Source organism: Sminthopsis crassicaudata, chromosome 3 (genome assembly GCF_048593235.1).
Source record: "Sminthopsis crassicaudata isolate SCR6 chromosome 3, ASM4859323v1, whole genome shotgun sequence".
NCBI classification, from domain to species: Eukaryota; Metazoa; Chordata; class Mammalia; order Dasyuromorphia; family Dasyuridae; genus Sminthopsis; species Sminthopsis crassicaudata.
This window is the reverse complement of record NC_133619.1, coordinates 569,280,309-569,352,397: the sequence shown is the minus strand read 5'-3', so window position 1 is coordinate 569,352,397 and position 72,089 is coordinate 569,280,309. Positions and strand designations below refer to the sequence as shown.

Below are 72,089 nucleotides of genomic sequence, written 5' to 3'. Positions count from 1 at the left end.
ATGTGGAAAACTGGAACACATACATTGTTGGTGGAGTTGTGAACTGATTCACATTCTGAACTAATATTCTGGAGAACAATTTATACTCCAAATCCTACAAAACTTACATACACTTTGACCCAATAATACTACTACTAGGTCTAAATCCGAACAAGGTCAAAGAAAAGGAGAAAAGATCTATTTGTACCAAAAAAAAAATTTATAGCAGCTCTTTTCATGGTGGCAAAGAACTGAAAATTAACATGCATATCCTTTAACCTAACAATCTCAAAAGAGATTTTTTAAAAAGGAAAATGACAAAAAATATATATCAGCTCTCTTCTCAGGGCAAAAAATTATGACGGAATATTAAGGTTCTATAAGAAATGTTGAGCAGCATGATTTCAGAAAAACCTGGAAAGTCCTCCATGAACACAAGCAAAATGAAATGTGTACAAAGTAATAGCAATGTTATGGGATGATCAGCTGTGAATGACTTTGCTATTCTCAGTAGTACAATCATCCACAACTACTCTGAAGAATTTATGACAAAAAATGTTATCCATAACACAGAGAAATAATTGGTTGTGTTGGACTACAGATTGAAACATACACTCACTCTGTGTGTGTGTGTGTGTGTGTGTGTGTGTGTGTGTGTGTGTGTGTGTGTGTGTGTGTGTGTGTGTGTCTTTTTGCTGAGGTAATTGGGATTAAGTGACTTGCACAGTGTCACACAGCCAGGAGGTGTTAAGTGTCTGAGGCTTTGATTTGAACTCAGGTTCTCCTGACTTCAGGGCTGGTGCTCTATCTACTACACCAACTAGCTGCCTCCTCTCTCTTTTTTTAAACCTTATTTTACTTAAATGATTTTTTTTTAATTTTTAAAAGGGGAATTCCATGTTTTATTTCACAATATGACTTTTATGGAAATGTTTTGCATAACTTCACATGTGCTTTCTCAATGTGGGCTGGGAATGGGGATAAGGGAGAGAATCTAGAACTCAAAGTTTTTCAAACAAATGTAAAAAAATGCTTTAAATGTAACTGGAGAAAATAATTTTAAAAAAAAATTTGGAAGAGTTTATGACTAAATAAAAGAGAAGATTCCCCATCAACTGGGGAAATGACTGAATAATTTGTGATATATGATTGTGATGGAATACTATTGTGCTATAAGAAATGATGCTTTCAGGAAAACCTGGAAAGAGTTATGTGAACTGATGCAAAATGAAGTGAGCCAAACCAGGAGAATTTGTAAACTATAAAAACAATATTAAAGGGAACCAACTGTGAAAGACAGAGCTATTCTGATCAAGACAATGATTCAAGACAATTCCAAGGACTCATGATGAAAAATGTTATCCATCTTCAGAGAGAAAACTGATGAACTTTGAAGGCAGATTGAAGCATATTTTTAAGCTCTCTTAATTTTCATTGTTTTCTTTTGTTTGTGTTCTCTTTGCAACATGGCTAATGTAGAAATATGTTTTGTATGCCTTCTTCTGTATAACCTATATCAAATTGCTTTTCTCTTTAAGGAGTAAAGAAGGAAGAATTCTTTCTTTGAAAGACCATGGATCTCAAAATTTTAAATGATTGCTATAATTTTTTACCTGAAATTGAAAAAAATATTTAATAAGATAATTAAAAACTGTTAAAAGCTTATAAACTTCTTGAGAATAGACTGTTTTTGCCTTTCTTTTTGGCATCCCTTGCACCTAGCATAATGCTTCGCACATGGCAGTTGCTTTTAAATGTTTATTGACTACCTGATTGATTTCCTCTCGTTCAGAAAGTCAAGTTTATGTAGGGAATGACTTTTCAAAATGTGTCTCTATCCTGCCCCACCACTTCCCAACACAATGAGTGGTCCAGAATAGGCACTTAATATAGATCTGCTGAACTTAATTGAATTGAAGGAAGTGCCAAAAGTGGCTACCCATGACTTTTTTACTTAACAATGGAAAAAGAAAGGTTAATGGCAGAAACAACAGAAACAATTGCATTGAACTCTTGGGGATGCTCAAAAGTTTCTTGATTCTCAAAAGTGAAAAAGTCTAGGTATCAAGTACAGAATCTCTCTTAGCAGCCACCAGACTGGGTCCTTTAAGCTTGGAGAAGCTGTTCCCAGCTCCTCCAGTCCAATATTTATTAAATGCTTTCTATGTATCAAACTCTCTGGTAAGTGGTAGGGATACAAGACTAAAAACATGTTTTCCCCAAGGAACAAACATTTTTATGGGGGAGACAACATAAAAATAATTAAGTATATATAATATATATTCAGAAATCAAGGGAACCTCCACTACCACCACCAATTCTGAAAGAGGGAATAAGGATGTGTTAACCTTCCCTTCAGGTGTAGAATAGGCAGTGATTTTGGAAAAAGGTTTAACCTCTTTAGGACTATCAAATCTGTTGTTACCATTTAAGGGTCTTGTTCTCACTCCCTCTTTCCCAAATAAGGACACTAGTTTTAGAGGCTAGAACTTTTTTTTCTGTTCAACTTGTTTTCCGTTTCCTCAAATTATTTTGTAGAATATCGTGATGTTGAGAGTGGACACATTTTCATTTTAATTTGTTTTTTGATTCAAGTGGAAGTTTCCATGAGTGACCCTGTAGACTTTTTTCTAAATTAGGAAGAAATCATGAGGAGGTGGTGATTATAGCAAAGTGAGTCAAATAGAAGAATGACTTCATTAAGAAAGACTTTTGTGCTGGGGAAAGCATGAAAAAATTAGAGAACATTTATGCAGAAGCAATTTATTTTGACAGTGACTTTCCAAACACTCCCTGCTTTTTAGAAATAAAAAACCTATTTGTGTTTGAATAAGAACATTATTCATCTACACATGCATACAAGAAGTGTCTAGTTTGGTAGATGACACTATTAGATCATATTATTACTATGCATCCAAGTATAGATGCCAAAACCCACAAAAGGTCAGGGCCAGATTTTTCTGTGTATTCATTAGGTTGATGATTAGGAGCCTCTAATCTATTGGAAGCAAAAGAGTAACAGGGACAATTGGCTTTCTTGATGAAATTTCCCATTTATGGACCACAGGTCCCCAGATGAAAGAGCAAAACCCATGCTGGGTGCGTGGCAGAGAAAAAATGAAAAAAAAACTGACCACTGAGAGCCCATGGAACAATGTTGGGGGAAGAGGAATGCAGGTGGGACATAGATCTTCTAGAGAGATGACTCTTGGAAGAAAATGCCAGAAATGTGCCCTTTCTTTGTCCTACATGGCATATTGTTGATAATTCTCCAAATCAGGAGAAACTACTCATATTGCTTGTTCTATGGGCTAATGCAATCTAAGTGAGAAGGTGGCATATGAGTCCCACTAATTGAGGGATTGGTAAGAAGGATTGTATTGATCCAACACTAGAAAGAACAATGGTCTCTTTCACTTTGTGGACCTTTAAAGATATCTCTCATTCATTGAGGGTCTTTATTACCTCCTGTAATCTAGACAGCTTGAAACATTCTTAGAATGGGCAATGTAAAGGAATGGATGGCAAAGGACACTCAAGTGACTGGTGTACATAAGAGGTAAGATGGGGTCACTTGGGTGTTTTGCTGCCATCTTGTTCTTATACATGTCCAACCCAAATAACTAGAAAATATCTACCTGTATCTATTGTCTTCGATTCCTCCTATACAAATCACTTTTCAGTGTCCTGAAATCTGGCTTCCAATATTATTACTTATCTGAAACAACTCTCTCCAAGATTACCAAAGATCTCTTAATGTTTTCATCTCAGATTTGGTTTTTGTATTTTTTTTTCATATTTCTAAATTTCTCTGCAGTTTTTGACATTATTGTTTACCTGATAATCTCATGGTTCCTCTCTCTCTTTCTTTACATCTCTTGGTCTCCTCTTCTATACCATCATCCATGGCCTGTCTCCTATGTGTGACTGCAACCTGGGACTCTTGTCATCTTTCATCAATCTTATCTTATCTTATCATCTCCCATGATGCACTATGCAGATAACTCTAAAAATCTACAAATCCTGAGCTCCCATTCTCCACCATCAGCTTCCTGTTGAAAATCTCAAACTCAATACATCCACAACTGAACTCATAGAGCTCCCTGAACCAGTCCCAAATTCTCCATCTCTGTCAAGATACCACTGTCCTTTTCAGTCAGTTTCAAAAAAACAATCAATCAGCAAACATTGTGGATCAACTGGGAATACAAATATAATGAATGTAATAATACCTACTAAACAATGGAAGTTCCATTTGAATGGGGATGACAATGAACACACACACACAAGTATGTATATGTGTATGTTAAAACATGTATGCACATATTTACTGTGCTATACACATATATGTGTATTTATTTCCATATATATAATACACACCTATATAATATAAAAGTTTATACAAAGTAAATATAAGGAAAACTAGGATGGACTGCTATATAACTATCAGATGTTATTTCCAAAGTTAGTTCCTCAGGGAGATAGATACATGACCAAGTTTTTCTTTTTTTTTTTTTTATTAATTTTATAATTATAAAATTTTTTGACAGTATGTATGCATGAGCAATTTTTTTATAACATTATCCCTTGTATTCATTTTTCCGAATTATCCCCTCCCTCCCTCTACTCCCTCCCCTAGAAGACAGGCAATCCCATACATTTTGCATGTGTTACAGTATAACCTAGATACAACATATGTGTGTAAATCCAATTTTCTTGTTGCACGTTAAGTATTGGGTTCCAAAGGTGTAAGTAACCTGGGTAGATAGACAGTAGTGCTAACAATTTACATTCACTTCCCAGTGTTCCTTCTCTGGGTGTAGTTGTTTCTGTCCATCATTGATCAACTGGAAGTGAGTTTGATCTTCTTTATGTTGAAGATATCCACTTCCATCAGAATACATCTTCATACAACATTGAAGTGTACAGCGATCTTCTGGTTCTATTGATTTCACTCAGCATCAGTTCATGTAAGTCTCTCCAAAACTCTCTGTATTCCTCCTGCTGGTCATTTCTTACAGAGCAATAATATTCCATAACCTTCATATACCATAATTTACCCAACCATTCTCCAATTGATGGACATCCATTCATTTTCCAGTTTCTAGCCACTACGAAAAGGGCTGCCACAAACATTTTGGCACATACAGGTCCCTTTCCTCTCTTTAGTATTTCCTTGGGATATAAGCCCAGTAGTAGCACTGCTGGGTCAAAGGGTATGCACAGTTTGATAACTTTTTGAGCATAATTCCAGATTGTTCTCCAGAATGGTTGGATTCTTTCACAACTCCACCAACAATGTATCAGTGTCCCAGTTTTCCCACATCCCCTCCAACATTCATCGTTATTTGTTCCTGTCATCTTAGCCAATCTGACAGGTGTGTAGTGGTATCTCAGAGTTGTCTTAATTTGCATTTCTCTGATCAGTAGTGATTTGGAACACTCTTTCATATGAGTGGATATAGTTCCAATGTCATCATCTAAGAATTGTCTGTTCATATCCTTTGACCATTTATCAATTGAAGAATGGTTTGATTTCTTATAAATTAGAGTCAGTTCTCTATATATCTTGGAAATGAGACCTTTATCAGAACCTTTAACTTTAAAAATATTTTCCCAATTTGTTACTTCCCTTCTAATCTTGTTTGCATTAGTATTGTAGTAGTTCTCCTCTGGTCATAAATTCCTTCCTCCTCCACAGGTCTGAGAGGTAGACTATTCTCTGTTCCTCTAATCTATTTATTATCTCACTCTTTATGCCTAAACCATAGACCCATTTTGATCTTATCTTGGTATATGGTGTTAAGTGTGGATCCATATCTAATTTCTGCCATACTAATTTCCAGTTTTCCCAACAGTTTTTTTAAATAATGAATTTTTATCCCAAATGTTGATGACCAAGTTTTTCAAGTAACACACACAAAATTACCTGAGTTGTTACATTCTCTTTTCTGTTAGCAAGTTTCACTCTACAGTCTTCCAAACTTTTCACATTACTGTGCAAAATTCTTAAAATGTCTTTATCTTCATAATCTGGGTATATACCTAATAGCAAAAGACCTCAAGACCTTACGTGGGATAATACATTTGATCTCTTTAGCACTCATTTTTGTAAAGAACACATATCTGTGCTATAATATTACCAATACCCAAATATTAATTCTAGTCATAAAGTCGTGTACAAACAGCAAGCAAGCCTTTATGTGATTATTAAATAGCATAAAAACATGAAGTAATTAAACAAATAATATTAGTGTAATAGGCAAGAACTCAAAGTCATGAAAACCATATTAATAACTTTTTCATATACCAATATATGGCAAATAATTAGACAAACAATAAGTATTCAAAATTGCTTATAATCATATCAATAAAATTTGACCACATACATATTTCACAATATTATTTTCATATTAGTAGCAGTGGGACTATGGGAGATTAAGTCTGTCTGAAAAAGCTTATAGCCATATCTGTTAAATTTTTTTAAATGGAAAATAAAGCTTTCCTGGAATAATCATTGGAAAAACAATTCTACCTTATACCCAGAGAATGAAACAAAATTATCCATGTCTATAAAAAATGTGCTTACTATGGAAAAAGAAAAGTAAAATAAAATGTGAGCTTCAAAGAGAAGGTTGTGAGGCAAAATAAAAGCAGAAATAACAATTTTTTAAAATTAAGATCCCAATAGGTTATACAAACTCTTATTGAAATTTTTAAAAAATCATTGAAATAGTAACACTTTATAATCATCAAAACAATTCCAGATTCCTGAAAAGCAACAAAATAAAATTTAAAATTCCAACTAGTTTCATAAAAATAAAATCTGATGGAGTTAGCTCAAATTTAAAATCACCATCAACATTTCAAGTTAAAAATTCAAATCTCCAGGACCAGCTCCATCAAGCAACATATTTTAATCACACCTCTAAAGAGATGGGTAAAACTTCTACATGTATCTTTGCTTCTAGCAGTAGAAGTAGATAAATCCACAAAAGGCCCCAATGGCATAATCTCTCTCATCTTGTGGGGAAGGAAGACATTTCAGAAAGCATTTTCTACCTTTGTGAATCTGACTCAAATTTGTGCTCAGAATGGTCTAATGTTACTTTACTTACTATGCTATTTCATTCAATACTCTACTTTTAACTAATTGTATCCTCTGACTGTCTAAGAAAATTTACTATGTTGGGGTTTGTGAACTATTATTTAAGACCAACAAAGTAGTATTTTGGGGTTTTTTGGAGAGGAGCAGGCATGTGTAAGGAATGACTGTTAAAGATACAATAACATCAAATGCTTGTGGATAAATAAAGCAACTCCATTTTGTCTATAGTTCCTCTATCTTGCTCCTGAGCTTGTTTATATTGCAAACTAACTTCTTTTCATACCTCCTCATTCCCTTTTGTGACCTTCCTTACTTCTGAAACAGCAAGTACAGTCCTATTTGTTAGAATTCACCTAAAAAAGAGCCTTTTCGATTACTAGCTCCCAGGACCCAGTCTGTCTAATCTTGAGATATCCTATATCCACTTCATTTTCTGTCTAGCTGAAACTTATATAGACTTTGTCTTTTTGTTTCTTGGAGCAATCTTTGCCCTTGTGGATGGGGACTTCCTTGTTGGCAAATTCAATAAATCCTGGCATTTTTATGGTATTGAGTTTGAGTTATGGCTTTGGTTCTGGGTTTGTTTTGTTGTAACACTAATAATTTTACTCACATGCTTCTAGGTCACTGGCTTCCTTATTATTTGGCACTGACATGTGTTAATGTTTTCCATGCATGTTTAATTGCTGAAAAAAATTCATATAATAAATAAATCATATAATATTTTTCAAAGTCAAAGGAAATTAATTTTCTAATTCATTGCTAGCCTGCATCATCTAGACAATGGTAATATTATCATATGCCTCTTCTCATAATCACAGAATTTGATAGCTGTCAAGGACTTCAGAGACCAGCTAGACCAACCTTTATCTGAAAAAAAAAAAAAAAAAAAAAAAAAGAAAGATGATCTTCCTTTCCCTCTCTTGTGCAAAGAAATGGGAGGGACAGTTGGTTCAGGGACAATACCCTTCTAAGTACTGTTCTGGCTTTTGTAGCCCTTGCTATCAATGTTGACAAATGTTAACAAGGATAATGAGGAAGGCCTCTGTGACCATAGGAGTGCAAGTGCTTTCTATCAGAACCCCTTTCCTATTTTTCACGTTACCAGCACTACAGGGTTATACTAGCAGACCCAAAGACACAACATAGACTTACATAAAAATCCACTCCCAAAACCTGGTCCCTCTTTTTTTTTTCCTAGTGCCAAAGAGATCCTATTTGAGCAGGTCTCAATAACCAGTGTAGCCACAACAAATAAGAAGCAAAAGCCAGCTAAGGCATGCAACCTCATAACACTAGTGCTGTAGAGTTTTGATCTATTGGTGTTGGGAAGACAGATTTGAAACTTCCAGTGCTAGGACAGAGAACTAAGGAATAGAGAGTGAGACAGGTCATCATTACAGAACACTATTCATGTGGGGAGCTATAGAGCAATCCATCAAGCCTGAAAGAAAAAGTACAGAATTCATTTAAAGTCAAAACATCAGTTTTGAAGTCAAAATATCAGTTGGGACAAAGACTTGGACTGGGAGAAATACTAAGACACTTTGAGATCCATCCCCCAAAGAAACCACAATACATATATTCTATTGCACTTCTGAGTTTCTAAAATTTTTCTATGTTGTCTACTGGCCTTCATATATGGTCTGCACCTTCCACTAAACTCCCCCCAAATTCTAATTTAATTTCTTACCCTGACCTGTGATAAATCAAAGTTATGATGGGTATGGTTGTGATGTGGAAAATCATGATGTACAAGGGATTACTTTTCATTTTCCCAATGCTTAGCATAGTTTTTGGTTCATAATAAATGATTATTACATTGTTGTAGTCATTGAGATTTTTTAAATTTCCTGTTCATGGTAATAACATTTGAGACTTTTCTACACTTTTAATATTTTTCCCTTCATCCACAATAGCTTGAGAATTTATCTCTCAATGTCTTCCAAATTATGTCATCTTCAGCAGAATCTCCTGTGTGTATACTTGTTTTCAGCTGCCTGCTTCTCCCCACTTCATTTTCTTTAGTATTATTTCCATTTTCTCTAGCAATATATCCAGAGTCAAAATTGGACAACTCCATTATCCTTGATGGTAAAGAGAATTAGTTGTAACAATCTTTATAGTCTTTCCCATTTTTGTCTATTTTATCAGATTAAATAAGCTATCTATGAACAAACAGAACCTACTAACAAGGATATTATATATCTAAAAGAGAAGGAATATGAATACAAATTAGATAAAACCAAACTAAATCTCTTTTCTTTGGGTATAATTGAAAAGATTTACCACATACTCATAGAGTTGAAAGGAATCTCTAATCCAATAAATCAAAATGAATCAGTAGGATTCTTAGGTAACCCAACACATAATAACAATTGCTAATTGAATTAATTTCAATTTCATATACAACTCCTATTTTTAAATTCTTGCTATTCCAAGTTGCTTGCTATACACACATTTATTATGGGGACAAATTTGTTTCCATAGTATATTAAATAATGGTTGATATTCAGCCTGGTACCCTTTTGGGAAACTATTACAAATGAGTAAAGTGCTAGAAAATCTAGGAAAAAAAAAAAGAAAAAAGAAATATACCCTTTGTCAAACAAGTTGATCCATCTCTCAACATTGGGCATTTTGTCTTTCTGTCTCCTAAGCCTGAAGTGCTCTCCCTCTTCTGCTCTAAACACTGACTTTCTTGACTTCTTTAAAGATCCATTTTTGACAGGAAGCCTTCTCTCAGCCCTCTTAATTCCAGAGCTTTCCCCATTTTTAATCATTTCCTATTTATGCTATTTATAGCTTTGCTTTGCATACATTTGTTTGCATGATGCCTTCCCCCTTAGATTATAAATTCCTTGAGGGCAGGAACTGTCTTTTTCCTCTTTGTGTATCTTCAGTGCTTAGCACAGTGCCTGGTGCATAGCAGGCACTTAATACATTGATTGATTAATTGAGGGGTGCCCCTTTTAAATGTGGACAGTTTTACTAATAAAAAAGAGTAGAGGCAAGACAGTTGTGAGAAAAAGACTGAAAAGGTAAAATTATTAAGAGTATAAGTAACTCACCCTTTACTAATATGTAATTCACAGGGTCTTTGTGGAGAGACAGTACCTTTGGGATAAAAGCAGGTATGGGCTGCAGCCAGCTTTAACCAACTTGCAAGAACTGATTGTTAAATTTTCAGTATGAACATTTACATCTTGAAAATGCTACAAAGTAGGGCTTAAATATGTTGTTTTGTTGATTATCTAGACTAAAGCTTCTTAAACTGAGGTTTGCGATTTCATGTGGGATCTTATAAGTGATGTGGGGATCAGGAAATTATGATTTATTATCAGTAAATGTTTGATTTGTATACCTACTTTATATACCTATTTACCTGGATTCATGTAAAAATTTCTCTGGTGAAAAGGGATTGCAAGTGGAAAAAGTTTAAAAAGTCCTGGGGGAGCTTAAGAAAGTGATGGAGAAAATATTAATGATGCTGATAAACTTAAATGTGTGTTGTATACAATCCCTCCCAGTCAGTTGTTAAACATTTACCAGTATGTTGCTAGATAAAAATCATTGCACTCCCCAGGTTTCTAGCACAGTGATCATTTGTGATATATCATCAGAGGTTATACATGTGGCAAACGGTTCCACAATCTCACCCTTGAGTTCCTTCAGAACAACTGAGCAGATGCTGGTAACATATCTTACATCTAGTCTGACAATAAATTTAAGAACACAGTGTATGTTTCTGTTTGAGCTCATGCCTCCTACCCATTCATTCATTTCAAGGGAGTGAAAATGTTTCTAACTGGCAACCTTCCTTGGAAAAGACTAAGGCAAAGACCCCATTTCACCTGACTACAGTCTCCTTTGGAGATGGTTCTATTAACAGACTACCAGCTGGAGAACTCCCTATGATATAATTGAAGAGTTTCTGACTGGCTTTTGCAAGGACTCAATGCTTATGCTTTGGGCTTTTTCAAGTTCTAGTTTGTACCTGACACACTTTCTCTTCTTTCTTGTTCTGACAATTTTCCCATTAAAAACAAAACAAAAATAAGACCAATAAGCTTTTCCCGAGTTAACTTTCTTTGACTTCATCCATTAGTCAAAAACATGGAAAGGATTTTTCCCCAAACCCCCGATGCTATTGAAACATGGCACAGTTTTGCCCTGAGATCCCAATAGGAGAGAGATGTTTTAGTTCTACTGTCAATTATTTAACCTCTCTTTTTATCCTACCATTATAACTTTACCATGTATCAGAACACTTTGGTTTCCCATTCACTCTGAGATAAAAAATGCATTGTATATGATCATTGAGAGAGACATTGATACAGATGATATAGGTGCTTTGCTCACCTGGCTTTTCTGTCCTAGCATCACCAGTCAGTAACAAATCTAGTGAGTTTGCCATAATTGAGTGTTCTAGGACAGTGGTGTCTAATTCAAATAAAAACATAACCCTGCCCGTTATATTGGCTTAGAAAGCCACAAACTAATATCATCTGTATTGTATTATGGGGCAACTAGGTGGCACGCTGCTTGGAATGCTAGCCGTGTAGTCAAGAGAACCTACGTTCAAATCCAACCTTAGATATTTACTGGCTGTATGACCTTGGAGAAGTCACTTAATCCTGTTTGCCTCAGTTTTCTAATTTGTAAAATGAGTTGGAGAAGAAAATGGCAAACCACTCTGCTATTTTTGCTAAGAAAACCCCAAATGGGGTTACAAAGAATTGATCACAACTGAATAACAACAATGTTGTAGTGTGTCTTTATTTCATTAAACATTTCCCAATTACATTTTAATCTGTTTCCAGGGAAGAGGAGCAAGTTTTGACATCATTCTAAGATAGTAGGGGATTCTGGGAAGCCAAGACATAAGAAAGGACACTAGATAAAATAAGATGAGGTAGTTAGGTGACAAAGGGAATATAGCAATGGAACTAGAGTCAGGAAAACCTGAATTCAAATCCAGCCTCAGATACTTACCAGCTGTGTGATTTGGGGAACTCATTTAACTTATTTGTCTCAGCTTCCTGAGCTATAAAATAATGATAAAGTAGCACCTACCTCCCGGGATCCTTGTGAAGATAAAATGAAATAATATTTGTAAAATACTTTTCAACATCAAAGTGCTCTATAAATTGTCATTATTATCATCCTCATCATTGGTTACCTGGATCTGAGGAGGAAGGAAGGAAGATTAGAAAAAAGTTGACAATTGACTTCAATCATAGTTTTATTGAATGCAGGTTCTATTAAAAATAATTACAATGATAATAATAGTAACTAGCATTTATGTAACATATTAATTTTGCAAAGAACTCTACATATATTATTTCATTTAATTAATCATCCTATGAGATGGATACTATTGTTATCCCCATTTTACTGATGAGGAAACTGAGAATGACAGATGTTAAATGACTTGCCCAGGATCACAAAAGCTAGTAAGTGTACATCACTACATCAATACAGGGAAGAGTAGACTAGTCTACTGAAGGTTTTCCATGAGTACAGTGCTCTGTAGTCAGGGTGTGGAAAGAAAGCAGATAGATCACTGAAGATAATGAAAATAATTCAAGAGAATTTATCCAAAGTTTAATCTCCATGCTTTGCCCCTATAAAATATTCTGTCAATCTGTGTCTAGAATTTTTAAGCCTCATTATCTCTTGCTCAATTCATTTTTCAGCTTCCTCAGTCTCATTTAACATTTCTTAGCTTAGCCTCATTATCCTGAGCAGTCTACAGTATATCCTTATTATGACACATTCATTATATAAGCCAGAATTCCAACCAGGCATTCATACAACTAGCTCTTTGACAAGGTGCCAGAGGTCTATTAGAATACAAGAGCATTGGCTCCTAAATCTCAAGAAACCAGTTCCTTAGAGGTCATCTGGCTCAACCGCTCATATTTTACAACCTGGATCACTGAACAAACCAGAAGGTCTTCAAAAACACAAAAGTCACACTACTTTCTTTTCATAACCAATAGTTTCATTTTATTTTTTGTTAAAATGTTCCCAAACATATCCCATGTGTATTTATTTTGTCTCTCACATGCAAGGCTATGCTCTGCCTTGTTCTACCATTCTTCTCTGTTTCATGATTTCTATCTTTCTTGAGAATTAAAAGATTCATAATCATTAAAGTCCTTTCCAACTTTAGGAATCAGTAAGTCTACACATCTGTGAATGGGAAAGCCAAGTTTAACCATTTTGTATTTGATTGGTTGAGAAATGCTTTTAAATTTAATGTGTATAACTAATACTTCTTAAGTCTAGATGATCAGCAAAATGATAAATCAAGACTGCCTGATTTCTAAGATGTAAATGCTCAGAAAGAAATTTAACAATCAGCTCTCCCAAGCTGGTTAAAGCTGGCTCTACCCAAGTTATAAAAATAATTAGGCCATGATCATTTATTATCTATGCCACTTTGAGCAAATTTCTTAACCCTTGGAGCCTCGTTGAAGAAAATGACAGCTGGATAAGATAATCTATCTCTAAGGCCCCTTAATTGTGGTAGTCAATTTAAATGACTCTCAGGAATATAGACTGTCTCAGCCTGCATGGGATTAAACTTTAAGATTTCTTGAGATTTTGCAAATTAATTTGAGCCAACTGAGTCTTGCAAAAAGTATGTAAGATGTGTAGCTTCCCTGTTTTATCACCATCCCTGGGCCATCCCACCTTGGGCTATCCCAACTTGGGCTATCCCAATTCGGGCCAGCTTTGGCTAAATGAAACTTGCAGATGGCTATGCCCTTGGTGATCAACCCAGCCCAAGCAATTATCTGGTTATGGAAGGCCTAAAATGTCAGGGGGATATAAGATTTTATACTGAAGCAGACAAAGGAAACCAGAGCCTTTTAATAAATGAATGAATTGATCTCTGGGGTAAGCAAAAAGGGCAGAAGCACAGGGATTGGCAGAATTCCTCTGGAGTCAGAGGTTGTGCTCACAGATATGGAACTGTCATTCTACTAGTCTGTCTCCACGTTCTGCATCCTCCTTCCCCACCCCCATCTGGTCTAACTGGATGGCACTACCCTTCTAATTCACAATTTTATGATTCCTATTGATAAGGTCTAGATTTAGGGAACCAAAATGAGATTAGGGTTTCTGGTGGTCAGGGAGTTAAATGATAAGGGTTAGTGGCAGGTTCGGGGTTCAGGGAACCAAATGGAGAGGTTTGGCTCCCCTGTACCCCCTTGGGATTTGGCGCAAGGAGAGGGAGTTTTGGGGAACTCCCTTCTGGCAGCTCAGAGATTCTCTGTAAAAGAATTTACAGATCCAAAAACCTAGATTGATAAAAGAAGTTTAATTATAGGGAGTAAGGTTAGAAATCCTGTCAGAGAGGCATAAAGTCTGGTTAGGGAAATAAGTGAGGGCAAAGAGAGGGTGACACTGGAAAAGAATATTCCAGTGGACAGAGGCTCCTTGGCATGACATGGCATAGCATGGCATGTTTGGAACCTCTGCAAAGAGAGGATTTTAGATTGGCTCTTTTATAATAGGAGCTTTAGCTATAAGCTGAAGGGAACTCCTGGATGGAGTCCCAAATTGGTTCATCACTGGATTTCAGCTTGAGCTAGAATTCAGTGAGTTTCTTCAATTCTATAGGATTGGAATTTCTTTGCTAGATAACACGATGAAACTGTCTTGTTTGCTTTCCCTTGGGTGATGTCCCTCACTGGGGCAGAGTTAAAGAAAATTTTCTCCTTCAAGGATTTTTAGAGTTTTGGGGTCCCTTCTTCACTAACCTTACTGGTTTGTTTATTTTTAAATAATATTTCAAGGTGTTTTCAGTCCCCTCAAAGCGTGTTAAAAAATTCCCATAATAAAATTAGTTTAAATTCACTCAAATATTTTAAAGTATCTGTGCTTTTCAGAACTTCTTGAGATGTATTTATGTGTGGGACAATGAGATGGGCAAGAGTATCAAAAAATCATATAAGCAATGAATGTGAAGTATTTGGAATTATTCAATCAATTAATTAACCAATATTCACTGAGTTCCTACAATGCAGTCAGCATACTAGGTAAAAGATAAGGCTAATTTAGGAATCTATTCTAGAGTTCTTGATGTCTTTTGTGGAATTCATTCTCTCTTTTAGGATTATAGAAATTGAAAAAAAGAACCCATGAAGTTAACAAGCATTTATGAAGCACCTACTATGTACTAGCACTGTGCTAAGCAATGAGAATACAAAGAAAGGCAAAAGAATCTCCCCTCCTCCCAAGGAGCTGTACAGTCTAATAGAGTAAACAACATAGAACAATTATGTAGAAACAAGATAATCTCAGAAGGAAGACAATACAATTATCTTTTCCAATCCAATTCCTTCCAACTGCTAGCAGATGACATAGAAAAAGTTGAAATTCATAAATGCATGAAATATATGTATAATATTGTATAATATCAACATAATTTAAACTTTTTCTCTGGTACGAAGGGAGGGCCAAAAAAAAATTTATGAAGATTTTCCAGACAAAGGGGTGGGAGGCACTGCAGCCCTAATTCCCTTGATGTGGCAAGGATAACTATAGTATTAAGGTTATGGGTTAAGGTTTTTTGCAGAAGGTATAACTTTAGCAGAGTCTTGAAGGAAGTCAAGAAAGCCAGGAGGTAGAGATGAAGAGGGAGAAAGTTCCCAGCATGTGAGACAGCCAGTTAAAATGATGAGAACAGGGAGATGAATATCTTGTTCAAGGAACAGAAAGTGGGCCAAAGTCACTGTGACAGAGAATATGGATAGAGCACCAGCCCTGACGTCAGGAAGACCTGAGTTCAAATACAGCCTCAGACCTTAACACTTCCTAGCTGTGTGACCCTGGGCAAGTCACTTAACCCCAGTTGCCTCGGGAAAAAAAAATTAAAAACCAGAGAATATGAAAATGAGAGAGAGGTAAAAAGACAGGAAAGAGATGGGGGTAAGAAAGACTTTCCAAGCCAAATGAAGGACTTTATATTTGATCCTGGAAGCAAGAGAGACACTGGAGATAATTAAGTATGGCTCCAGCATACTTCTGCCCAAGTTATAATAGTAATTAGTACTTGACTATTTATTACCCATGTCACTCTGAGCAAGCTACTTAGCCTGTGGGGCCTCACTAAATACATTTCCCCCCCTAGACATGAAGATAGTGGATAGCAGACAGGATACATTAGTCACTGAATATTTACTATGTGGTGAAGTAAAAAAGGGTACCTGCCCTGGAGTTAGAAGGACCTGAGTTCAAATCTGGCTCCTGATACTAACTGGGTGAACCTGGGTAAGATTTAATCCTGTTTGTCTCAGTTTCCTCATCTGTAGAATGAGTAAATAAGCCTCCCTAAATAGGGTCCCATATTCTACAATGATCACTTTTCGCTACCAAAACTCCCACCTCCCCAGGACTCTTCTTTCACTGAGCTTTCCTAGAGGAAGGAGATCTAGTCTGCTACGTTATACTAATATGTGAATGACTCATATCAGTTTATCTAGAAAGACTTCCTTTAAAAAGGGGAGTCTAATTCTATAACTCAAATGAACTACTCTTTAGGGTGTTTGATTCTATGTAACAGACTGGTAGAAAAATGTCAGTGATTGGAGGATTTTCCTTGGATGCCTCAAATTATAACACTCTATTGTTATAGTAATATTCTTAGAAACATTATTCAATTAAAATCAAGAAGCATTTATTAAGTACTTAGTCACTTGGGATACAAGAACAAAAATTAAGCATCCCCTTGTCTTTATGTAAACCACAGAGATAGCAGCATGTTGTTATTTGTCCTTCCTTCTCAGAGAGGACCATGACATCAAGGAGGTTCCATGACATGCAAGTGAATAGGATTTAAGGGAGGGAGAGCTGACAAATCTGCCTCACTTTCCCCTCCAGAGCCATCTGGGTTCAGTGGCCAGATATAGATCAGGAAGACTGGAGGTGGCCCTGGATGCAGTGGGAGACCTTGGGCTTTTTAAGATCTTCAGTAGATCTCAGTTAAACTGGAGCTGCACCCATTCAGTCATTAAGGATAGGTAGCAACTGAGGCAAAGAATCTACTCTTTCACCTAGTCAGAAAAAAAAAAGAAATCTGAAAAAGAAAGAAAGAAATCTGGGAGAGGAAGACACCCAAGGTTTCTGGCCAAAGCAGAAATGATTGCTATTTACATTCAATTTGAATCAATCAGGACCCAAACTGTGACCAAATGGGGTGTGTTCTGGGACCTGTCGGTGGCTAATCAATGTGCTCCCTGTGCTGCATAGTGGTTTGGTTTAAGGCCTGGTCCTTAAGAAAGAAATCTAGCTGGTAAACCCAAGATATCTTGGGAGGGTTCAGCATGTATTTAGGATGGACCGGTATCAGGGAATGTTTTAGTGCTCATTTTACAGATGTGGAAACTGAGACTTAGAAAGAAGGGACTTGCTTCAGCATATGAGTGGAAAGTATCAGAATCTGGAGATGAAACCTGGTCCTTGGGCTCCAAAGGCATGGCCACCATGACTGAAGACAAGATGAAAGGATCTAACCAAAAACTTCTGTCTGTCCCATCTCTAAGATGTTAATTTTCTAGTACAATTCCCAGCCTCCTCTGCTGCCCCCTCCTGGCCCTGTGGATCACTGCTGGGGGTATTAAAGCTTGGCAGGGGGGAGGGAGGGTTGTACCTCCGCCTGAAAAGTGGGAGTGGGAAATGCAGATTATCAGCTCTCCTCGGGACTAGACGCAGCAGGCTTGCTGTCCGTCGGCAGAGAAGAGAACTGAGGAGCCGAACAGAGAGAGAAAGTGATCAGGAGAGGGAAGCTGAAGGAAAAGGAGCAGCAGCAGCAGGTAGAGCCCCTGGCTGCAGAGGCTTGCCAGGAACGCCTCAGAGAACCTGCCTCACTTGGGCCCCCTTCTCTGCTTGAAGGCAGCATTCTCCCAGCCCGCGTCTCTCCGTCTAACTCTTCCATTGGCTCCAAAGGTGAGTGAGGACGGGCTTTCACAGTTCCTCAGGTCAGAGCAAGTGCCTGGAAGATGATTTCTCAGAAACCTTTAGAGGGGGGATGACAATGTGCTGCTTTATTCTGTTCGAGGGGAGGAAACGACTGTATTGTCAAAGTGTTATTAAAGAGCGGGGAGAGAAAGGAAAATCTTAACCTCTATTCTCTCTGAGCAAAATAGTTTTCTTGCTGAGAAAATGCCATCAGCCCATAGACACAGTGAAGCGCAGGGTCAAAGGAGACCGTGTTGGGCTGTCAGAATCTGCTGATATCAAAGGTGGTGAATTGGAACTGGAAGAAATTATCCAAGCGTCTCCCTGTTGAAAAGCTGTACAGGCAGTTTGGACTTGGTAATTTAAAAAGTACCTGAGCCCGCACAGAGAAAGTATATTTGATAGAAATGAGACAATAGAGAGAGGATGAGGGGAAATGCGTCTTTAGGGATCTGGAGGCTAGGGATTAGAGAGGACAGAGAATGAAGAATAAATAAATCTAGAACTTCTGGGGACAGTTAGGGTGTATTTGGGTGAGTGGCGGGAGGCAAGAAGGACACGTGTATGACAGGTAATGTTCAAGGCTGTCTAATGTCCAACGCTGCTCTATGAGGTGGGTGAGACTGATCACCATAAATCCAAACACCGTCTCCTTTCTCTCCCCTTTCCACGTGAACTGTTTAATTTTCCAAGTCAATCATACATTATAAACCTGTGAAAGAAAAGGCATAATCAGGTGGGTGTTTGAAAGTATTCAGTTTACCTTGAATATTGAACCTGACTCAGGCTACTGCTAGCCATGAGCTTGTGGTCAAATGTTAGTGGTAAACTATACGACATTCAGATATAGTTAAGTAAAGATTTGTGACCCCCTCAATGGCCTTAGAGTATAGCAGATATCTTGCAAGATTAGTGAAACATTCAGGCCTGGGATATTATAGAAGCTTTGCATGAGATTCAAATAAAGTGTTTTGACAAACTTATTTACTTGTTTTCTATCATTTTACAGTTTATAGAATAAGTCCCTTCATGTAACCAAAGTTAGTCCCATATAGTTGGAAGGATTATCAGATCTATTCTTGCATCGCTTTTGAGAAGACATTAAATAGCATCAATCACAATAATAACTCCATGATCAGAGCTGTATTCACAAGTCCCTGAGCTATGGGGGAGACAGCAGCTCACACTGATAGGAGTGTGCTGGGATGTGGTAGCGGTGCTCCCTGTGCTGCTGCTGCTTCTCCATATTTCAGTGGTACAAAAGAAAGAAGATATGTCTTGCAATCAATCAACAGCTATTTATTAAGCTTCTACTGTATATCAGGCAAACTGCTCTAAGTGTTGGGGATACAAAGAGCAAAATTAAATAGTTCCTGACCTTAGGGTGAAAGATCAGGGTTTAAATCTTACCTTAGGCATAGCATACTATCTGTGTGACCTTGAATGTAAATCATTTAATATCTCAAAACTTTCAGGCAACTAAGAATATACATCACAGGTGAGTCACTGATCTGTATGGGGAGAGGGAGAGAGTTTACAAAGCAGGAGTTCTCTTATAATATCACTAGTCTGTTCCTGCCCCATCCTCACAAACTCACAGACCCTGATGGTTTCATTTTCTTGAAACTTCAAAAGGGAAGAAGTTAGTCCATAGTTTCTCAACCATCATCATGTTGCTGTTTAGTCATTTTTAGTTGTGTCCAACTTTTAATGACCCCATTTGGGGTTTTCTTGACAAAGATACTAGTTTGCCTTTTCCTCTTCAAGCTCATTTTACAGATGAGGAAACTAAGGCAAAGAGTGTAAAATGGCTTGGCAAAGGTCATACAACTAGCTCTTATATTACCATTCATTAAACACCATCAACATTTATTGCTATAGCTCTTGAATATTCCTAGTTATTTATACCACCCCCATTTAACTGTGACGTCCTTCTTAATCTCCCTAGCATTCAGCACAATTTCTATCACTTACTAAGACCCAATAAATGTGTGTTGTCTGAGTGACTATGCATAGAGTATCTATAATGAGTAAGGAGAATGGGAGTCACTTCCTGTCCCCTTAACATGAGTAAATGTTGAGTTAGGTGGGTTACCATTTCAAAAGTGCAACTGTTGTTAATATTAAGAAAGATGTTATTTGTTGTCTCTTTTTTACATTGCAGTTTTTAGCTAAGTGGCATTTAATGACTGTTTTGAGGATTTGGAATGAAGCTCATGAACTTCTCAGGAACTACTTCTGACCATTTCATGTCACCTCAGCCCTCCCTGGGCAGTACCATTGCTGAGGTGAAACCAGAAACCTCAGAGATTTTAATGGTGCACTCCTTGGGAGAGACATGAGTGACTACTTTTAAGAAATTTGGGAAAAGCAAAAAGAAAAATCAACAATCCTTTCTTAAGTATCTATTATGTGTCAGGTCCTAGGCTAGGTGAGGAAGGGGAGATATAAAGCAAGATAATTCCTGCCATCTAGGAGCATGATATGATGATAACTGATATGATACAACATATTCACCAATATGCAAATCAGAAATACATACAGAATAAATGCAAAATAATGGAGAGGGGCACTATTAACTGGAGAAATCAAGAAAAGGCCTCGTGTTGGTCAGGGTGACACATGAGGTGAATTTTGAAAGGAATTAGGGATTCTTAAAAGCAGAGGGGAAGGAGGGAACATTCCAGGCATGGAGGAAAGCCTGGGTAAAGGCCTTGATTGGGAATGTCAAGTAGGTATGTGGGGGGAATATTAAGAGGCCAGTTTGACTGAAACCTAAAGAGTTTGATAAGGAGAAATGTGTCATCAGACTATAAATATAGGCTATAGCAAGACCGAACTAAACCAAAAACACTTTTGCATAAAAATGAGACTTTCATGGTGAGTTCTGACAGTGCCCCACATCCCAGCTGTAATAGATCTTTAAGATAATAAATACTTCTACAAGAAGTAGTAATACTTCATGTAGTAGAACAGTCAGCAGCTCTGCTCGCATTTTAGTTCTTTTCAATTACCTTGGGTGTTAAAGAAAAATGAAGAGATTGAAAAATATAAATTGTTTCCTTTTAAAAATAGAAATAATGCTGTATCCTGGATTCATTCTTTTTTTTAATCAGTTGTTATCAGCTAGATTCATCATCTGCCATTTTACTTTGTATTGTTTTATAAAACATTTTCCTCCACTGAAACCCTCTTTTGAGACTTTCTCATGGCACAGAGATGGCATTAGCCTAAACCTGCAGGTTGGACCCACTTGGAAAGGCTTTGTGTGTACTCTTTTATGTCTGTTGCCCAAATATTAATCTGGCTAAATTGAATAGGCTCATCACCTGAAAGACTGGCCATCAGGTCATAGAATTCTACAACATGGTAATTTATGAAGATAGTCTCCTAAGGTGCTTTATTCTTTATCAGTAGGAGGGTTGCCATCACCAGTGAAGTCATGGCTCTCTGAGGTACTAAAATAAGCATAAAGCATTTGCTTGATTAACTCTGATAGTCTCAAAATCAACCTATAAAATGCAAAGTCGTCAAGAGCAGGAGCTATTTTCTTTTTATCTGAATATCCCAGCATCTAACGTGGTACCCGGCTGGCAATCAAGTGTTTGGTAAATTCTTGTCTATTGACTGAGTGAATATAATTTCACACTGAGGTTGGAGATGGAGGTGGAATGGGTGGAGGGATTTGGCAAAATAAAATGTAAAGCAGAGTTCTGTTCGGCATTCTTTTATGTAGGTGGCTGGGTGAAGAGTGCTCTGACTTGTGATAAATTAGGTTATAAGTCTTTGTTCTCTAGAGTTCCTTGTGTATGTGTGTGTGTGTATGTGTGTGTGTGTGTGTGTAGCCAAACACACAAACATTGAGGTACAAACTAATTGTACTGTTAAGTTGGACACACACCCAGTGCCATGAAGTCCTAGCACACCCTTTAATAACTTAGTTTAGTAGAAGTGTTAGAAACAATATGAAAACTGTGCTTAAAAGCAAATTTAATTAAAGTTTCAGTAACATAGTAGCATCTTGAGAACCCAGCAGCGTCCCTAGTACAAACTAAATGCTTAACAAATGGCTTTTCATTCTCTAGTGACCTTGAACAATTTGTACAATGCAATATTATCCCAGGGACAAACACAAAACAATTACCACAGAGAAAAGACCTAAATGTTGCAGAGGTGGCAGAATAACTTTGTATCTGCTGTGAAAAGAATATTCCATTTATCCTTTAAAATCTGACTTGGATTGTTTGCCTCAGTTTTCTCATCTGTAAAATGAGCTGGAGAAGGAAATGGCAAACCATTTTAGTATCTGCAAGAAAACCCCAATGGAGTCACAAAGACTAGGATGTGAGTGAAACTAATGAACAATAACTACAACCACCAAATGGATGCGATGAGCCCCGCATCAGGAATACCTGAGTTCAAATTCTTAGCTGTGTGACCTTGTGCAAGTCACTTAATCTGCCTTAAAATTTCCTAGCCCTTCCCTCCCAGGGTCAGTGAGAATCAAATGAAATGATGCTTGCAAAAGCACTGAGTACATATGGTGCCTGGCACATAGTGAGTGCCACAGAAATACTTATTCTCTTTCCTTTAATATTCTAGGTATATGATAAGTGCTTGTTGATTAATTAATCATTCATGCCTTTCTCATTAAGACATGAATTCAGTCCTTTTCAGTCATGTCCAATTCTTGGTTTTCTTGGCAAAGATACTGGAGAAGTTTGCCATTTCCTTCCCAGTACATTTTACAGATGAAGAAACTGAGGCAATAAGGTTAAATGATTTGTCCACACAGGGCACACAGTGAATGCATGTCTGAGGCTAGAACTGAAATCAGGTTTACCTGACTGCAAACCCAGAACCCTTCCTATTGTGCCATTTATTTGCCCCATTAAAACATAGGGTCCAGCTAAAAGCTAGGGATTCAGAGAAAGACAAAAGTCTAGCCCTTGCCCTCAAAGAACATGCATTCTAATTGGGGGAGACAGAAATATCATTGACCATAGCCACAGAAAAAGTTAAGAGAATTTCAAAGTTGAAAATTTTTGTAAGGACTTTATGAAGATTTCCTGTACATAGATCTATGAAAAAATGTTTTAGCTGGGGCTGTACTGCCTCCAGGTCCTAAACTGTTATGTTACATGTGTTATGGAAGATATATCTCTCCTCTGTGTTCACATAGCTTCCAAATGCGTTTTTATCACTTTGGTACAAACCTAGGTTTTATTATTGTGCTTTAAAAAATGGGTTTGGACCCCAGAGAAAACATGAACAATTATGAGTATTCTGATAAGGATCTCTATAGGCAAAATTATGTCCAAGTGACAGAGAAAGAATTTGCATATTATAATTTTGTTAGTTTCTTCTTAGGCCATAAAATTTAGAGAAGATAAATCCATAATCCCATATGTCTTTGAATATCATAAAGGTTGGCAGATATAGTTAAACAGAGTTATGATCTCATAATTCTCCTACGAAAACAAACTTCACCAATAGGTAAATTAAGTTATGGATTAAACTACATTTAGAGGATTCACAATAAGCTGATTGAGGAGGAGGAGGAGGATTTATATGTTTCTAGGGAGTCAGGAACAGTTGAGATTCTTCTTCTTGGCTTAATGTTTAAGACTCTTAAGAATCCCTTGGAACAAGTTTTGGTCAGGTGAGATGAGTGTTAACCAAAAGTCGAAAGAAGAATAAAGGGAAATTTTAAATTCCTATAATATATGGGACTTCCAAAATAGCAGAAAAACAAAAAAGTAGACCTCCAAGAAACTAGTCTTCTCTAGCCTATTGATATTGTATCTAAGAATTGCCACTGTCCAGCCAGGAAAAACCCCTGGGAACCTGAAACAATTCATTTTTTTTCTAAGTTAAAGACTTGTTCACAACAAAGAGAAAAAGTAATGTGTATCTTTATCACATATAAGTGCCTACTGTTGTATAGAGCATTATACTCGCTGCTGAAAGAGAAAAGGAGTTTTGATAAAACCTAGTCACTGCAGCCTCATGGAATTTAGTTCCAATACAGATAAAGATAATGCAAAATATTAAACAACCAATGAATTGGAGAGTTTAAAAGCAAAATATAATGGGGAATGGAAGCAGAAAGATAGATGGGAGAAATAATGAAGGGGAAGGACAAAGGAAAACTATTTAAACTAGATTGTATTTAAATTCGGGCTTTAAAGAATGAGCAGGAATAGGGCAAAGAATTGGAAATTGAGGGAATGCCTGTCATTTGGGGAATGGCTGAATAAATTGCGGTATGTGGTTATGATTGGAATATTACTGTTCTATAATAAATGTTGAGTAGAATGCTCTCAGAAAAACCTGGAAAGTCCTCTATGAACTCAAGCAAAGTGAAATGTACTATGTACAAAGCAATAGCAATGTTGTGGGATGATCAACTGTGAATGACTTTGCTATTCTCAGCAATACAGCAATACAATACAATTCTGAAGGACTTATATGATACAAAATGCTATCCATGCTCAGAGAAAGAATGATTGTATCTGAATACAGACTGAAGCATACTTTTTTCCTTGAGGGTTTTTTGAGGGGGGGAATTATGTGTTCTTTTGCAACATGACTTTTATGAAAATGTTTCCCATAACTTCACATGTGCTTTCTCAAGGGTGAGGTGGGAAGGAAGGGAGAGAATCAGGAACTCAAAGTTTTAAAAACTTATAAAATCATTTTCCGTGTAACTGGGGAAAATTAAAATATTAAAATATTTTTAAAAAGAAAAATCCTTCAAAAAAAAGAATAAGCAAGAAATTCATATCACATTAAGAGGGGAAAGGGGCACATTCTAGGTCAGGGGAACACCCCTAGCAAAGACAGAGATGCAAGAATGTATAGTGCTTGTCCAGGGACCCATTTTTTCCTACAATTAAAAGAATCATGAAGGAATAGCAGAAGTGAATCACTCTATACAGAAAGTTAAATAAAGTAATCTCCCACTGACCCAAAGCCCCAAGAAAGAGGACTACATTCTCCTTATTTTTTAGCCAAAGGTGATTTTCTGTGGGACTCCAGAGGTTTGTTCAGATAACCTTTCTGTTCTTAAAGGCTTTGCTTAGAAGACAGTCTCTGCAGTAATCCACCTCATTAAGTGTATATAAGAACAATCAAGTTCCCAGTCTTCACAATAGCCGCCTATGTCTCCTGACTGGCTTCTTTTCTTTTCAAACAAAGCACTGGCACCTGCTAACCTCATTACTGCACCCCAGAAGTCTGTCTCCTGTTATACTCTGACCAGTAGGAAACCAATGGATTGTTAAAGTTCAGTCATTCTTCAGTTATGTCTGACTCTTCATGACTCCTTTTGGAGTTTTCTTGGCAGAGATACTGAAGTGTTTTGCCATTTCCTTCTCCAGAACATTTTACAGATGAGGAAACCGAGACAAACAGAATTGACTTGACTAGTAAGTGTCTGGTGCCACATTTGAACTTAGGAAGATGAATCTTCCTGACTCCAAGGACCAGCACTCTACTACTGCCCCAACCAGCTGCCAAAGCACTTATTAAATACTTAATGTTCTCAAATGAGAATAATAGAGGAAATTTTCATCGATTCAGCATCATTGAGAAAAATGAATTTTTCTAGGTAAATTCAGTTGATCCCTTTAAGGATCCATACTTTTCTTATTTTAACTTTTTAGTATAGAAATCTTTAGGGACAGTTAGGTGATATAGTAGACAGAGTGTAACAATCTGAGTTCAAACCTCATCTGCAAAATGAACCAGAGTGAGACTTAAAAAACTTTTCAGTCTCCAGAGAAGATTTTTTCACTTTCTATTTGATCACTACTACATTGTGTTCTAATTGTCAAGATTTCCAAAAAAATGACCGGCCACCAAGCAAAGGCCTTACTTTAACAAAATAATGAGAACAATAATAATATCATATTAGTTGCATTAACACTCTTGTACATTTAAGTGTGCTTCCCTACTTTCAGTTTCTTCCCTCCCATCCTTCAAGGTATGACAAAAGTATCACCTCCTCCCTGAAGACTTCCTTGATCTCAACCAGCTCACCTTTCTCCCTCAACTTTCTCATACATAGCACCCATATTATTTTCATTGGTTCAATAGATATTTATATATACATCTTATCAATTGTTCCGTTGCTTGGTAATGAATGACTTTTTAATCTACCCTATTAGAATATAAACTCCTAATGCAAACAAGATTAGAAGAGAAGCAACAAATTGGGAAAATATTTTTACAGTTAAAGGTTCTGATAAAGGCCTCATATCCAAAATATACAGAGAATTGCCTCTAATTTATAAGAAATCAAGCCATTCTCCAATTGATAAATGGTCAAAGGATATGAACAGACAATTTTCAGATGATGAAATTGAAACTATTTTCACTCATATGAAAATGTTCCAAATCACTATTGTTCAGAGAAATGCAAATTAAAACAACTCTGAGATACCACTACACACCTGTTAGATTGGCTAAGATGACAGGAACAAATAATGATGAATGTTGGAGGGGATGTGGGAAAACTGGGACACTGATGCATTGTTGGTGAAGTTGTGAAAGAATCCAACTATTCTGGAGAGCAATTTGGAATTATGCCCCAAAAGTTATCAAAATGTGCATACCCTTTGATCCAGCCGTGCTACTACTGGGCTTATATCCCAAATACTAAAGGAAAGAAAGGGACCTGTATGTGCCAAAATGTTTGTGGCAGCTCTTTTTGTAATGGCCAGAAACTGGAAGTTGAATGGATGCCCATCAATTGGAGAATGGTTGGGTAAATTATGGTATATGAATATTATGGAATATCATTGCTCTGTAAGAAATGACCAGCAGGATGAATACAGAGAGGCTTGCATGGACTGATGCTGAATGAAATGAGCAGAACCAGGAGATCACTGTACACTTCAACAACAATACTGTATGAAGATATTTTCTGATGGAAGTGGATATCTTCAACATAGAGAAGAGCTAATCCAATTCCAATTGATCAGTGATGGACAGAAACAGCTACACCCAGAGAAGGAACACTGGGAATTGAGTGTAAACTGTTTGCCCTATTGTCTTTCTACCCAGGTTACTTTTACCTTCTGAATCCAATTCTTATCGTGCAACAAGAAATTCAGTTTTACACACATATATTGTATCTAGGATATACTGTGACACATTTAACATGTATGGGATTGCCTGTCATCTAGGGAGGAGGTAAAGGGAGGGAGGGGGAAAATTCGGAAAAGAAGTGAGTACAAGGGATAATGTTGTAAAAAAAATTACCCATGCATATGTACTGTCAAAAAATTATAATTATAAAATTAATAAAAAAAATAAATTTTTAAAAAAGAAAAATACCTATTGTATAAAATAACATTGAATATTTTGTTGAGCAAAGGAGAGAGAAAGATACATAAGAAAATACAAATGGATTATAAATAACTAAAGAAAGATGTTCCATTTGTACCAAAAGATTGCAGTCATAGATAGTGTGATACAGTGTTATGTGGAGTCAGAAGCTGTATGGATCCAGGCAAGACCTAAGGCACTTCAATTGTCTATCAGCCTCATTTTCCTTTTTTTATAAAATGAAGGATTGAGAAAGCCTAAGTAGTTTCTAGGAGTGGTGTAGTGGATGGAGTGCCAGATAGGAAGTCATGAAAATTCTTCTTTCTGGCCTCAGACACTCACTAGCTATATGGCCCTGGGCAAGTGATTTAATCCTGTTTGCCTCAATTTCCTCATCTGTAAAATTAGCTGGAGAAGGATATGGCAAACCATTCTAGTTTCTTTGCTAAGAAAATTCCAAATGGAATTACAAAGAGTTAGACATGACTGCAACAACTATAAATCATATAATAAGTGACTGGATTATAGACTCACCATTGGTCTACACTGCTGCTCTCAGATATGTGTTTGTGTATCTGTCACAAACACATATGCATATTTACCAGAGGTGGTTAATTAGTTCACATAAAATATCCTCCTTGTTATTTTAATGGACTTTTTTTTTTAATTCTTAGGTTTACTTTAGACACTTAACAATGCCTGGTGGTTTGGAGAAGGCCTGTCATCAGTGCATATCGATGATTGCAAGTAATGGTAAGTTGCTAATCTTGGTACTGTCTATTTTCCAGGAAAGAAGAATGGGTTTAGACTTGACATTGAGAGTCTGAATCCTAAATCAGAGTTGTTGTTTTTGTTTGTTTGTTTGTTTGTTTTTTAACCTTGTTTAGGAACAGATCCCTTTGGCAAATTTTTTCCCCAAAGATCAGATTTTTTTTTTTTATTGTCCCAAATTTTAATACCTGTCCATATGGTGTATCTAATATACTTATTTAAAAGGACCACTATATCACCCAGGGACACCAGTTTACATCAAGAGTAAATTCAATAATTCACTTAGCCATTCTGAACTTGAGTTTCCTTTTCTGTAAAATTATTAAGCTATACTAGAAAATCTCTAAGGTTTCTTCCATCTCTTATTAAAAGATGTATAAAAAGAGAGTTAACTTGAAAGTGGGCAATTTGACCTTAGTTTGCCTCAATTTCCTTATTTGTAAAATAAGGATGATAATAATAGTGTCTATCTTTCAAGGTTGTTGTGGAGATCAAGTGAGATAATTGTGAAGCATTTAGCATACTTCCTGGGGGAGAGAGACAGAGAGACAGAGACAGAGACAGGCAGACAGAGAGAGAGAAAGAGAAAGAGAGAAAGGGGGGGAAGGATCTGATTTAGGAAAATCTAATCTTTAGGAAAGTCACTTTAGAAAAATCCCATCAGCACACTGACATGGCAACTAAGTGAAAACTTGAATCAGGAAGATCACAAATAGGCTCTTGCACTAGTATAGGTGATAAGGGAATGCACAAGAGTGGCAAATCCCTCAATGGCCAGAAATATGCCCATGTGGCATTAGAATGTGCCATATTAACATTTGTGTAGAAATCAAAAGAACTGTCCATTAAATATAAATGGCTAAGAATATCAGAGCAAAGTTTGAGAAAGTTGAGAAATATACTCGAAGAAAATAGCCAATAACTGCAATGATTTCCATTGCTACATTCCAGTAATTAGTGAGGAATCTTGCCAGGCATAAATATGGGACTTCTTCCTTTATGTGTCAGTGGAAGGGGAAATGGTTCTATTCCCATATTAATGACCAATGATGGGCAATAATTGATATCAATCTAGTTTGCTTTTGGCATGTTACTCTCTTGCTCAAAACTTCACAATAATTATTAATTTGCTATGTAAATCAAAATAATATTGCCTAGCTATTCCTACTGAAGCTCTATTTTTACTCTCTTCAATGGAATTTATCCTCCCTCTTCTTTCATTCTTTGAACAGCCTTCATCTACCAGGTTATACTACCAGATTTGGGTACCAGCTCTGAGTAGTTTAAGCACATTTTTACAGTGCCCACACGATAGGCATTTGAAAGATGAGATGAGAGAGAGAATTATGGATAGTGTGTGTAGGTAGAGTTCTGGATCCTAATGTAATGATTTGGTTGTCTCCCATTCATCTACCTTCTTCTACTCCATCATCTTATTCTCATTCACAACTCTTGTTTTCCCATCTTTTTATACTCCATCCTCCTCCTCACTCACACTCAGTTCTCTTCTTCTGTCTCCTTGATCTAAAATAAACATTTCTCTTTTTTCTAGTAAATTTATTTATATTATTAATGCACATGACTTTATGAATCACATTGGGAGAGAAAAAATCAGAGCAAAAGGGAAAAATCATGGAAGACATAAAGAAAAAACAGAAAAAAAGAAGTGAATAATGCTAGCATGTGTTGATTTACATTCAGTCTCCTTAATTCTTTTTCTGAATGCAGATGATATTTTCTGTCCAAAGTCTATTGGGATTGCTTTGGATCACTGAACCACTGAGAAGAATCAACTCTTTTCTTTTTAAAAATTAAAGCTTTTTATTTTCCAATAGTTCCATACAGACAGATAGAGACAGACAGACAGGGAGATACAGAGAGGGAGGAGAGAGGGAGAGACAGAGAGAGAGAGAGAAAGAGAGACAGACAGAGTTCACTCCATATGGATGGATAATTTTTCAACATTGACCCTTGAAAAACCTTGTGTTCCAAATTTTCCCCTCCTTTCCCCTAACCCTTTCTCCAGATGGCAAGTAATCCAATATATGTTATATATGTTAAAATATATGTTAAATCCAAGATGTGTAAACATATTTATACAATTATCTTGCTGCACAAGAAAAATCAGATCAAAAAGGAAAGAAAATGAGTAAGAAAACAAAATGCAAGAGAACTACAACAAAAAGAATGAGAATGCTATGTTGTGGTCCACATTCAGTTCTTACAGTCCTCTTTTTGGATATAGATGGCTCTCTTCATCACAAGATCATTGGAACTAGCCTCCATCATTTCATTGTTAGAAATAGTCGTGTCCATCAGAATTGATTGTTGTATTATATTGTTGTTGCCATGTACAATGATCTCCTGCTTCTGCTCATTTCACTCAGCATCAATTCATGTAAGTCTCTCCAGGCCTCTCTAAAATCATCCTGCTGATCATTTCTTATAGAACAATAATATTCCATAGCATTCATATACTATAACTTATTCAGCCGTTCTCCATTTGGTGGGCATCCACTCAGTTTCTAGTTTCTAGTCACTACAAAGAGGACTGCCACAAATATTTTTGTACATGTGGGTCCCTTTCCCTCCTTTTAGATCTCTTTGGGATATAATCCCAGTAGAAAACATTGCTGGATCAAAGGGTATGCACAATTTGATATATATAGTTCCAAATTGCTCTCCAGAATGGTTGATTCTATTTACAACTCCACCAACAATGTATCAGTGTCCCAGTTTTTCCCACATTCCCTCTAACATTCATCCTTGTCATCTTAGCCAATTTGAGAGGTATGTAGTGGTATCTCAGTGTTGTCTTTATATATATATATATAGTTTTAGTTTTTATTTACCAGATATATGCATGGGTGACAATTGCTAAACCTTTTGTTCTAATTTTTCCCCTCCTTCCCCCCCCCCCAAATGGCAGGTTGACCAATACATTTTAAATATGTTAAAGTATAAATTAAATACAATATATGTATACATGTCCAAACAGTTGTTTTGCTGTACAAAAAGAATTGGACTTTGAAATAGTGTACAATTAGCCTGGGTTGAGAATTCTATTAGTGGTTCATAGTCATTTCCCTGAGTTCTTTCGCTGGGTGTAGCTGGTTCGGTTCATTACTGCTCTATCGGAACTAATTTGGTTCATCTCATTGTTGAAAATGGCCACATCCATCAGAATTGATCATCATATAGTATTGTTGTTGAAGCACACAACGATCTCCTGGTCCTGCTCATCTCATTCAGCATCATTTTATGTCAGTCTCTCCAGGCCTTTCTGAAATTATCCTGTTGGTCATTTCTTACAGAACAATATATTCCATAATATTCATATACCATAATTTACCCAACCATTCTCCAATTGATAGGCATCCACTTAGTTTACAGTTTCTGGCCACTACAAAGAGGGCTGCCACAAGCATTCCTGCACATACAGGTCCCTTTCCCTTCTTCAAGATCTCTTTGGGATATAAGCCCAGTAGTAACACTTCTGGGTCAAAGGGTATGCACAATTTGACAACTTTTTAAGCATAGTTCCAAATTTCTGTCCAGGATGGCTTGGATGTATTCACAGTTCCACCAACAATGTATTAGTGTCACAGTTTTCCCACATCCCCTCCAACATTGCGCATTATCTTTCCCTGTCATTCTAGCCAATCTGACAGGTGTGTAGTGGTATTTCAGAGTTGTCTTAATTTGCATTTCTCAGAGTTGTCTTAATTTGCATTTCTTTGATCAATAGTGATTTAGAATACCTTTTCATATGACTAGAAATGGTTTTAATTTCTTCATCTGAAAACTCTCTATTCCTAATCTTTGACCATTTATCAATTGGAGAATGGTTTGAATTCTTATAAATTTGAGTTAATTCTCTATATATGTTAGAAATGAGGCCTTTAACAGAACTCTTAAATATAAAGATGTTTTCCCAATTTAATGCTTCCCTTCTAATCTTGTCTGCATTAGCTTTGTTTGTACAATTTTTTTAACTTAATACAATCAAAATTATCTATTTGGTGTTCAATAATGAGTTCCAGTTCTTTGGTCACAAATTCCTTCCTTCTCCACAGATCTGAGAGGTAAACTATCCTGTGTTCTTCTAATTTGCTTATAATATCACTCTTTATGTCTAAATCGTGAACCTATTTTGACCTTATCTTGGTATGTGGTGTTAGGTGTGGGTCAATGCCTAGTTTTTGTCCCACTAGTTTCCAATTTTCCCATCAGTCTTTGTCAAATAGTGAGTTCTTATCCCAAAAGTTGGGGTCTTTAGGTTTGTCAAACACTAAATTGCTATAATTATTGAATATTTTGTCCTATGAACCTAACCTATTCCACTGATCAACTACTCTATTTCTTATAAAATGGTTTTGATGACTGCTGCTTTATAATATAGTTTTGTTTTAGATCTGGCACAGCTAGGCCACCTTCATTAGCATTTTTCTAATTAATTCCCTTGAAATTCTTGACCTTTTGTTCTTTTGGATGAACTTTGTTATTATTTTTATAGATATATAAAATAATTTCTTGGGAATTTTATATGGCACTAAATAAATAGATTAATTTAGGGAGTATTGTCATTTTATTATAATGACTCAACATCTATGAGCACTGGATATTTTTCCAACTTATTAGATCTGGCTTTATTTGTGTGGAAAGTGTTTTATAATTGTAGAACCAAGTTTTTTCATAATTGATCATTTCATATTCTTGCTGTTATTGTGTACAATGTATTCCTGGTTCTACTTGTTCACTTAGCATCAATTCATGTAAATCTTTCTAGACCTTTCTAAAATTAGCTTGTTCATCATTTTTTATAGAACAATAATATTCCATTACCTTCATATGCCACAATTTGTTCAGCCATTCCCCAATTGATGGGCATCTACTCATTTTCCAATTCTTTGCCACCACAAAAAAAAGAGCTGTTACAAATATTTTTGCACATGTGGGTCCTTTTCCTTCCTTTATGACGTCCTTGGGATACAGACTCAGTAATGGCACTGCTGGGTCCAAAAGGTATGCACAGTTTGATAGCCCTTTGGGCATAGTTCCAAATTGCTCTTCAGAATGATTGGATGAGTTCACAATTCCAGCAACAATGCATCAGTGTCCCAGTTTTCCCACATCCCCTCCAATATTTGTCATTATCTTTTCCTGTCATCTTAGTCAATCTGAGAGGTATGAGGTGGTACCTCAGAGTTGTTTTAATTTGCATTTCTCTAATCAATAGTAATTTAGAGCATTTTTTCATATGACTATAGATGGCTTTATTTTCATCATCTGAAAATTGTCTGTTCATATCCTTTGACCATTTATCAACTGGGGAATGACTTGTATTCTTATAAAGAAAATGAACATTTCTATTGATATCCCAAAAGTGTCAGGATCTCACAATCACTGAAGACATATGTAACTAGTTGTGATTCCTTAATTAGTTACTATTAGTATTAGGATCTATAAGGACCATATTTAGAATGTCTGCTTTTACATTTATTTGCAAATTCTAAATGGTTTGTGTGACCTTTTTTGCACTTTTTTTCCAATTACATGTAAATACAGTTTTCAACATTTGTTTTTGTAACATTTTGAGTTCCAAATTTTTCTCCCTCTTCCCTTACATTCTCTCCTCCCCAAGACATCAAGCAATCCATCACAGGCTATACTTGTACAATTTATGTTTCCATATTAGTTATTTGTGAAAAAAGAATGAGAACAAAAGAAAAAGCAAGAAAAAAAGTTTTAAAGGGAGAAAAGAAACCTTTGATCTGTATTCAGACTTCATAGTTCTTTCTCTGGATGTGGATGGCTTTTTCCACCACAAATCTTTTGGAATTATCTTGGATCATTGAGAAGAGCTGAGTCACTCATAACTGATCAATACATAATCTTGACTCAGCATTAGTAGTCCTGTCAGGTTTCTCTGAAATCCACCTGCTTATCATTTTTACAGCCCACTAGTACTGCTTTTCATTTATATACCATAACTTGTTTAGCCATTCCTCAATTGATTTGATCCCCTCAGTTTCCAATGCCTTGCCATCACCAAAAGAGTACCTATAAATATTTTTGTTGATGTAGGTTCTTTTCCATTTTCTATGATCTCTTTAGGGTATGGACCTAATTGGTTGGTTGTTGTCCTTCATTCTTGAAGAAGACCAAAATGACATCACAATGTTAGATTTGAGTTACAGTGTGTCCTACTATGGCTGATCAGACCAATATGAGCTTGGAGTGCTCTGCCACAGGTCAGACGCAAATAATTCACATGAACATTTGGGGTGGCTTCTCTAATTAATGGTATTGCTGGATCAAAAGTATTATAGCCCTTTTGGCATAGTTTCAAACTCTTCTTCAAAATGGAGATCAATTGACAACTCTACCAGTAGTACATTAGTTTTCCACTTTCTTCAACTCATTTTCTTTTTCTGTCATATTAGTCAATCTGATAGGGGTCAGGTGATACCTCAAAACTGTTTTAATTTGCATTTCTCTATTCACTAGTGATTTAGAGCATTTTATGTGATTATAGAGTGCTTTAATTTCTTCATCTGAAAACTGCCTGTTCATATTTTTTTGACCATTTATCATAGCAGGAATGACTTACATTTTTTTTTTAATGCAAGTACCATGTAGTGCTAAGAAATACATATAATTTTAAATGTTTTCATTCAGAAAGCATCCAAATATTTTACCTTAACTTTTCTAATGTTATTTTTAAATTTTTATTTTTATTTATCTTTCTGTTAAATTTTTCATATTCTAACAGTGGGACATTAAATTCTCCTACTACAGTGAAAAGTAGAGTACCTCAACCTCTGACAAAAATCAAGCGGGAGAATCAAGAAGAATTCATTGGATGTTGTTGGAAATTCAATTGATGCTGATTTCTTACATATTGTGGAATCTATGACAACAGCCTCAAATAATTTGCAACTTAGCTCATTGCATAAGAATTTATTTAGAGACAAACAATACTAGGTCGTTTAGTGGATAGAGTATAGGGCCTGAAATAAGGAAGTTTTCCCATCTTTTCAATTGTATCCAATTTTTCATAACCCTATTTGAGGTTTTCTTGGCAAACATTTCCTTTTCCAGCTCATTTTACAGATTTTACGATTGAAGCAAATAGGATTAAGTAAGGTCACACAGTTAGCAAGTTTTAAGGCTATATTTGAACTCAGGAAAATGAGTTTTTCTGACTTCAGGCCCCTGAACTCTATTCATTGTGCTCCCTAAGTGTCCAGGAGTCAAGAAGACCCAAGTTCAAACGTGGTTTCTGATATTTATTAGTTGTATGATCCTAGACAAGATAGCTTCTGTTTATCTCAGTTTCCTTATTTGTTAGTTGGGGGTAATAATACCTATCTCCCAGGGTTGTTATGAGGATTAAATGAGAAAATACTTATAAAGTTCTTAGCCTAGTTGCTGGTACATAGTAGGTGCTATATAAATAGTAGCTATTATTAAAAATATCACAAAATAGTTATACAGAAAATAAGTAGATTCCCTAAAATTACCACAAAAAGATTGCACCTGGTCCTTCTGCTCTTCCTCTTCCCAAAACATGGTTCAACCATCACAAAATTCTTAGGTAGCCTAATACCAACCCAGAAGGCCAGTTTTTCTGCTATCCAGTCAAAATCTCAGGTTTTTAATTGATTGTGGACCATTTTCACATTTTCTGTTGATGTTTGCTTGCATTTTGTTTTCTTTCTCAGGTTTTTTTTTCTTTCTAGATCTGACTTTTCTTGTGCAGCAAAATAACTGTGTGTACATACATATATATATACATATATATATATATGTTTTATCATATATTTTAACATATTTAACATGTTTTAGACTACCCATCATCTAGGGGAAGGGTCAGGGCTGAAGAAGGAAAAAATTTGGAACATAAAGTTTTGCAAGGATCAATGATGAAAAATTACATTATGCATATGTTTTGTAAATAAAAAGCTTTAATTTAAAAAGAAGAAGAAGAGGCTTGTAAAAAAGATGGCAGCCATTTATGGAGCTCAGCCACAGATCTAAAGTTAAGGACAGCTTGGTGCTCAGAATCCCTCTGTCAGTCCAGATTGAAACAGTGTTATGTTTCTTGCAATAATGGTTCTGAGCTGCCCCTCCCCCAGCCTTCCAGTTGTCCATCTCTCTCATTCTCCTCCTGCCAAGCATGAACAGCTGCATTCTATGTGCTTTGCAAACCCCTGAAGGAATCCCTTAATATCTGAAGCAACAAAACATTGATAAAGTCATCTGTATGATATGTGCTCCCTCCTTCAGTCTCTCGGGATGTCTCAATTAAATTTGATAAATGCACATGTTCAGGTAAGGGAAAGATGCATTTTAAAGTTGTCTGTGAGGTTCTGAGAAATCTTTTCTTAAGTCTGGATAGATGGGGAAGACTAGGTGACCCATGAATGATAAAGCACAGCAGAACCCACATTTCACCGGCAATTGTCCCATAGCATCCAACAGGAATTACAATAAATCTGTAAGGTAAGAGAATAAAGCACCTGACAAACCTGAGAGGCTAAAAAATTGATCAATTTTTTGATCAATTCTGATAGACATGTCTCTTGTCAACAATGAGATGATTCAGGCCAGTTCCAATGGCCTTGTAATGAAGAAAGCCATCTGCACCCATAGAGAGAGGACTGTGGGAACTGAATGTGCATCACAACATACCATTTTCACTCTTTTTGCTGTTATTTGCTTGCATTTTGTTTTCTTTCTCATTTTTTCCTTTTTGATTTTATTTTTCTTGTGCAGCATGATATTTATGGAAGTATATATAGAAGAATTACTCATGTTTAATATTTTTGTATCACTTGCCATCTAGGGGAGGGGATGGAAGGAAGACAGGAAAAAAATTAGAACACAAGGTTTTGTAAGAGTGAATGTTGAAAATTATCCATGTGTATATTTTGAAAATAAAAAGCTTTAATTAAAAAAAAAGAAAATTGTATCTTTGAATGGCCAAAAGAAGGGGTGAAAGAGATAGACAAGAAAATACCAAGGTCCCAGAATCTGTGAGTGTAATATGACTTCTTGACATCTCAAAAACTCAAAATGATCAGAATTAAACTCTTTTTAAGAAAGTTCCCCAGCTTCTCTGTTCACAAAAAATAATTTTTCCTCTTGGTTTCTCTATTTCTAATAATGTCAAAAGCTCCCAGTTACCCAGTTTTAAAATGACAGAGTAGCATTGGACAAATTACTAATCACTCTGGACTGTGTGTCCCTTATGTGGAAATAAATGATTTCCAGTGATCTTTCTATTTGATAACTCAAGTCATCAAAGACTGATAACCATTGGCTGAGAGAGGACCTCAAGGAATAGAAAATAATTGTGTTCTTCAGCACCTTCCTGTGCCCTAGCCTCCCATATCCAGTTGGTTCCTAAGTCTTGTCAGTGCTTCCTCTGAAGTGTCTGTTAAATCCATCCCCTTCTTTCTATTTCCTCTGCTACTTGCTTTTCATGTGGACTTTGGCAAGTAGCCTCCTAAGTCATCATTCCCAATCTTTCTCCCTTTGAATTCATCCTTTATGCTTCTACCAAAGTGCTTGTGTTTGAAGTCAAACCCTGCCACTTATAATTTATGAATCCCTAAGGACTTCACTTAATCTTGCTGGGTCCCACATACTTAATTTGTATGGCTTGTACTATATGTATAATACATTTGGCCTTTAGATTGCATAGTGACCAAAGTGCTGAAACTTAGAGTCAGGAAGACCAGAGTTCAAATCCAGCCTCAGACACTTACTAGCTATGTGACCCTGAACAAATCTATTTTGCTTCAGTTTCTGCAACTGTAAAATGGGGATAATAACAGCACTTTCTTCCTAAGGGTGTAGTGAGAATGAGCATTATCTCAAATAAGATAATAATTATAAAGTGCTTACTTAGTACAGTGCCTGGCACATTGTAAACACTATTTAAATGTTTTTGTTTTTATTCAGTCTTGTCTAATTTTTGTGACTCTATTTGGGGTTTTCTTGGCAGAGATACAGGAACAGGTTGCCATCTCCTTCTCTAGTTTATTTTACAAGTGAGGAAACTGAGGCAAATAAGGTTAAGTGAACTGCCCAGAATCATACAACTAATAAGTGTCTGAGGTCAGAGTTGAAGTCAGAAAGATGAGTCTTCCTGACTTCAGGTCTGGCACTGAGTCTATCATCATCATCTTTTCATCAGCATCATTATTATTCTCATTATTTTGGAATATTGTTGTTGTTTGGACAATGAAGATATTGAATTAGATAATTTCTAAGGGTCTTTCCAAAACTAAATCCTAAGTTCTTACAATCAGATGAATCTTCCTAAAATATAACTGTAATCATTTTATTCCCCCACTGTCAGAAATCTTCAAATGATCCCTATTATCTAACAAAGTCTAAACTTTTTAGCCTGGTATTGAGGGTGCTTTATATTTGAAGAATAGAATGATAAAATAGGAAAAAATGTTAGGTTTAGAGCCAGAGGAATTGGGTTCATATCTATAGGAAACCAACTAACCCTCACTGGGTCTTCCCCAAGAGCATCTGAGGCTCTTTCTAATTTTAATTCTATAATCATACTATAGTTTCATTTCTATCCTTGTTTCATACTGCTACCCTCTGCTCCAGCTAAATTAGAAGAGTCTCCCAGAATAAGATTTCTATTTCCCACTCCTGCACCTTTGCTTCTCAGGCATACTGCCTGGTATGCCCTTCCTTTCTCTCTTCACCACTTTCCAACACTGAATCTTTTTTTTATAGCTTTTTATTTTTCAAAATACATGCAAACATAGTTTTCAACACTCACTCTTGCAAAACCTTGTGTTCCAAATTCTTCCCCCTTCCTCCCCACTAACCCTTAGACATCTAGTAATCCAATATAAGCAAATGTGCAATTCTTCTAAACATATTTCCACCTTTATCGTGCCTATCAGTTGAATTTTGCATTTCTTCAAGGGCCAGTTCATAAACTGCCTCTTACATGAATCCTGCTCTGATCAGAACAGTCAGAAATGATTGTTGCCTCTTCTGAAATTTCATAACTCTTTAAAAACAATTATTGAATATAACAAATATCTTCCTGTAATTTTACTTGAGGGCATGTCTTATCTCCTCCACTAGAGAATAACCTCTCTGAAGGTATGCCATGAATTATTGATCTCATCACTTTGTATCTTTGAGGACAGGACATGGCTTTTTCTTTGTATCTCAGCCATTAGCACTCAGCCTAGCATGGGGTAAATGCTTGTTGACTGATAACTGACTTATTTCCAACTGGTATCTCAGAAATATTTGAACAATAGCATTTTGTACTTTTTCAACATGGCTAAAGAGCTTAGTCACATAGAAGCAAGCTAACTCAGCTGATTACAACAGAGCCTCCTTGTGGGTTATGCAACGGGTGCCCTGGACTTGCTCAGGATCATGCAGTTGTGGGAGGCAAGATTTAAAGTCAGATTTTCTTGACTTCAAGTAAGTCCAAAGCTTTGTCCCAGTGCCATCTAATTGTCATTATCATAAAGGGAAGTCAAATTTTATGTAATACATTGAATGATTAGCAATTTTAAACAGAATGGAGTGGCTCCACGACTAACTCCGTATAATATGTCATGCTTTCTCTTCCAACAGCCTGCTTCATATTTGCCCTTCTGGCTTTTCTGGCCCTGCCCTTGTCCATGGCTTTCACAGGTAAGCTTGCTCACTGAATTCCTGGGCCAACACCAGGAGGTAGGGTGTTTGTCTAGAAGCCTGAGGCAGCTTTCCATCCTCCACACTTTAAAAGGAACATGCTGAGGATAAAAAGAGTAAGAAAGAACCTCCAAAGTTTCTTTCCAAATCCTATGATTCCACGTGGAAATTTGATATGTATAGAGAAAAAGTTTGCTAATACTCCAAAATATTTTTGAATGAGTAGATAAGTTGATCAAAAAGTTATTTACTTAATAAACTCAATTTTCTAGAACAGGAGTTCCCAATCATATATCCTGGTAAATTTGAGAAGCTTATTAGGGAAATCAGGAAATATTTTTAAGAATAGAATTCCAAAAGAAAAAAAAAAAAAGAATAGATTGCCATATAAGACTTTGATTCCACTTATAATGTTTTCACTAATCTATTTTATTTATTTGCATGTTAAACTCTAGAATTTATTCCCTTTTGCATTGAATAGGGAAAACAGAAAGGCTTACAGAAAGAAAGGACTAGATAATTATCCAAGTCTATTAATGGCAGAAAAGGTGCTAATCTGAGTTGATTAAGAATTTCCTCATCCTAATGTTCCCTGCAGCTTTGGTGAAGCCATTGACAAAAAAAAAAATTAATATTAGCTATGTTTTATTGCATTCTTGTTTATTTTGTTAACTATTACTTAAAGAAAAACAAGGCATGTAGGGACTGAGAAATGTTAGGAATACCTAATTTAGAACATAGCAGAAATAAGACAGCAAAGATAAAAACAGTTGGATGTCATAGAAGCTTCTGCACTGAAACTTTGTCACAGAAAAAAACACTTAGGCTTTCTCTCAGAAGCTAATATTCTTAGCTTACGTTCAAGTTTAACAGAAAACTTGATCACTTCATTTTCTAGCCTTGAACAAATTAGAACAGATAAAATGATCTTGGGTCTCCCCTTATTCTTCTGCAGAGGTGGAGGGTAAATCTATGAACATTCCTTACAATGTCAGATATTTCTCAGTGATGGGCGATTGACTTCTTTGAATTTTTTCTCTTTCTCTTTTCTTTTCTTTTTAAAATCAAATTTTTATTAGGAGTGACTGTGAGGAGAGAGGTTGCAGGGAGAAACCTAGGCAACATAAAAACAAAAGATCAATAAACATCTATTTTAAAAGTGTATGTGAAGGAGAACTACTAGAGACAGGCATTCTGACAGACAAAAAGAGGGATAGATGATGAAAGATAGTGAGGAAAGAGAAGAAAATGAAGAAACAGACACTTAGAACAACACAGCCCCCCTTAAATCTGGGGCCATTTAGTTTTGGGGCTAATGTGCCTTGCCTCACCAACCCCTGAGATTGTTACTTCCTCACAACACAGCATGATAGTTGATGGTTCTAATCATGATGCTGCATCATCTTCATTAATCTTAATACTGAGTCATTAGGATGCTTGGTGACCAGAAATACATGATGCATTTTAGAAAGAATTTTATCCAAAATAAAATAATAACAACAATGACAGCAGTGATTATAATGTCAATGACATAATTTTGGCTTCTGAAAAAGGCAAATTCTCAGCTGTGCAAAAAAATTCAGCTACGTGAACAGTCATCACCCCTAATTTTGCCAGGTAAATGAGGCTCACGGACATGGACATTTATTAGGACCTTCTAACCTCTCCAGAACTGATCTGAATCTCCAGTGAACAGTAACTGTCTTTCTTCATTAGAAACGAACAGGGTTCAGAGACATCACTCAGTGCTATCAGACATAACTCACAGCTAGGTTCTGAGTTTGAAAAGTGTCAGTGACACAAACAACTGTTTAAATCAATTTCATGGACCTTTAAGGTACTTGAATTTAGCCTTTTGTTAAAAAAAATGTTATGCCCATATTTCAGCATTATTTTCTTTAATAACTTCTTACAGGGGAATCCGTTACAGATTTCCAGAAATTAAAACAATCAGGCATTTGAAGACTACATATGTTTGATTTCCCCTTGGGAATCTCTGCCTTTGGACTTGAATTATGAATCTTTGCACTCATCATACCTGGATATCTTTGTGAATGTCAGCAGAATACAGTGTTGTCACTGGATGGTGGTTTGCTGTGTCTCCTTAACCACCAAAGAATAAATGAGAAATGAAATGTCATCTCAGTGCAGGAACATTAGTTACCTAAGCTGGAGACTTCAGTAATTGTCCTTTCTGTGTCCTGCTGGCAGAGCCTCACAATCACTGGCCTTTATAAGTAGTATTATAGATAAAGTTCTGGGTGCAAGACCTGAGTCTGAAACTACCTGTCTGTGTCACCATGGATAACCGTCTAACTTGATAATTGTCCAAGACTATTAGTGACAGAAAAGATGCTAATCTGCATTGATTAAGAATTTCCTCTTCCTAATGTTCCCTATACCAGTGGTGGGGCCACTAAACTATGATCCTGGAGGATCACATTAACAAAAAATTAATATTAGCTATGTTTTATTGCATTTTAAGTTTAATTTGTTAACGATTATTCAATTACATTTTAATCTGGTTTGGAAGTATTGTGGCTCTCCTGTTTGACATCTCTGCCTTATACCAATAATATCAAAGATCTAGACCCCATCCCATTATGGAGCTGAACGAAATTTTAAAATAATGGTGAAGCAAGAAAAGTTATCCTAAGGAAAGGGGTAAAAGTCTTGGGTATACTTTGATTTGTGTCTAGAATGAATTAGAATCATGGGATAAGGGATCTAGAACTGGAAGAAAAGTAGAGGCCATTTATGGATGAGAAAAATGAACTGCAGAGATGAAGAATGATTAGCATCAGAGATATGATTTGAAGCTGGGTCCCCTAATTCTGGAGTCAGGGTGTGTTTTCATTGTAACATGGTTTTCATGCACCAGCTTTCACCAGTATTATAACCTGAGGGTCTCTTAGTGGCAGATGGTCATAGCTGAAATTCTGGCATCATTATCAATGCAAATGGCATGTTCTCAACTCAAAGGCACTGGCTGTTCATCATCCATAGTCCCTTTTATTCCCCTATTGGGGATGTGTCAAGAAGTAAAAATCAATCAATAATCATTTATAAAACCCTAAATACCAGGCACTGTCGTTGTGGTTAGCCCTGGCAACACAGCAGAAGCAAAAAGAATGAACCCCTGTCCTCAGGAACCTTACATGCTAATGATTTACTTTTCATAACCCAATGGTCATGATTTTACACTATGTATGGATTCTGAACAAATGGTATATAAGTCCATATTTTATCAATCAAGTCTCATTTTAGGGAAACTTTGTGAATACCTGAAGGATTCATGATTTTATCAACATTAGGAGTTCACAGGTATTAAATCTCCTTTACCCATGTAAGTTTAACCTTCCTACGACTGAGTAAATAAGTTCTAGGGAAGGATAGATGCCTTGGTAGAGTCACTTAAGCATCAAAAGTAGGATTTAAACTGAGTCTTCTTGACTTTCAGTGCATTATGACTATCCACTACTCCAGGTTACCTCTATCTTTTACTATCGTGGAAGTAAATAATAATGGTCGCTGTTTTGGCCAGAAACCCTGAGATCTTCCCCTCTTAGATCGATTCCTTTTGTTTTTTATTTTTTTGACTAGGGAAAAGAGGCCATCTCTGTCTCATTTCATTGACTGAATTTGGAATTCTTTGCTTCTTCAACTAGTTATTCTACAACAAGCCATGGGTGCCAAGTAAAGTACTATAGCCAGAATATAAACCTTCAAAAGGTTTATATCCTTTTATATCCCTTATTCATAAAGTTCACTTGGACAGAACAGTTTAATCAATCCTGCAGAGTGCTTTACCTGGCTGTTAGCTAGAAAGGCCACACTGGACCCAGATGGTTCCAGAGGGAAAAGTGAGGCAGGTGACCTCACTAACTCAAATATAATTCACTTGCATGTCATCCCTGCTCATCTTTGATATTGGTGGGCAAACAATAACATGTTAAAGGGAGCCAGACTTGTGATTTCATTGGTGTAGGCATTTTCTGGTAAAGAATTCCTTCTAGCATTACTGGTCTGACCCTTCTTTATGACTCTAAGCCTTAACAGAGTTGCCTGGAGCACTGAGAGGTAATTTGTAGGGGTCCCAAGGCAGTTCTGTCTCAGACATTGGACTTGAACCCAGAACTTCTAGTCTCAAGGTCAATTTTCACTTTATCATACTGTGCCACTTCCATATCTTTTGATTTTCTTGGGCTATTTAAAGAACTCCCATAGTGAATCCTTGTGTAAAGTATATAATTCCATCAATGATTTCCATATGTTGTATCTGCTATAAGTTCTTCATCCTTTCTAGCTAACAGCCAGGTAAAACACTCTGCAAATTGATTAAACTGTTCTGTCCAAGTGAACTTTCCCTTTTATCTGTGGAAAGTTCACACTCTGGCTGCAGCACTTTACTTGGCACCCTTGACTTGTTGTAGAATAACTAGTTGAAGAAACAAAGAATTCCAAATTGAATCAAGCAAGGAGCATTTCTTAAGTATCTACTATGTACTTTAAGTACCTACTATGAAGAATTTATTAAGCACTATGTATATTAGTCATTGTGTTAGATGCTAGATAGTCAAAGACAAAAATGAAACCGCCTGCCTTCAAGGAGCTATAGGAAGAGATATCATACACATCCACAAAAATATATCATGTATAAGCTATATAAGGCATTTTTGTGTGTGAGAGAGAGAGGTATTATCAGCAGCATCTTCCTCTTCCATTTACTTTATACATTCAAAGTATAGATTAGATGGTTTGTCAAGTGAGGAATGTGATTCCTGTCTGCCACCTGACTTGTATATACATCCCTAACTGATCTTCTATCTAGGCTTCCTGCTTTATGATGCTACTTTGAATTCTTGCACATTTTCTGTATCATTTCCCACATCTAGGAATGAAGTTTTTGGAGGACTGCCCCATCGAACCACTCATTCCCTTATACTTGCTAGTGGGCGGGATCATCGGCAGCCTGAAGGTAATGTATATATAATAACTTTAGCTTGAAAAAACCTAAGCTATGGCCCTGGGCAAGTCACTTAATCCCAATTGCCTCAGCAAAAAAAAAAAAAAAAGAAAGGAAGGAAGGAAGGAAGGAAGGAAGGAAGGAAGAAAGAAAGAAAGAAAGAAAGAAAGAAAGAAAGAAAGAAAGAAAGAAAGAAAGAAAGAAAGAAAGAAAGAAAGAAAGAAAGAAAGAAAGAAAGAAAGAAAGAAAGAAAGAAAGAAAGAAAGAAAGAAAGAAAGAAAGAGAAAGAAAGGAAAAAAGAAAGAAAGAAAGAAAGAAAGAAAGAAAGAAAGAAAGAAAGAAAGAAAGAAAGAAAGAAAGAAAGAAAGAAAGAAAGAAAGAAAGGAAAAAAGAAAGAAAGAAAGAAAGAAAGAAAGAAAGAAAGAAAGAAAGGAAAAAAGAAAGAAAGGAAGGAAGGAAGAACCTAAGCTGAGGAAACCCCTTCAAAACCTCTTTTAAGTGTTTTCTGCTCACAGAGGAGTGTGAAAAGCTTTTCAGTGGAAAGCCTTTGGTTAGCAGAAAAAAATGCTGTTAAAACAACAGTTACAATCATGAGATAATGAAATCTCCTCACTGTGGTTTGAATACCAGGATGGAGGGGAGATATTGATTTTCCAGTCAGGAGCTGAGAATCTGCTATCAGGGCTTGGTTAACCAATTCCCTGCTTACCCCTACCCCACACAGCAGATGCTGTCACCCGCTTGGTCTGATGGCTGCTGGAGACACTGAGAGCTGATTAGACCTTGAGAGGGAGGATGGATGGAAGCCAATAGCGGCACATATCATTCACACACATCTAGAGCTGCTCCTTTCCCCCCTCCTTTTCTTAAGGGAAAATAATCTTTACTTTTGTGGATGAGAGATTTTACAATTTGCTCTGGCTGGGTCTACTCTATCTCATGGACCAGCACAAATCTCTCAGGCTGTAGCTATCAGCTAAATCCTAAATTCTTCCTGACTGTTTATTTCATGCACTTGAGGAAACTAACAAAGTATTGGAGGATTCAGTCTTCAAGTGCCAAATGGCACTTCTCTTCCATGCCAGGGGTTGGCTCTTTGGTACCCCCTGCTGGTCATCTCTATTGCCACCCCTCTCAGCTTCCAGTTTTCCCTGCTTCTGAGCTTAATACTGAAATCTTCTGTTTTGGGTCTTTGTATGTTTTTAAAGGATGTTAATTATTACAGAGAAATAGTGAGAGTTTAAAATGCCAATGACAAAAACATAAAATTGCAAGAAATTTTAAGCACTATTTTACATGTTCTAGCTATGTACATAGACACACACACACACACACACATATGAAAAAAGATTTTGATTGTTTTCCATGAAATACAGGAATACACATTTAGAGCTGTAGGGAAACATAGAGTATATAGTTCAGGGGTTCTTACCCTTTTTTGTGTCATGATCCCCTTTGGCCATGTAGTACATAGAGAGTATTTCCTATTCACTTTTTCTCTACTGAAAAACCTACCTTCTTTTCTGAGAAAATGGAGGCAATTTGACACAGACTTTCCAAACTCAATCTCTTCATCTCAAAATTCCCTTTTCTCTCCTTTTTCTAAGTGTAAGACAAAGAAATAGTCCTCCTTGCCAAGCACAACCTTCCTATATGTATGCTTGAACCTGTCCCCTCCCATCTTTTCTAGCAAATTGCTACCTATTATTCTCTCTGTCTCTAGTTCTCTAACTGTATTTGCCCATGGACCTTTTTTTAAGAATAATTTATTTGCATGCATAAAATAAAATATGTAGAATTACAAAGGAATCCAATATGTTGAAATGAAGGTACAAAAGAATCCAATTATATTGAAATACAGTTATCAGAATATTAAGAAAAAGTGAAAAAATTATATTAAAATATAGTTATCAAAATATTTAAAAGTCAGGAAGCCAATTATATTGAAATACAGAATATATTAAAAAGTCAGGAAATCAATTATATTGAAATACAGTTATTAGAATTTTTTTTAAGTCTCTGGACCTCAGATTAGGAATCCCTGATCTAGTCCTACTCCTTCATTTTACAGACAGGGACTAAGTGACTTACTGCATCTCTCAGAGTTCCTTTTTTATTTTGTCTGGAATCACTCCCACCCAAAGTTGAAATCCCTGTTTGTTCCCCAGGGATGGGGGTCTTCCTGGAATTGACTTCCCCTCAATGCAGAAAAATAATTTCCAACTTCTGCTTATCTTCCCTACATCTAAGGCATCCCAGGGGATATTTCCCCAAATAGGATAATAAGTAATGATTTAACATAAAGAAATCCAGGAATAATAGCATTTCAAATTTTATTTTAAAGTATTTTAACCAATGACTCTCAAAGTGTGGTCTGGGGTCCTCTAGAAGTTCCTGAGATCTTTTAAATGTGTTCTATATTATATTGCACATTAAAATAGTATTATCATAAAATATTATATAATGTTTAGTATAATAAATGTGAATATAACCCACATAAACAAAAATGCTACCATCCCTGGAGTAAAGAGGACCTGAGTTCAAATCCAATCTTAGCAACTCGACCCTTATTAGGTGTGGAACCCTGGTCAAGCTACTTAACCCCAATATCCTCCTCCCAAAAAAAAAAAAGAGCTTTAGGATCCTCAATAATTTCTAAGAGTACAGAGTGGTTCTAGGTCAAAAAAAAAATTTGGGAACCATTACTCTGGACCAAGAATGTTCATTCTAAACATCCCTCAACTTAAGAGGTTATTTTTTTTACAGTTATCTGTACTTATCACCTTTGTTCCTTCCTCATCATTATCTTCATCCTCTGTTTGAGGATCCTCCTAGCGTTCCTGGGCTACCCAGAAGCTTCCTGTTGTAGCATCTTATCCACCCCTTTTTATCCTGGTGATTCCTTGTATTTAGGATCTAGTGCTTTGTATCCCAGCTCAATGATGATAGTCAAGCCACTTGAACTCAGACCCTCAGTCTCTTCATCTAAATAATCTTCAGACGTTGGTCATTCCTGCTTTCTCCATCCTTTCAAGTACATGCGCTGCTCAACTGTTGACTGGAAATGTTCTAAATTCATGTTGTCCAAATTCAGCGGACCCTCACCGCATCCAGGCATTGCTTTAATTCCTCTTAATTGATTCCCTATCTCAGTCCTTGCAGAAGCTATTCCAAACCTTCTCTTCCCTGATCAAGGCTTTTCCATACCTTCCTTCCCTGCTTTCTCAGCCGAACATCTTGCCTTCTTTACTTGAGGCAGTGGAGGCCACTTGACATGAACCCTCTCATCTCAATCTTTTCATTCCAAAATTTTTTTCCTCTCCTTTTTTCAAGTCTGTGACAAAGCAGTAGCCCTTCTTCTTGCCAAAGGCACCCCTCCCATAGGTTGTGCTTGACCCCATCTTCTTCCATCTTCTCTAGCAGATTGTGACCTGTTATTCTCTCTCCATGTCTTTCTCTGTCCCTATTCTGATTCTATTTCTCTCTGTCTCTATCTCTATCATTGTCTCCGTATCTGTCTGTTTCTATCTTTTTCTATGTCAATGTCTGTTTCTTTATCCATTTTTCTCTCTGTATGTCTCCGTCTCCCTGTTTTTGTGTCACTGTCTTTGTCTCTGTCTCCTTGTCTCTGTGTCAAGGTCCTCTGTCTCGTTCTGGTTTCTCTGTATCAATGTCTCTGTGTTTCTCTGTCTCTGTCTCTTTGTCTCTGTATCAATGTCTCTTTCTGTTTCTCTGTCTTTCTGTCTCTGTATCCATGTCTCTCTGTTTCTCTGTATCAATGTCTCTGTGTTTCTCTGTCTCTGTCTCTTTGTCTCTGTATCAATGTCTCTTTCTGTTTCTCTGTTTTTCTGTCTCTGTATCAATGTCTCTCTGTTTCTCTGTATCAATGTCTCTGTGTTTCTCTGTCTCTGTCTCTTTGTCTCTGTATCAATGTCTCTTTCTGTTTCTCTGTTTTTCTGTCTCTGTATCAATGTCTCTCTGTTTCTCTGTATCAATGTCTCTGTGTTTCTCTGTCTCTGTCTCTGTATCAATGTCTCTTTCTGTTTCTCTGTTTTTCTGTCTCTGTATCAATGTCTCTCTGTTTCTCTGTATCAATGTCTCTGTCTCTTTGTCTCTGTATCAATGTCTCTTTCTGTTTCTCTGTCTTTCTGTCTCTGTATCCATGTCTCTCTGTTTCTCTGTATCAATGTCTCTATGTTTCTCTGTCTCTGTGTCAATGTCTCTGTTTTCTTTCTGTAATTCTCATGAGAATTAATCTATCATCTATGCAGATTACTTACAAAGCTATGCATCCTGCCTTAGTTTCTCTCATGTGCTTCAGTTCCACACCATTATCTATTGGACATTATAAATTTGATATACCAAGGATACAAGTCAAGCCCAACATTTAGAAAACATTATCTTTCTTTCCACTCACTTTGCTGCCAAACTTTCAGATTTCTACCAGAGGTACCACTATCTTTCAGATTCCTAATTTTATACCCTTGGTGTTATTGTAAGATCATAGGAGAATAGACTTATAGATAAAGGAGATTTAGAGTCCTAAATCCAACTCTCACATTTTATGATGTAGAAAATAAGACAAAGGAAAGGTTAGATGACTTGCCCAGATAAGTGCCTGAGATAGCATTTGATCCCAGGTGCTCACTGACTTCAGGTCCACTAGTTTATCTACCATACAACCTGATGGCCGCCTAAACTATTCTTCTTCAATCTACCTCACCATACGCTTCTAATCAAGGTGTCAAATCTCACTGTTTGCAGCTCTATAACCTTTCTTCTGACCTCTTTTCTTTACTCCAGTAACTTCCATCTTACTTCAGGCTCCCCTGTGTACATGATGGCTATGTTCTTCTAGCGGGTCTACAACCTCAAATCTTCTCATTGTGCTGGTGGTGGTTGTTATTGGACAGTTAGGTGGTGCCATTGAGCACTAGGACTGGAGTCAGAAAGGCTCATCCTCCTGAGTTCAAATCCTGCCTCAGACACTGTGTGACCCTGGGCAAGTCACTTTATCCTGTTTGCCTCAGATTGCTCATCTGTAAAATGAGCTGGAGAAGGAAATGATGAACTCTTTAAGACTTCTGTCAAGAAAACCCCAAATAGGATTATGACTATTCAGAAAATTCAGCAATAAAAGCAACAAAAGTCTAGCTAATCTCACTACCTCAAGTCTTCCTTCTTCACTTGGTTATCCAGACTGCTGCCAAAATGATTTTCATTAAGAGCAAATGTGACCATAGCATTCCCTACTCAATATATGTTAGTTGTGCTTTATTGCCCCTAGGACCCCTTTATTGGCCCTAGAATTATAAATTCCTCTAATTAGTTTTTCCTTCCTCTTTTGGGGGGAACGAAGGCAATTGGGGTTAAGTGACTTGCCCAAGTCCCACAGCTAGGAAGGGTTAAGTGTTTGAGACTAGATTTGAACTCTGGTCCTCCTGAATTCAGGGCTGGTGCTCTATCCACTGTGCCACTTAACTCCCCCCTCTAACTAAAGGCACTTTAGTACCCTGGTGAATAAAGAGCCCTGTGCCTAGAGTTAGAAAGACCTGAATTCAAATCCAGCTCCAGACGCTTATGAGCTGTGTGACACTCAGCAAGTCACTTAACTTTATTTATTTGTTTTTTCAACTGTAAAATGTGAATGATAACATCAAGGTGGTTACAAGGATTAAAGGGGATATATTTGTAAAGCACTATCATAGGTCTTGACACAGACATAAATAAATGTATATTTCTTTCCCCTCTACTCATAAGCTCTCCACAATCTTTTCCCAATATATCAATCCAGCTTCATTTATACATCACTCCCCTTCTCACATTCTGTGGTTCAAACTGACTTGATCTCTGTTCCTCAGTCAAAGTACTCTCTTGTCTCAGTGTCTTTGCCTCAATAGCCACCATTTCAGGCCAGGAATGCATTTCTTCCTTACATCCACACCACAGATTCTTCATGCACTACTTTCTACACAAAGCTTTTCCTGTTCCCCCTCCCAAATTGCTGGTATTCTTCTTTCTTAACTCTCTTGAATTTATTCTATTTATATTTATTCTATGTAACTATAGCTATGTCTATAATTTATATATGGGTGATATAGATATAATGTTTCTGTAGCTACATTTATATGTCCATATGTATCTATTCTTCTATCTAATATTTTATGTGTCTACTTATGTATCTATCAATCTATCTATTTATCTGTCATCTATGTACCCATCTATCTATATAGCCATTCATCTCTTTATTTATCCATCTATCTATTCATCCATCCATCTCTCTATCATCTTATCCATCCATCTAGCTATTCATCTAGTTATTCATTGATCAGTCTGTGTATTTATCTATCCATCTATATGTTTATCTATCTATCCATACTTATTTATTTATCCATCAATCTATCTATATTTATCCATCTATCATATCTATTTATTATCTATGTATCCATTCATCTATCTTTTCATCCATATACCTATTTATCTATCCATCCATTCAATCCATCTATCTATATAATTCTACCCATCTATCTATTCATCCATTCATCCATCTACTTATCTTGCTATCCATTGATCTATCTGTATCTATCTATATTTGTTTATCCCTCCATCTATCTATCCATACTTATTTACCTACTGATCCATTAATCTATATCTATCCATCTATCATCTCTATTTATCTATGTATTCACATATGTATGTGAATATGTATTGATTTTCTATATCTATCCATCCATCTATATAATGATCCATGTATTTATATCTATTTAACTATCTATTGATCCATACCTATTTATCTATGATCTATATCTATCCATCTATCATATCTATTTATCTACCACCTAGCTATATCCATCCATCCATCCATCTATCTCTCCATATTGTCTTCCCGTGTAGAATGTAAAGTCCTTGAGAGGGGGAATTGTGTCTTTTTTTGCTTGGTGTCCCCAGTGCCTAGAACATAGTAGGACATTAATAAATGCTTGTTGATTGACTGACACCTTTCCTGATGAATAATAGCTATGTATATTACAGAGATCCTGTTGCTTCATTACCCACTATAAGACAAAATTTATTAACAAAATATTTATGACTCTTAAATTCCACCTTGGATTCCAGTGGTTCCCAGGAGCCCCTAAGACTCTTATTAAAATGCAGCCTTACCTAAAACAGTCCTAATGCCAAAACTCCTGAATAGAATTCCATAAAGAGGATATCATGCACAGAGAAAATCATTAACTTTGGTTGACTCACTTGCTGAGCCATCTGACTGCTGAGTTGAACTTTTCCTTAAGAGATATTAGAATCTGGGCAGTCTTTTCTTTTTAATAACAGAAAACTTTTCCTCTAGGAAAGAAACCAAAAAAAACTGGAGTAATTTCCTTTAATGAACAGCTTGGGACCCTAATAAACAACAGTGATGTTTTCCTGCCTAGCTAAAGCCATGCAATAGCAAATTAAATTTTGATACTCATCACCACAAGATAATTCACTAGAAGTCAATAATCATTAGCTCCAATAGGGAGTAAATTTTTAAGTTGCACCAAATTTAGAATTCTATTAGCAATAATAACATTTAATATTAAGCACCATCAACAGAATGCATTTGTATTCCCTGTATCTCTGTGAAATGGGTTATTAATCCCATCATGCCATTATATTGATGAGAAAATGGAAGAAGGATGAATTTACTTAGTCCAGAGTCACTGAATGAAATATGGCTTGTACCTTGTTAGTATCAGCCTATCAACTAATAAATCATCAATGAGCATTTATCAAGAGGCTACTGATGTGCCAGGCACTGCATTAGGCACTGGTAATAAAAGACAGGCTATCATAAACACTGTTTTTTACCTCGTGACTTAGACTCATATATATTGGATTGGTACAAAAAAGTCCACATATGAAAGGGAAAAAAAAAATTTTGGTTGCAAAGAGTGGAAGAAGGTAATTGTCTAACATTTTAGGGGTATGTTAGAGAAAAAACTAAAACTAAAGCCTCAATTGGCTTCTTCATAATGGAGTTGGCTTTTATTCTGGTCTTGTTTTTTTGTTTTGTTTTGTTTTGTTTTAAGAGGTAAAGTGACTAAAGTCTTCAAAGCCAACAAAGACTTGAGTTTGAGTCCTGCTCCTAATGTATACTAACCCAGAGCAAGCAGTTTAACTTCCTAGGGCTGCAAGTTTACATTGCAGAGAAGGGAGTGATTGATTACATTGGTGGAGGGAATTTCCTCAGTCCTTGAAAGGGAATTACTTGAAATGGGAAAAGTAGGGTGGGAAATCTTTAACTCCTCCACCTGACCAGAGGAAAACCTTATAATCTTCAAAAGGCCAGGAGAAGTAGTTCAAGGATAAATTAGATACACCAAGAAAAAGCAGCTTCAGGATTTTACAAGGATCCTTACCCCTACCCCTACCCTCAGGGCCTAGTCAAGAGCTATCCATACATCTAGACTTCATGAGGACTCTAGGAAGATGGGCAAGGAAGTAAAGGCACAAGCATTTATTAAATGCTTACTATATACCAGGCATTGTGCTAAGTATTTTAGAAATATTTTCCCATTTGATCTTCACCACAATCCTGGGTGATCGATGCTGTTATTATCCTCATTTTACAGATGAGGAAACTGAGGCAGACAAGTTAAGTGGCTTACAACTAGTAAACATCTAAGGGTGGATTTGCATTTTAGGTCTTCTAACTCTAGATCCAACATTCTTATCCATCAACTTTTTCCTTCCATCAGGAGCAGTGAGTCACATATAATCCTGGGATTTTATCTCATATCTACTTGTGGGAGACTATATCCCAGAATTTGGAGGGAATGTTTTATACTTACAACTTTAAGAATCATCTTACTCTTCCCAGAGATGGTTTATTGAAGAGGGGAGAATATGTCCTAGTTTGGGGCTAATAATATTAAATAATAATATAATAATATAACAAAAATAACAACAACAATATAGTATTAACCTGGACATGCCCTTGAAGGGCCCTTGGAGTATGTCCTGATTGTCTAAGACAGAGGTCTCTGCCTCCCCTCCCCTTGGTTGGGCTCAGCCTCCTTTTATTGGTTACCCACATCTTTTAATCTATTGACCACGAGGATCTCTTTTTTTCCCATGCAAATCTCAGTTCATGGGGTTGAAAGAGTCACTCAAAAACCCTTGGAAATATCAGTTTTTGCTACAAAAGAGGCACCCACAGCAGTCCTTCATCAAGGAGACAGAGTGATTGAGTGGGTGAACCTCCCAGCACAACCAGAACAAAGTCTTACTCCTTACCCAGTGCTTGTGGCTAGGATTTTATTAAAGGCCATTAAGAGAGAGTTTTTGTCTGGACGAGACTTGAGGCTGCTCTCTGTAGGAAGGGAAGTCGGCTCTCTACAGGAAGAAGAATCTGAGAGATTTGAGTTGACACAGCAGATCTCCTCCCAAAGAGCAATCAGCAGCTTCTGGAGACAACAGCACGTTACAAGTTCAGAGTTCAAAACCAGCCTGGAACTTAAGTCCCCAGCACCTTGGCTTCTCGAGGCTTCCATGCCATGCTATCCTACCTACAATCCTGGGTCATTTAGGTTCTAAACTATAGTACCTGAAACTGAGGAGGGCAAAGGACACAGAGCAGAAACATAAACAAATGCTTCCAGACGGGTTTCTCAGAGGAGGGTAAAAGAGAAGGAACACCTGTTCTCACCTCTTCAGTCCTTGAGTAGGAATACAATCAAAGGAGGCCACTCTAATCCTTTGGGGGAAGGGGGGATGGACCCAAAGACCTTCAAGTGCATCTGGATACAGTTCCAAGGCCCCTCAAGGACATTTCCATTTTAGACAACACTAGTGTTTATATATAATGTTTTTAAGATATGGAAAGTGCTTTTGACATGTTATTTCTCTTGGTTCTCACAATGACCTTGTGAAGTATTTGTTATTACTCCCCATGAAGAAACTGAAACTAATAAGTATTTGGGACAGTCTTCTTGATCTAGCTCCCAAATATCAAGATGATATCAATTAGCTAGCTTGATACTGAGAGATATGAGCTGGTTAATTGATATTGATGGGTTAATTGATATTGGAAGATATCAGATAGATAATTGACACTAGCTATTTAATTGATATTAGGAGATATCAGCTGGATAACTGATATTGACTGATTAATTGATATTAGGACATATCAGCTAAGTAACTGATATTGGCTGGTTAATTGATATTGGGAGATATCAGCTGGATTATTGATATTGGGAACTTAACTAATATCTAGGCACATCAGATTGATGTAATGTTTTCTTGAGAATAATAATGATAGAAATAAGCCCAACTCCTTGGGGATGCTATGTAAATTATTATGTTATTAGTTGTAGTATTATAAGCATTATTTTTATTGTTATCTTGTCTACACCTTTAGATGGGGAAATAGCTTATTTGTAGCCAACCTGGGGCAGGAACCTGAGTCTTCTAATTCCTCTTTCAAATGGTTTGATGAATTAATTAGCTCATATCCCCCAAAATAATACATTCTATATCCATGAGACAGGATATTATTCAAATTACTTTTTAGAGGAAGAAATTGATAAGAAATCAAGGATTAGGAGGTTAAAAAAACAAACAAAAGGGATTCATAAAGAGGAGGACTGTTCAATGCGAAGGATAAGAAAGCATGTCAAAGGAATCATAGCTGTTTTAACATAGCAGGGACTCTCCCTGGCAGGCATTACGCCCTAGATATTTTCAATAAAAAGATGGCAGGATCTCATAAATTGCTTGTGCCTGCCCTTAAGGGGCTTAGCAAAAGCAGAGAAAATGCTTCCACCTTTAGAAGAGAGAAAAGTATTAAGAAGCTGTAGCATCTGGTAACCAAAAATCCAGGCACGTTTAGGATGGCAGGCAACAACCAGCCACGTTTCTTTCCCCTGGCTACTCCTACTGTCAGCCTCAGCCAGTGGCCGGGACACAGTGCAGCCGCTGGGGGGCAACAGGATTCTGCCTTGGAGAGGAGAACTGATGTCACAAGTAGCACATGAGCACATTATTTCCCTCCTGCTCTGACCCTTACGGTACATTTTTAGCAAACTCCCCCAAGAGCAGGACCTAAAAAATGTGGAAAATATACAAATAAGGAAACTAAGGAACTGAATCTTCTTTTAAGAGAAATCTCTCTAGTGAGGATGTCCTTTAGGTTGAAGTCTCACTTAAAAGTGCAGGTTTATTCTTTTTTTCACCCTGAATTTTCCAGTCCTGAGTCATTGGCAAGCTGCCTTCTTGTGTTGCAGAAGAAAGAAAATTCTCCCCTTTTCCCTCTCTCCTTTCTCCTCCCTCTCCTCCTGTCCCTTCACTTCCTGGATTTTCCTGCAGCTGGCAAGCCTGCAGAACATTAGCTCCCACATTTTTTTTTTTACTGTTTTAAAAAACAGCCCAGGAAAGTGTCAGCAGGAGGACATAGGGACTGCTCCTAGGAAAATCTAGAGGTAAACACCATTGTCAGTTGGTGACACGGTGGATAGAGCAGATAGGAAAGACATGAGTTCACATGTGATCTAGACCCTTACTGGTTTGACCCTGGGAAAGCCACCAAATCTCAGTCTCCTCAACAGTAATTTGGAGATAATAATAAAATGTAAGAACCAAATGAGATGCTATCCGTATAAAGCATTTAGCACATAGTAGGTGCTAAGTCTCTTTCCCCAAAACATCTGAGACAGCACATAATCATTGTCTGCCATCCATATCCTATAAATCCATTTTTATAGTCTGCCTGGTTACAGGAACGATGCTGGACTGGAGCCAAAGGAAAGATGAGTTCAAATCAAGTCACTTCTCTTGTCCTCAGTTTCCTATTTTATAAAAGCAAAGAGTAAGGGTAGTGATCTCTAGGGTCCCTTCTAAATCAAGTCTATGACCTCTTCTGGCTAGCTTCTTAGAAGGAGGATTTGAAGGAGGATTAGAAAGAGGATGTAGAAATACTAGCTTCCAAAGCTTTCTGCTTGGGTAAGGGCCAGTTTAATAGAGTACTGTCTGTACTCTGACTCATTCACAATGGAAATGCTGCACATTTCTTAGTGAAATGCTACACATTCCTTAGCCATCATTCCATATTAAATCACCCTCTTTGTCCCTCATCCCATCTCCTCCCCCTGCCCTCGGGGATATGCCTCATTGAAAAACTAAATAACAGCTAGCCATCAGACCCTGTGGTTCCATCTGGTCTGAGTGAACAGCTCCTCACTCATCTGGGAAGAGACAAGCCCTGAATTCTGACATTCCCCTCTTCTGCTTAAGGTTTGCTGTGTTCCAGCCTCTTGGATTCTGACCAGCATCACATCTTTTCTATGTCATTTTGGGAAGGACCTTCTTCGTTCACTTTTAGGTCTTTAAACACTATAATGACCTGTTCTCAAAATTTAAATATACACACATAACCCACTTCTGGAATGCAGATGGTCTCCCAAATAAGGGTGGGGTGGGAGAAGAGATGGAGATGGGCCTAGATTCTTCACCCAAAGGATTTTGGGTGTATCAGGAGAATTTAGCTTAGTTTAGTGGGATTTTGTTGTTGTTTGTTTTTTTTCTTTTTTAAATTATACTTTATTTTTTTTCCAATTCTCAAACTTTTTTTTTTTTTTTCCTTTCTCTCCAACCACTCTTCTCCTTAGGAAAAAACTCCTCGGGGTGGGGGTGGGGAGAATGCATAGTTAAACAAACTCCCATATGAGATTGATCTCATTTGCAAATTTAGTCCATTATCTTGCTATCAGAATGGGGATAACATTCTTCTTCATCAGAAGTCCTCTAGAATTTTGATTATAGTGTTGATAAGAATTCTTAAGTCAATAGAATTTTTTTTTTTTTAATGAGGCAATTGGGATTAAGTGACTTGCCCAGAGTCATACAGCTAGGAAGTGCTAAATTCCTCAGTTCAAAATCTCAGGTCCTCCTGACTTTAGGTGCTCTATCCACTGCACCAACTAGCTGCCCCTAAATTTTTTTAAGACTAGATTTTTCTATTCCCCCCCCCACCCAGAACTATAAGTATCCACTTGAATCTGCACCTGAGTCAGTCCAATCCTCTTTAACCAACATGGTAGAATCTTCGCTCCTGAAAGGGGTTCTCCATATCAGTACTCAGTACTGACAGCACTCAAGTCTTACTAAAGCTCAGAACTCCTGAGCTCTGGAAACCCACCAGTCCTAGTCTCCCCCAGTAGCAGGGATTATATGTATGTACTATTCAGCCAGCACAATGGTTCCATGTCATTATAGTTTTCATTGTTCTTCTGGTTCTTCTAAGTTTAATTTTAACCACTTCTTCAGGAGAAAATAGCAGCACTGAATTCTGGTCCCTAAAGGCTCATAACAGACATACTTTAGTTGCTGAGTATAAGGTGGAGCAAAATTGGGCATATGCTTTCCGACAGCCCAGTTCCCAATTTGGTACAAATCATTTTCAGGGGAAATTCCCGAGACAACTCTAGGCAGGAAGAAATCAGATGCCAAAGATGGTTTCCATCAGGAGTTGCTTTATGAGCAGACAATCTGTGATTGGAGATGCTCACGAAAGGCTGTCCCCTTCTTCCCAAATATATATTCCAGCTTTTTGTTGAGTCTGAAACTCCAGTTAATTGTTAATAAGAGAGAGTTAAGGCATTAAGGACTCTTGTTGCAATGGGGAACAAAGATATCATTAGCACTTTAATGGCTTTAATTAATTTAGCAAGTAGCTACTGTTGTTGTTTGTCCTTTGTTCTTGAAGATGACCATAACATCAGGGAGCTGATACCATGACATGCAAGTGAATTGGATTTGAGGGAGGGAGGGCTGGGCAAGGTCACCAGCCTCACTTTGTCCAGCTGAGTTCAGTGGTCAGATAGCAAAGAACACCAGGGGAATGAGACAGAGAATGGGCTTATTGTTGATGGGAACAAAAAATGGTGGATGCTAAAAAAAAAAACGCTCTCCCTGAACTTTCCTTACTGTGGTATCTCATCTAGAATTGGTTCTATTTTCAGTTCCCTTCTCCTCTGCTTCCCTCTTCTCTGCTAGCCTAACCTCACCCTTCCTATCCTTTCTACTGTGCAACCTTATTCCCCTGCTAGGGATAAGCAGATCTTTTATTAGGGGGATAGGACAGTAGGATGCTGAACTTGACAAGTTGGCTGGGTAATCATGGACAAGCCACTTTACTTCTCTCTCATGCTTCATTTTCTCAGCTGTAAAATGGGAATAATAATAATATTCTCATCTCATAATAATAGTCTTACCTCATAGAGTCATGGTAAAAATTTACAGATGAGATAATATGTGTCTAAAGTGTTTTATAAACTTTAAAGTGCCATAAAAATGTTAGTTATTTGTTAAATTAAAAGGTTAACTATTGTTAAAGTGTTAAATAATGTGATGGGGCAGCAGAAAAACTGGCCTCATGAAAATTGCCCTGAGAGCTCTGTTCTTGTGCAGCCACCATTTATATACATATATGCACATTTGGGTAAGGAAACCTTTTACCAAGAAAACAGTAACTGTTTCATGACAGGCTGGAATTACAGGACTTCCTGTTTCTGGCACACTTAATCCTGGTGTGATATACTGAGACTTCTTCATTAAGAACAGCTGGAGTACTTTCTACCTAGTTGGAATCTCAATGGAGATTCCTGCATGTTTAAAGTAACAAGGGGAGTAGAAATCTAGTCCTTCCTCTCCTGGACCTGTAAATGGAGAAGGGAGTGAGAAGAGGAAGAATGGACCAAAAGGTAAGCTAAATCTTCTCTTTTTATACAATATGATGGTAAGCTAATAAATATTTAACAACTAGCCCTCTCAAAAAACAAAACAAAACAAAAAACCAACAACTGCAACATATGTTTAAGTTTAATTTGCATTATTAATTTTTTCTCCAACTTTTTGGAGAATAAACCAATAAACAATAAACCAAGTCTTGATTTGTAGGGTTCATAAATTTTAAAATCCCAGTTTAGTCTGACTTTAGCCCATCTCTGCAGAATACCTTTTGTTCTCACAGTCTTCCTATGAGACAAGGACTTAGGAATAAATATTATTGCCCAAGTTTTAGAAAAAGAAGTGAAATGACTTCCATAGTTCATAAACCAATAAATTAATAAGAATTCATTAAGTTCTCATTTTTGCACTGGGCACTGGGGATACAAATAAAAGAAAAAGTGCCTTCCCTCAAGGAGTTTACATTCTGCTAATGGGAATAAGAAGAAAGTCAACTCCTTTTCTGGGTTTGAAATCAGGTTTCCTGACCCCAAAGTCAGTGCCCCATCCACCTTGCCACGAAACTGATCCAACACAAATTTGTTTTTTAAAAATTTGAGGCAGTTGGATCCAGTGTTCTCTTAGGTTTTATCCAGGTCTTCATCCATGGTCTTATAACAAGGTGAACACAAAAAATCCACCTCCCTTCCATCTTTCTGATCTACAATATTCTCTTCTCTCCTCCTCCTCCTCCCCCTCCTCCTCCCCCATCCCCTCTCTGCCTGTCTATCTATATCACAGGTTTCTCTTCTGCTCTATGACTCCACCAAGATGAGACAGCTACTCTCCAAGTCTGTTGTGATCGATGACGATGATGATGATGAATATCCCTGGAGACAGAATGCTCATAAATACTATATCCACCTCATCCTCAGCCTCTTCCTCTTCATCTGGTTCATACTGGGCAACTACTGGGTCTTTTCCATCTACCTGCCAAATTTCATTCCTCCATTCCACCAGCCTCAAGATTACTGTGATAAAACCCTGTACCTTTTTGCTGTTAGTGTCTTGGTTATAAGTCATTCAGTGCTGTTCTTGCTCATCTTTTGTAGCTGTTGCGTATATGTCTTTTCCAGGCAAAGGTATACTATTGAGGAAGACTAATACACAGGTCCCATTTCAATGGAAAGACAATAACCACACTCATTCAGAAAAACAATGAAGAAACCATGAAAATGCCCTCATGGATACCTTCCAAAAGAGAAAAGGATTCTTGAGCTTTGTGAACCTGTTTTTTAAAAATATTTTGATAGCTTTGTTTCAATATCATTGGTTTCCTTTGCAGTTCTACATATTTTATTTTTATTGTCTGTATTTAAAAACACTATTCTGAGAGGGGGTCACAAGCTTTATTAAACTTCCAAAAACGTCCATGATCCAAAAAATAAAATTAGAACCTTTGGTAGGAACACCACTTTCTTGTTCTGATCTGCCATCTTTTATGTTCAGAATTTCATCCATAAGGAATTTTGCTTTGTTTTTTTCTTGAGGTAGGGATAGAAAGGGAAAGGGGAAAGACTTTTCTTGTGTAGTATTTACCTCACCTGGCTATTGTGAAGCTCAAATGAGAAAATGTATATAAAGCACTTTGCAGCCTTTGAAATTCCATAGAAATCCCAGTTGTTATTATATCATTCTCATATTTTATTATTCCTGTTATTAGCATCCAAATATACTAATTGTCAGTCACTGCAACCACTCAGTGTTACAGGATCCTTTTATTATGGGCAGCCTTAGTGTATCTGCTGTTCCAAGGTATACTGAATACCTCCTTAGCCTCCCAGAAGCTGAATATCGTTTTTAGCTCCATTCTTTTGTTATATCTGAAGTTGAGTTAACCTTCTACCTAAGACAGCAGCTAAACAATGCAGTTTTCTTTGGGTGTTTGTTTTTTTAACGAATAAGGCAGGCGAGCTGTTAGTTCCATGATTTATAGAAATAAATCCTCCAAAGAAAAAGGACACAGAGTTATATTTGTAGGTATACAATCAGATTTTTTCCTTCTTTTTCAATCAGGTGCATGTGCTGTATATATGCATGTTTTTATGGTGCCTATCTTGAAAAAAAAACTCTCCTTCTGGTGCTTTCTAATCAAAACCAACAACAGAGTTGCAGTCAATCTGGAGTGCTGCCTTTCAGCAAAAACATCTGGGTTATTCAAAAAAGCAGATTCCCTTCTACAGTTTTGCATTGAAAAGCTTCCATGTTTCTCATGGAGGCATATGCTTTAGTGTTTCTAATATCATCCTGTGTACTGTACTATACGTTCATGGGACTGAGATGTGGAGATGATTTTATTAATGTAATTAAGCCCAACTCTCATTTTGGAGAAAAAGAAATGGGCATTTCACAGAGACACAGACTTTCAGGGTCAATCAGCAAATGTTTATTAGGCTACCACTGTGTGCCAGACACTGTCCTAAGTTCTGGAGATTCAAAAAAAAGGCGGGTACAGTCCCTACCCTCAAGAAAATCCTCCTCTAACAGGGAAGACAACATGCAAACAATGATATACATAGCTTGCAAGTTACATGTGATTTAAATGGAAATAATCAGCAGCGAGAAGGTGTTAGATGCTCCCCAATTTATCAATATCCTCTCTAATATGTAATGCCTAGGACTAAAAATACTACTTCGGATGTTAGATGTCATCCAGTAGGGGCAAGTTAGTGAAACTATCACCTTCATGCTAAATGTTCTGTGTCTCTACTCATGTGGTCTAAGATGGCAAAAGCTTTTTTGACTTCTTTATCATGTTGACTGATTTTAAACTTATTCTGCCAAAACCCTCCCTGATATTTTTCAGTTAATTGCTTCATAGTCATGCTCCCTCTGGTTTGTATTTGCCAAGTTGATTTCTTGAAGCCAAATATAAGAATTTATATTTATCTCCAGGTTTCTTATTAAAGTTTACCCAAGTTCAAGCCCAGGGAATGGTAACTGACTCTTGGGCTAAATCTCATGAAAGAAGTGGGCTGGATTTGGACTTCAAGCAGTAATATATTGAGTTCTGTTTTGTCTAGATCTATCTAGATAGCCTATCTATCTATCTATCTATCTGTCTGTCTGTCTGTCTGTCTGTCTATCTATCTATCTATCTATCTATCTATTTTATATATATATATATATATATATATATATATATATATATATATATATATATATATATATTTTTTTTTTTTTTTTTTTTTTTTTTTTTTTGAGGCTGGGGTTAAGTGACTTGCCCAGGGTCTCACAGCTAGGAAGTGTTAAGTGTCTGAGATCAGATTTGAACTTGGATCCTTCTGAATTCAGGGCTGGTGCTCTATCCACTTCGCCACCTAGCTGCCCCGATTATCTATATCTTTTTGGATCCTGACCCCTCAAGCATGTAAACTGTCCATCCAAGTTTTGTGTCTTCTGTAAATACTATAAGCTTACCATCTATGACTTTACCTATTTCATTAATAAAGATATTCAGCAGAACCAAACCATGACGAGATGTTTAAGAGATGGCCTTGCAAGTTGACATCCAATCATTTATTAATGGCTCATCTTCATGAATTCAAATCTAACCTCAGATTTTTACTAGCTGTGTGACCTTGATCAAGTCAATTAACCCAGTTTGCCTCAGTTTCCTCATCTGTAAAATGAGCTGGAGAAGGAAAAGTACTCCAGCATCTCTACCAAGAAAATCCCAAATGTTTCATAAAAAGTTCCACTACTGAAAAAAAAACAAAACTGCAATTTGATGTCCAATTACTTATTAATGGCTTTTTAGGGGGGTCCAGCACTTCAACTAGTTTTAAATTCACTTAATCGTACTATGTCACCTAACCCACCTCTCTCCATCTAGTTGACAAGGTTAGCATAAGAGATTATATAAATCTCTGCTCTGCTGAGACCTGAGTAGAGTTCTCATTGCTTAAGGGCCAGAGTTTAGCAATGCTTTCTTGGTTGAGCAGAGATGAGGAAATCATCATCTTCTTTTCTTTGGATTCGTCCCATGCATGAAGGAAGAGTGCTTGCTAGAGTGTGTAGTAGTGATCACTATGGGATTGTGAGCTTCTTTTCACCATTTGTAGTTGTGCCCTATGGAGAAAAAGCATGATTCCTTCCAGGGAAAACTCAGGTCAGGTGGTTGTCATGTCAAAATAATGTTGTTCATATTTGCTGATGGAATCTACATGCAATTTGATAGAATGGGAGACCCTGAAAGACTTGGTGGTTCCAGTTAACCCTCTGGCCATCAATGGGGAGCGTCCTGGAAGGACCAGTTTCTGCTCTTTCTATAGCAGTCTTCATAGACTGAAGTGAAGCAGACCCATTACACTTGGCCAATGATTTTAATATTAATTCCCATGATTTCATGTTATATCTGTATGTTTTTATTCTGTGCAATGATAGAGTTTTAGCATGAAATGATGCAGAATGATAATTGATTTTGCAGCTGTCATAAATAACTTTGTTTTATTTATAAGGTTTTTGTTTTTCTAACTTTGGTGAAATAAACTTTGAATAAGCAATTTGTTTCTCAGATTCTTGATTGAACACCAAATGACAATTTCACCAGCATCCCACAGATTATGTCACTTGGCTATTACTTCAGTGGATTAGATGGAACATTACCATCCTCACCCTTAAAACCCAAGTCCATCAAGTGTCCAACCTGCTCAAAAGTTTCTCCACAAAATTCATATTTGCATATTTACCATATGTTTCAGATTTTATGGGGCAGTCCCAATGCTTTTTAAACAAAAGTATTCTTTTCTCTCCTTTCTATTTAACATCCATCTCTTCAACAAAACAATGAAAAAAGGGAAAAAAAAATCAGAATCTTCACAATAAAGGTAGACAATCTAGCAAAACAGATTCCAACATTAGCCATGTTCATATATTCATGTCTTGTTCTAAATGTTAAGTTCATCCCTTCTCTGATAGGAGGTGAATGAACTAATTAATTTTCAGTCCTTTGGACTCATAGTTTATCATTGCATTAATAAGAGATCTAAAATCTATCAAAGTTTTTTTTTTTTCTCCAAAATATCATTTCATAAATTGTTCTAGCTTTGCTCTCTTCCTTCTGCCTCAGTTCATAAAGGTCTGTCCAGGTTCCTCTTAAACTGCCCATTCCAGCATTTCTTATGGCACAATAATATTCCATTATATTCATCTTTGTTTAGCCATTCTCCAATAGGGGGGAACCCTCCAAAACTGGGCAGGTTCTACTTTGGTACCATAACAAAGAGAGGCTATATATATTTTTGTACATATAGATTCTAAAAGTATATTTTGATAAGACTTTGCAAGAAGAAAATATTTTATTAGATCATGTCTGTCAGCACACAAGCAAATTAACTACTTACTATATGCCAGACACTATGTTCCATGGGATCTCTGGAGGAATGAATAAACAGGAAAGCTTTTCTGACCCTTCCTGTGTGTAGAAAAAAGAAAAAAAAAATCTTTCCTCCAGGATTTAGATCTCTTTCCAAGTTCACTGTGTGATCTAAACCAAATCTTCTTAAACTGTGGGTTGTTCCCCATATGTAACTGCATGTAACTGAATTAGGAAGTGCAAAATTATGATTTATTATCAGTAAATGTTTGATTTATATATAAAATAAGTATAATTTCTTTCACAAAGAACCATTATATTCCATTCTGGTGATCTTTAGATGATGGCTCAGTTAAGGTGAAATCTCTAGATATAGGGTACATTAAGACTGTTAAATTAAAGGAATATAGTATGATTGCTTTAATGCAGCTTAACTCAAGTCTATACTCGAAATCTAATCAATTAATTGGTGAGCAAGCATTTTTTAAAGAACCTGCTACATGTCAGACATGGTGATGCAAAATGCTAGACAAAGAGAAAACCAGTCCCTGCTTGTCCTCAAGGAGATTATAATCTATCAAGAGAAACAATAAATGCGTATATAATTAGTTACAAAATATTTACTAATAAAATAGAAGATTAGTTACTGCCTTAGTTCAGGCCATCCACACTTCTTTACTTAGATTTTTACAACTGCCTCCTAATTGGTGTCTTTGCCTTGTCTTTCCCTATTCCAGTTCATTCCAAAATAATTTTCCTTAGGCACATATCTGACCATGTGACTTTTACTCAATCAATTCTTATTGTATTTTAGGTACAATACAAATTCATCTGTTTAGTTCATAAAGCTCTATAGCTGTATGGAATAACCAGATACCGTGGTAGATAGATTGTTAGGCCTGAGTTCAAATCAGAAAGACCTGAGTTCAAATAAAGCTTTAGACACTTTCTAGCTGTGTGTACCTGGCCAAGTCATGTCTATATCAGTCTCCTCAACTGAAAAATGAGGATAATCAAAATACCTACATCCCAGGATTGTTGTGAGGATCAATGAGATTTTTCAAGTGCCTAGCACATAGTAGGCACTCTAAAAAAATGCTTATTCTCCTTCTACATAACAGTCCCAGTCTGTGATCCAAGCAAAGAAATTTCTCTCTGTTCCTAACCCATGATCCCATCTTCCACCTCTGTTATCCAGCATTTATTAAGCACCTATTATGTTCCAGATACTGTGTACTGAGGATACAAAGAAATCCAAAACAACTACTGTCAAAGAATTCCCAAGTGTATGTATGTGTGTGTGTGTGTGTGTGACAGAGACAGAGACAGAAAGAGACAAAAAGAAAAGAGAGACTCAGAGAGACAAAGAGACAGAGACAGAAAGACAGACAAAAAGAGAGAAGAGCGAAGACAGAGACAGAAACAGAAACAGAGACAAAAAAGGAAGAGAAAAAGAAAGAGAGGAAGGAGATAGGAGAGAGAGAGAAGAAGAAGAAGAGAAAAAAGACAGAGAGAAGAAAGAAGGAAGTAAGGAGCAACAGAGAGAGAAAAAGAGGCAGCAAGACAAAGAGAAAAAGAAAACAAGAAAGGAATTAAGGGGTGGGGAGAGAGAGAGAGACATGTCTTTGCCTTCCTTGTTAGAATATAAGTTCTAACTAATTGCTAGTAGGAATCATTTTGTTCTTTGTACATGTATATATGTGTCTGATATATAGTAGACACTTAATACATGTTATTGATTTATGGAAAATACAAATTTCATTTGGTAGGGGAGCAGCTGGGCAAAGTCAGGAGAAATCTCAGGTAGGAAATCACACTAGAGTTGAGGTCTAAAGGAGGTTCAGGATTGCAAGAGATGGAGGCCAGGATGTGACATATAACAAAGAGTTGCATTATGTATGTGGGTTAATACAATAAAAAAGCAGTATATGATAGTCAAAGGGGAGATCCAAACAAATTCCCTAGGAAAATGTGAGGAAGTGGAGATCACTTACAGTCAAGGGAAGTGGTCTCATTGCTTGCCTTCATATGCACAAAGATATAGGATTGGGGAATTCCAAAGTGACTGGAATCTAAAGCACATGAAGGATGCTAGTGGGAAATAAAGCTGCCTTTTATTTATCATCCTCCACCACATTGAAACTCAATTTCAGCAGAAATAGGGAAGCTGGGAGAAGCTTAGTAGCAAAGATGAATTTGTTTGAGCTTGAGGTGTCTGTGGACAGTTGTATTCACAGATAGGGAGGTTAGGAGAAATCTTCCATCTGGATATGCAGCTTTGGGAATCAGCTGGGATCATTGAACTTAGCTGAGTAGATGAGGAATAGAGTATAAAGAAAAAAAGACAAGAAAGCTGAAGACAGAACCTTGTGGGAAATCCTCACTTAAGAGAAAAGAAATGAATGAAGTCCAGCAAATGGACCTGAGGAGCATTTACACATGTAGCAGACAAACCAGGAGAAAAAAAGGTTACAGAAACCAAGGGAGGAAAACCTGAAATCAAATCCTGCTTTAGAGTCTTCCTGGCTAGTGGACGAGTCACTTAGCTGCTATTGCCTCAGTTTTCTTATCTGTAAAATGGGCATTATAATAGTACTTTTCTCCCAAGGTGAAATGATATATTTGAAAAGTATTTTGTTAACCTCAAAGCAATATAGAAATGCTGCTATTTATTGTTGTTATTGTTGTTACTTTTTGGCCAATCTGTTTCTGTAGTGTAACGTGCTCTCCTGGCAGTTACAATTACTAGTCTGTCCTAGACCCACCAGAGTACCTTTGACCACTGTCCTTTGCAGTGTGAGCTCTACCCGGCTCGCCTCCTCTGAGGCCTTCTAAGGTCTCTGGCCACAATCTCTTGAATCTATAGCTTAATAACCGGTAGCGCACTCAAGAACAGCCACGTGTAATCTTAAAAGCCTTTATTATACCTACTCACATAATGCCCTAGCTGATGCCCTGACTTGTTGGTTCCCTGGTGAACACCTGGTCAGAAGACCCATGTGTTCACTACCAAAACCCTTACCTCTTTTGGCTACCCATCTTGGCTTGGCCACCCAGGCTAGGGAGCCAGGGTGAAGAACGCCAGATTAAAGAGGGCGGTTGCTGCCTGCAGTGGGCTTACATAGGGCCTGTGAGGTCACACACACAGCCAATCAGCGAGAGAGTCACCCATTACGAAACTATCTCAATATGGCCAGGATCCCGCCCAAGGGCAGTCCTAATATCCACAGAAATTACTTCTGGGCCTCAATCTCCCGATGCACTGTGGCACCCATTTAAAGGGCCCTTACAATTCCCTTTCTCTTGTTTTGCGGGAACCGCACATCTCACCAAGCTAAACTTTTAGCACCAGCTATAGTTCACTTGATCCATGAGATGACAGTGTTATGCCCAAGGAGGTCCAAAGCAGCAGATCAGTAAACAGAAGTATGACAATGAGAACCAGGCTCAACAGTGGCCCAAGTGTTCAACCCATTCAAAGTCATACTCGAGATAATAGGCCAAAGAGATTGGATGCCAATGAGGTAGGATGTCAACACTGAGGTGGGAAGTCAACAAGGTAAAACATCACAATTCTAGTTAACAAATATCAGTAGGTAGGTTGTCACAATTCTAGTTACATTTATCACAGTTCTAGACCAATTCTAGTTTCTTACAATTTTCTGTTGCACTTTTCATACTCCTAGAACAATTCTAGCTTATCACAATTCTCAATTGCATTTTCACAATCCTAGAGCAATTCTAGCTTATCACAATTCTCTATTACACTTTTCACAATTCTAGAGCAATTCTAGCTTATCACAATTCTCTATTGCACTTTTCACAATCCTAGAGCAATTCTAGTTTCACAGGTGCACATAAGCAAAGTCATGTCCAGTAACATTGTCTCAATAACAACGGCAGGTGGGTGTGTTGGTTTTTCACCCACTAATTTAAAAGCATAGTCCTTCAATAGAAAGCATAGGGCAAAGCCTCTTCCCAGGCCACCATATGGCAAGTGGCCACGGGAGAAGCAAGCAGGCCCATTGTCCATTTACAGTCTTTATATTGCGTATCACCCGAAACAGTCCATCTCAGCTGCAACACTGGAACTGTGTCTGGTGTCTCTGGTCACGGTCAGGAGGGGCATCGCTGCCATCAGCGTCTGAAGGGCTGCAGACATCTGGCTGGTCTCTCTGGACTGTTGTCTGGTCCTTCTCTTGGATCCCCAGGTTACAAATGTCTCTGGTGGGGATCAACTCTACTGCTGGATCTGCACCTAGGAAGGAATGTCCCCGGGCCCCAACTTGGGCCTTTCCAAATGCCATCCAGGCCTTTCCACATCACAGTGGAAACAAAGTTGTTGTCAAAAAGATTAACAAAAGTCAGACAAAAGTTAGTCAGTCTGTCACTTAGCTGCACTTTCTGTGTATGCCCGAAGTGCATTGCTAAGGTAAAAGGCAAAGAATTTAAAAATGTAAAACCAAAATAGATTAAAAATATAAAACCAAAATAACTTTAAAATGTAAAATCAAAATACTTTGAAGATGTAAAATCAAAAATGTTTAAAAATGTAAAATCAAAATTTAAAAATTGTAAGCAATCACATATCCCAAAATTCCCTTCTCTTGTTTAGAAGAGAAGATCTTGGGGATAGTCTGTGCAGTAATGACTTTACTAGAACACTCGGCTATATCCCTGAATTCTTTTGCCTAAAAATCAAAGTTTGAGTTTCTGATACCGAATTGTACTTCAGTAGTGTGAATCAATAAATCTGATATTTTCCTCCTGGGTCAAAGATCACACACTGTCTATTTATTCTAGTGATTAAAACAGCAATTTTCCAACCCATTCTAGACATAAACACTGTTTTATAAGTACCCGTAGGGGGTTGGGAAATCAAGCTCACCTGTGGAAGTGGAAAATCCAAGAGGTAAGAAAAGAGGAGTTTCAACTCTCCAAAGACGATCCTAGCAGTTTTACAAGGATAAAACTCCACTCTCTCTAACTGCAAGGTCTTGTCCCTGTAAGGTTTCTTAGAAATTAACTGAACTGTATTTTTAAAACTTTTCTGATTATACTCAATACCCCACAATTCCTTTTTGCCTTGGGGCATAAAGCCTACTCCTGTCTTTTGAAATGAAGACACAGGAGTTTTGAATGGATTAATGGGCAGTGCTGATAGCATTATCGCCCTTCCTTTTCCTCCTCCCCCTTCTCCCTTGGCCCAAGAAGGTGAGGCAGAGGGAAGAAGAATTGGAAAATCCCCCAAAGGCTGATTCCAAATCAAACCTGAGCTTTGCACATAAAAAGAACTAAACTTCTTCTCAATGGAAGAGTAATGGATAAATTCCTTAAAACAACAATGCAGGAGGTAAACCAACAAAATGCTAAGAAGAATTTCTACAACTTTAGTCCATGTGGTTCCTTTATTTCCTTCCTTAGTTTCAGCCACTGGTTTGAACTCTTCCTGTTCTGTCTGTAGTAACCTAGCTTTTTCTTCTTTCTCTATCTCCATCTGTAGTTTAACCTGCAATTCCAGCAACTCTTGCTGTGGCATTTTATACTCTCTACTGTCATACAATCGCATTAGCTCTAGGTTGCTCCCTCTCCTAGCTCTATTTACTGGGTGTGGGGATAGCCTTTGTGGAGCTTGATTACAAGCTTCCTGCTGTTCTTCAGTGGTGATCTTTGTTAAAAGATCTTCCATCTGGCTCTTTAACCTCTTGATATAAGCATTATGTTCAGCTGTGTCCTTGAGTCTGATCCCAGATTTACCTGGGTCCATATTGCTTCTCTGTCTTCCCTCTTAAGTGGCGTTTCTACCGGATCTTTCAGAATCTTAATTCTGAATATTAAATATTTTCAAAACCTGATAATTACTGATGCGTCCACCACGTTGGGTGCCATTTGTAACGTGCTCTCCTGGCAGTTACAATTACTAGTCTGTCCTAGACCCACCAGAGTACCTTTGACCACTGTCCTTTGCAGTGTGAGCTCTACCCGGCTCGCCTCCTCTGAGGCCTTCTAAGGTCTCTGGCCACAATCTCTTGAATCTATAGCTTAATAACCGGTAGCGCACTCAAGAACAGCCACGTGTAATCTTAAAAGCCTTTATTATACCTACTCACATAATGCCCTAACTGATGCCCTGACTTGTTGGTTCCCTGGTGAACACCTGGTCAGAAGACCCATGTGTTCACTACCAAAACCCTTACCTCTTTTGGCTACCCATCTTGGCTTGGCCACCCAGGCTAGGGAGCCAGGGTGAAGAACGCCAGATTAAAGAGGGCGGTTGCTGCCTGCAGTGGGCTTACATAGGGCCTGTGAGGTCACACACACAGCCAATCAGCGAGAGAGTCACCCATTACGAAACTATCTCAATATGGCCAGGATCCCGCCCAAGGGCAGTCCTAATATCCACAGAAATTACTTCTGGGCCTCAATCTCCCGATGCACTGTGGCACCCATTTAAAGGGCCCTTACACTGTAGAATAGTAGAAATAGAGGCAGATTACAGAGAGTGAAGAGTGAGGGCAATAAGGAAGTAGAGGCAGCAAGTATACATTTGGATCCTTTCCAGAGGCTTGGCAGGAACTCAAAGGAAGGTAGAGTTAAGTGAAGGTTTTCTAAGTTTGTAGGAATTGGGAAAAGAGCCAAAAAGAATGAGAGGATAAAATGAGAGAGGGAAGTGAATGATTGATGGGGCAAGTACAGGAAGAGATGGAAGGATTAGCCTTCTGGCAGGAAGTTACACCTAATTTTCAAAATAAGACAAAATGGGAAAAGATGTAGAGAGTTTTTGAGGTACAAAGGTGGAGAAACAAGGAATCCAGGACTGCTGGCCTTGGTGCTCTCTCTATAAAGGAGGAACAGAGGCTTTCTTTTGAGAGAGAAGGGGTAGGATCATGTTAAGAGTTGGGTTATGAGGGGGTTTGGAATGTTTACTATGGGTATTGTATTAGAGAATCAATAATAGATGAATAAAAGGTTTGCCAGGCAATTATTGAGTCTGTTTGTGACTTAATCCATTCCAGAATATGCTCTATCATCATTTTCCCCCTTTTATTATTACTCATTCATCCATTTATTTTTAATATTAATTTTTTAAAAATTGAGTTCCAAATTCTTTTCCTTCCTCTCTCCTCTCCCTCCACCCATTGAGAAAAGCAAGTAATGTGATATCAATTATACATACA

General features: G+C 37.1%; 1 protein-coding gene across 1 annotated transcript; it reads left to right on the top strand.

Annotated features, from left to right (window-relative positions):
• Positions 1–17,801: 17,801 nt before the first annotated feature.
• TMEM272 (transmembrane protein 272) lies at positions 17,802–61,008 on the top strand. The gene is made up of 5 exons (XM_074304790.1): positions 17,802–18,049; positions 28,069–28,147; positions 39,803–39,862; positions 44,758–44,840; positions 60,336–61,008. The coding sequence occupies exons 2-5, from the start codon at positions 28,090–28,092 to the stop codon at positions 60,696–60,698; spliced, it is 564 nt and encodes a 187-aa protein (XP_074160891.1). The 5' UTR covers positions 17,802–18,049; positions 28,069–28,089; the 3' UTR covers positions 60,699–61,008.
• Positions 61,009–72,089: the final 11,081 nt, after the last annotated feature.

Excerpts from the sequence above, each read along its gene's own strand:
- TMEM272 (XM_074304790.1), top strand. The coding sequence starts at position 28,090 with ATGCCTGGTGGTTTGGAGAAGGCCTGTCATCAGTGCATATCGATGATT. Across the intron at positions 28,148-39,802 it reads ATCGATGATTGCAAGTAATG|CCTGCTTCATATTTGCCCTT; the intron begins GTAAGTTGCTAA and ends CTCTTCCAACAG. Across the intron at positions 44,841-60,335 it reads GGATCATCGGCAGCCTGAAG|GTTTCTCTTCTGCTCTATGA; the intron begins GTAATGTATATA and ends TCTATATCACAG.